Raw genomic sequence first — 72,089 nt, 5'->3', positions numbered from 1 at the left:
CTCGGTTTTCTAAAACTGAGAAGGCTGCTGAAGTTATGACGAAGTTAAATGAGCTATTCGGTAAGGCATCACTTCAGTCACGCTTTGACGCGACTAAGAAGTACATTAACGCACGGATGGAACCTCATCAAAACGTGCGTGATCATGTTCTCCTCATGTCCAGTTATTTCCAAGAAGCCCAGGATCATGGTGCTGAAATGGACAGTGCTACTCAAGTAAGTCTTATCTTGAATGTACCGACTCCAGCATTTCTACCATATACATCAAATTATGTCATGAATAAGAAGGAAATTGACTTTCATGAATTAGTCAATGACCTTCAAACTTATGAAAATTTGATTGGAGGACCCAAGAAGAAAGGGAGTAAACCTCATCCTGGTAATGGTAATGGGACGATAAAACCTGAAGCAAATGTTGCCTCTGCTTCAAAGCCCAAATCGAAGAAGAAGTGGAAGAACACCAAGAAGCGAGCAAAACCCATGAAAAAGGCTGCTCCTTCTGGTGATGCTACACTTAAAGGAAAGTGTTTCTACTGCAATGAGAAAGGTCATTGGAAACCCCAGTGTCCTAAACTTCTTGCAAAGAAACAAGGTATTTCCATTAATAAACTTTAAGAGTTTTAGTGAATTATTATCCAACTGGATTTATGATTCTGGACTAAACTTTGTTTATTTGTTTTCTTCTTCTTATATGCCCAGCTACTTGAACTCAATTGAGTTGGATCAGAAAGCTGGACCAAAGGGTGAAATCGTCCAGATGAAGATGAAGCTCTTCAATTTGAATTAATTGTTTTAGTTTAAGACAATTTGGATTTCAAATTTTAGTTAGGGATATTTATCCCTGTTTCTCTCATATTGTTGCAATATTTTTTTAATATTAATAAAGTTTTATTTTTCGAAATTCCATATTGCAATTTATGAGATTGAGCTTCATTTAATTTATCTTCATCAATTATTACCACATTATATTTGTATGTTTGTATGTGTAAGTGTTTTTATTATTGATGCAAATTCTATAATATTTACAACTCTTCATAGAGTTATATTATATAAACATTAGAAATTATTTCTATGTTTATCAATAATTGTTAATTCTCATACAATTATTGAGAATTTGTTTAATAAAAGGATCTTATGATCTGATAGGGGTGGAGAAAAGTTAAGAAAACTATGCAGTTCAACGATCTTTTATATCTAATGAACTCTGGATAGTATTCAACTCCACATAAACTCTATCACACTTAGAGAATCATGATCTTTACAACCTTTAGGGGTGGATCATAATCTCTATATACTTAGGGGTGGAGGTTATCCATAGTACCCTATATGTATATTCTTAGGGGTGGAGTCTATTCCACAATTCCCTATGAAACACATATCTTGTTTAAACATAGAAGTAATATAATGAGTCAGCTATTGTCAATATAAATTCTTGATCTTGATTGTATGTTCCATTTCGATTTTACTATTGTAAGTAAAAGTTTGATACCTTTGAAAGTTCTTTGTTAAAGTTTCACACTACCTTAATTGAGTGGGAGAATTTTAAAGTTCTAAACCCATCTTCATTAGGTTGATAATTGTGATAGGTACTTAAGAACACTACTGAAAAGCAAATCTATCCATTCACATGGATAGATATAGCTTATCAGAATTATGAGAATAAGATAAAGAACTCTAGTTCAGTCCATTCAAATGACTTGAACAATAGAATTCTTAATCCTCATAAAATTTGATGGTATCTTAATTTTGATTACTTTAATCTCTGGCTTGTATTTTTCACTTCAAATACTAGTTTGCTATGTTGATGACTTAGTCTTGACTTAAAGTTTCAGACTAACACAAAAGTCACAACTAGGTAACTCTCTAAACAATCAGAGGTTAAAAGTATTATTTAACCAGACATCTGCTATTGAGTGGGAGTTATCTGAGATGTAATCAAATAGGGAACATTAGAAGATATTCAAGAAGGATTTATGAAAGTGATCTATATGTTAGATATTAAGGAACTGTGTATCAGTTGTCTTTGTATCTCACCATCTAATTTCGAAATTATATAAGATGGTGCTTACTTTGGGGGTGGAGGAATTATTGTATAATAATTCAAGCTCTACCAGAGAAGAACTATAACTTGGTCTATTCGAAAATACCAGAAAGTTATATCACTGAAGAAAAGTCTACACTGTATTATCTCAATTACATATTTTAAAATATGAGAGATATGTCCTCTGTTAATTCAGATGTACTTTTAAAACAGTAAAGATTTCAGTATCCCTTGATGAGTAAAGCATATAGTAAAGGATGTTTCATAAGAGTATTTATGAACTAGTTTCCAGAAGTTTGGGTGGATTCAAATATACTACACTTGATCTGAAGATCAAGACATCAGATTGACCTATTTGCACAGTTTGTTTTATATTAGTGCAAGTGGGAGTTTGTTAGGTTTTATGCCCTAAATAAAACTCTTTACAATCTGACTAGTTATCAATATAAGAAATTTGAAGTGATTGATGTTTGCATGAATTTTACATGCTAATGGTTTAATATGTTTAATATGTTTATTACATTCATACACACAAAATCAGTTAAATCCAGATCATATGTTTATTCACAATTACAGTATCGTCAACACAGTGGAATGTGATTGTGATCATATGAATCAAAAGTTTTGGTCCCTGTTTCATCAGTGTTATTGGATTTACACTAATGTGATAATCAGCGATGATGTGTACTTACACTTGGAGTAAGTGTTATGTTCTTTCCAGGACATTAGTAAAGTATACTAGTTTCGAATGTATGGAGTATACATTGGACTGGACCGATATTGCAACTAAGTTAAGATATTACAAACTTACCGTTATACATATCTTTCCAAGTCAATATCAGTAGTTGATCTTAAGATTGAAAAGAATCTAAATCCTGATATGCTTGGGCTCAACTCAGGAGTGCTATTCATGTTCTTTGATTTATTAGTTAAGCCTACTTTTGGGTCAGGGTGATACGTATATTTTGGGAACATGATAGTATGATTGAGTGGGAGTGCTGAACATAAATATGGAATCTATAGCTTCTACTGGTGTATAGAAGTTAAGTGATGATTCCCTTCGAGCTTAGCAAATAGAAGTAAATGGATGAGCTCTTGTTTAACTGACTAATTATTAGATCACTAAACACCATTTACAGGTAGCTAAGTGTTTTAAGGGGCAAAATACATTGAGGGGTGAGAACGGTAAAGAAATCCCATCTCGATGTAAATCATCTATATAGAGGATCTTTAAATCACAATAAGATTATAACAATGGTTAAATGAGATAGTATATTGGTATCGTGAAACATACAATATGCTCTATATAAGTCTGAGAGTGCAATTCTAAGTTCTAAGAGTGGATTCAACGAAGAATTAATAAGTAGGAATTTACTTGGTAAATTTGGTTCACTTATTGGAAGCTCAGCATATAGATCCATGGTCCCCATTCTAGTTGAGAACATTCTGCTTGTAAGACTCATTAATTGATTCGTGATTGATCAATTATAATTCTAAAGTTAGACTATGTCTGATTTTATGAATTTTCACTAAGCAGGGGTGAAATTATAAGGAAAAGAGTTTTCTAGGTTTATTTATTTATTAATAGACTTTATATGTCTAATTAATAATTAAATTAAATGACAATATTATTTAATAATGTATTTTAATTATTAAATAATTAGTTTTGGCATTTAAAAGGTTAGAATTGGAAAATTGGCATTTTTGAGAAAATAGAGATAAAATTTGATAAAATTGCAAAATTAAGTGGGGCCCATTACAACACCTATGGCCGGCCACTTATAAGGCTTTTTCAAATTATTATTTTTATTATTTTAATGCCAAATAATTCTAAACTTAAACCTAGTAAGTTGCCTATAAATAGAAAGTGATGGCTCAGTCAAAACACAAGTTTTCAATAAGCCTTTCTGACAGAAATTTCTCTCTTCAGAAAACTGAGCCTTCCTCACTCTCTACCTTGGCCGAAACCTCTCTCCCTCTTTTCCTTCATCTTTTTCGTGACCCTAGTGAAAGAGTAAGTGCCCACACACAGCAAGCAGTAACTCAATCATAGATTGGAAGACTGTGAAGGATCAAAGCTTGAAGAAGAAGGAGATTCGGGCTCAGATCTTGATTATACTCTGCTACAGAAAGGAATCAAGGGTTAGAGATCTGAGTGGAAGGAGACATTTATTCCGCTGCATCAATGTAAGGTTTTCTTAACTTTATATGTGTTTATTTTATCGTTTTAGAAAGTTCATATTTAGGATGTTAATAAACATACTTGTGAGTAGATCTAAGATCCTGGTAAAATAATTCCCAACACTAGGAAGCTCCATTCAACCCGATCGTAGGCCTTTGACATGTCTAACTTCAAGGCCATTTTCCTTCCATTACCAAATCTTCTCATCTTCATACAATGTAGGCTTTCGATACCGATTATAGCATTGTCTTGAATTAACCTGCCTCCCACAAATGCACTTTGTTCTTGCGATATAGCTTGGTGAAGGCTATTTTTCATGCGACCTGCAAGACACTTGTCCACAATCTTGTAAATCACATTACATAAACTAATATGTCAAAATTCTGACATCTTGGTGGGCTTCTGAATCTTTGGAATAAGACAAATGAGAGTATCGTTAATGTAGTCTACCTTCTTCCCCTCATTAAGAATACCCAAAGAAACCTTGGAGACCTCATCACCTACTATCAGCCAGTAATTCCTATAGAATAGGCCCGACATGCCATCTTCCTTTGAGGGTGGATAGCTCGCATTGCTTGAAAGACATCTTCCTTTGTGAAAGGTTCTTTAAGATACTCATTAGTTTTGCGGGAGATCTTATTAGGAACAATGCTTTGGAACTCCTCCAATTCCGTCGGGGTAGCTGGATGAGCGGCAAACAAGCATTGGAAATACTCACAAGCCACTTGTCCCACCTTTCTATTCGCGAATACCCAATGCGCATTTCTGTCCAGCAGCCCCGTTATAGTGTTTTTCCTCTTCCTAGCATTAGCCTTCCGGTGAAAATTTTTTATATTTCGGTCCCCTCCTTCAACCATAAGGCACGACTTCGTTGCTTCCAAAATTTCTCTTCTTTATCCAATAGCACATTGTACTTTCGCTCTATTTCTTTCAAGTGATTCCAATCAATGGGATCTGTGTTCCTAGAAAGAGTAGCTATCTTGTCTTCAAATTCTTTTAGCTGCATATTCATCTCTTTCTTTTTAATCTTGTTCCATATTTGAAGGGCCTCCCCACACTTGACCGATTTCTGCTTCAGCTCATAAGCCGTGACACTTCTACCGCCCTCCCCCTAGGATTGTGTTACAATTTCCGAACATTTTTCTTCCCCAACCCAAGCACTTTCAAAATGGAACCGAGAGTGCCACTAAACCCCTGACTCACTTCCATGAATCCTTTTCGAACAGGGGAGGAGTAGAGGACAATGATCTGAATTTATACGCTCAAGATGGTTGACTTTAGCTTCAGGGAACGTTTCAAACCAATCTGAATTCCCGCAAACTCTATCCAATCTTTCTAAAATAAGATTGCTTTGTCTCCCATTGCACCAAGTATACTTGGTTCCTTCAAACTCCACCTCCCTGAGATGACACCCATCCAAAGCTCTTCTAAAGTTATTAATGAGATACCCCGGTTTCGGTTGACCACCCAACTTCTCCTTCTGCCTCAAAATCTCATTAAAGTCCCCCTATCAATGAAGGCCTCGAGTACATCCGCCCAACCCTAGTGGGGAGTTTCCAGGAATCGCATCTTCGGCTTGGATCGGGGTCCCCATAAAATCCCGTAAACCGCCACCACTAGCCCTCCTCTTTCCTAGTGAAAGTATCAATATGGAAAGGAGAAAAGGAAAGGGTATTACAGTTAACATCTGCAGACCACAACAATTTGAGACCACCACTCATACCCTTAGCTTCCACCACGAAACAGCCAACAAAACCCAAAGTAACTCGCAAAGCCTCAGCTCTCAACTTATTAAGCCTAGACTCCGAAATGAAAACCAGATCAGGACTCCAACGCACTACCAGGGACTTCAATGAACGGACCGTCCAAGGGTTCCCCATCCCTTGAACGTTCCAAAATTTATTCATGGCTGAAGGTGACCCTGACTCGCAGGGTACGCCTCTTCTTCATTCTGAGCAATTGTTGAATCCCCAATCTGAGAAACTCCAATTGGTATACCATCTATCCCGCCCTTCCTTTTCTTTGCATCCTTCTGCAAAGCAACCTTTCTCCTTTGTTCTTTTGGGATTGTCTTCTAACCCGAGCCAAAGACAAAAGATTGGCCTTCATTTATCCCGGGTATCTCCGTAGAATAGTTGACCAGAATCTAAAAAAGTTTCTGATTCTTAACAGTATTGTTTTGAGTATTGGCCGTCTTTTGGAGTTTGCCAAACCCCGTCTCTTCCCGATCATCAATCATTCTTCGTTTACCACGACCTCCATCATCTTGGATGCTTAATTTCTCCATAACCACTGTCTCAGCTAGCTTTTGTAACACTAAGTTAGTCCTGGGCAAAATTTTTGACTCCGTCATACTGCTAAGTTGGCCCCTTCCCCTTATTTCTTCACTCAACATTGTCTTTCCCTTATCCGCTTCTTCCATTAATGGTTCAAAAGAATTCAAAACCCGCAGGCCCTGCTTCGGACTACTCACACCAAGGTTTTCCTTTTCCTTCATCTCTATTTCTTTTCTAATACCCCTCCTTTCCCCATGAAATCCATCTCGTGCCCTATTATCAACTTTCAGCCATGGTCCATAGGCATTAGCTATCTCTCCTTTCGCCCCTTTAATTTTCTTGGTATCCAATGAGCAATCTTTTTGACTATGTCCGATCCATCCACATCAAAAACACATAAACGGCAGCTCTTCATACTTGAAGGCTACCCAAGTCTTGGATCCCCCACATGGTAATAGAAAGCCTGGGAAAATTTTTTTATTGATTGTCATTCAAATTTGAAATCGAAAGAACCCATCCGCCACCATTCTCGACACATTCGAATTGTGGATTGTAATTACCGTCCCTGCCATTAAAGCTAATCTTAATGTGTTCTTTTCAGTCAGATAGTCCACTGGCACTCCAAAAGCTCTGTCCCAAATTGGAAATACTGCAAGGTCATTCTTCCAAGATTCACTAGAGTTCCCCATCTTTTCCAAAATCAATAAACCATTTGTTAAATACCAAGACATTCTTGCTAAAATTCTTGACTAGGTTTGTTCAGAGCAAAAGAAAATGTGAGGAACATACCTGAATCGTACTTCTTCTGAATCTTGATGTTCCATTCCGCCTCCTTCAACCTCCAGATTCTTCCTAGTATGTTCTTTTGGAACCCCCTGCTATGGTCGACCTTAGTGCATAACCTTCCCCTGAGATTATATTTAGCAATCGTGGTTGATATACTATGGTCCACCTCCCATTCCTCTTCATCTGAGACATGAAGCTGATGGGTTTTTGAGAACAATTCCTCCATGGCAAGGGCGAGTACACACCAGTCCCGTACACCGAAATCCCTTCGTTGCCGAGGGAAAAGGAAAGAACAGCTCAGCCACGTGCCCTAATAGAGAACCAAGATCAGTCATACTTATTAAATATTATACTTATTATGATGAGTCATCATTATGAAATGCTACTTATTAAATGTTATTTGTGATATAAATTTGTGCAAACATATATCATGACGAGGTACTATTTTAGTTATTATACATATGTTTCTAAATTATAAATGTTTTTGTAACGTGTAGTTTTTTCAAAAGATTTTTAAGTTATTTTACATAAATTCTTAATAATTTGAATAATTAAGATAGTATGATATAAATATTTATATGTTATAAAATAATATAAAATAGAATAAATGAGAAGAAAGAAGAAGAAGATGAAGAGAGAAAGAGAAAGTGAGTGAGAATTTCAGTTGTTTATTCCAATGGTGTGAACCTCTATTTATACAAATACAAGAGTTAATAAGAAAAAAGAAAACTAAAAAAAAAAGAATGTTGATTACAATTAATGGTAATAAATAAAATATTGGACATCCACATAATTATTAATATTTATAACACTCCCCCTTGGATGTCCATAATAACTGTCTCATTAAAAATCTTGCTGAAAAACTTGATCAAAAGAAAAAGAGTATAGTGTAAACTAACTCCCCCTCATTTAGGCATTCGTGGAGATCTTCTAATCGACCAATTTAGATCTTCTCTGCCGTCTTCTCAAATATTGATGTTGGTAATAATTTTGTGAATAAGTTTGCAAGATTGACACTTGATTGAATTTGTTGAACACCAATATGTATTTTTTTTGAAACGTATAAAGAAGAATTTGGTGAAATGTGTTCTAACTCTATCTCCTTCAATGTACCCTCCTTTAAGTTGAGCGATGCAAGTAGTATTATCTTCATTGAGAACTGCTCGGGTTGATAGTTCTTTATTGAGTGCAATCCTTATGTTTCCTGAATATGCTATGTCAATGATCTCACTCCCATACATTCTCTACTTGCTTCATAAAATGCAAGTATGTTAATATGATTTAACCTTATCTCATTAAAAACCTTGTCCGGAAAACTCAGTGGGAAAAAACCTGAGCTAAAGAAAAAGAGTGCAATATATATTTCATATTCATAATTATTTACAAGTTGCCTCGTTAAAAACCTTGTCAGGAAAAACCAGTGGGACAAAACCTGAGCTAAGGGAAAAAGAGTGCAACATGAATATGTCTTCACCTCATGCACATATGATCTATAATTCTTTTGGTGATAATATATCTCATAAGATTATTGTTATCACTTTTAAAATATCACCATAAACTATCTATGATCATATATTTTCTACAACTCTTCAAGAGTATGTGTGGACTTCAAAATTATAGATGAGGGGTTCCTACAACATCAATATTTATTCAACTAATTGTATCATTCATGTGTTTATACAACTGTGTTCATACTAAAATTTAACATTTCAAGTAGATTTGAACATAAGACATTAATGATAATATAAATTTTCATTTGCGACAATGATGGTACTCCAAGACCATATATTTGTTCCATCTTGTTGTATGATCTTAATTTTCATATCAAATGATCATATATTTATAATTCTTGATGCATATGAAGTACTTCAGACTTCTCTACTAATGAACAAAATTTATACATTTAATATTTCTCGATATACAAAAGAAGTAAAAGTTTGTTCTTCAACTAATCAAAAACTCTTCAAGAGTCTATCACAACGTATAATTTACGAATTTATATTGCGTAGACAACCATACGTATTTTTAAAACAATAATTTACTTATATGTTTTTATTTCATACAATGATCTTTCTCATATAGTGCGAGCGACTTTGAATTTATATTACTTAAGACATGTATTAAATTTTTCTAGAATTTTTAGATAAGGCTTATTTCAAATTTTCACTATATTAGGAGCTCCAAACAAATAACCTTTTGTTGCAACATTTGTGTGGCGCTTATAAACTTTCATAAAATATATTCTAGGCTATAATCAAATTATGATTGTATTTTCTGAATGTTTAAGCTTTACTTTAATCAATCTCATGTCTATGCAAACTTTGTACAAGAATTCATTATATGCAAATTTCTCATTAAAAATATTTATTTGCACACCCTACAGGTCTTACTTCACTTTATGCGAGTAAACTTGCTTGGATTGTGTCATAATATTTTTGGCCAAAAACAAAATGTATGTCGATGATTCTCGACAAATCTAATACCATGATCCTTGCTATCTCATGTTAGTTTATTGCATATGCAAACATTCAACATCTATTATCGACAAAAATTTCAATATATGATAATTTCCTCCCATATTGACATAACTTATAGAGATCTCTTTAAATTACATATTTTTCAAATATGTTTATCATTTATAGGTACCTATATAGAACCACTTCAGGGATTCAATTTTAATCAAATGTGTTATGTCTAACTTATCTTGGGAGTCTCTTCTAGAGTACCGTTTCCATCACAGTTATCATTTTAAAATCTTCAATACTTTATAACATTAAGGTATCTCCACGAGTACCTCTAGATTTAGCAACTTCAGGACATATCAAATGAATATTTACTAATAATTTCTACACTGTTCATTTACGCTTCAGGCGTTTTCAACTCATTTTATCTCATCTTTGAATAATATTAATATGTATTTGGTATATATCATTTTGAACTATATCGTTCTTATATACTTTGTGTAAGGATCATTTTTCAAAAATTATCATCGATCCCAACTCTTCTCTCCCCTTGATCGAGAGATTTTTTAAAAATTGTGATATCTAATAATATTAATACACCTGTAGGGATTTCAATATATCACAATGATTCAATATTTATCTGAACCATATATACTATATGTGTAAAGACCGCTTAGTTTAATTTGGAAATTAGCAGTTAATCACGTTTAATTATGAAATTATTTATAGCTATTTAAATAATTATTTATACTGTTATTATTGAATTCAGAGATTTGCATTTTTATGTCATGTAGTAGTTTTCATAATTTTGCATTCCGGTGCCCGGTATTTTGGAACTCGGTGTTTGGCTCAGTAAAATCACAACTTAGTATGTTAGTAGTTTGGGACGGTTTATTAGACATTGGGAATGTCGGGAATGGCCGGGAATTTAGAATTTTCCAAAAATACCCCTTTAGTGTTATTTATGTGATTTTAGTGTGAAGGGGCAAAATGGTCATTTTGCCCCATTGTTAGTTTGTCTTTTGTGACTTAATCATTGAAAAATAAATGTTTATTTTATTATGTTTTGGCTGAAGTAAAATAGGAGTAAGTGGCATTTCATTTTTCATTTTCATTCCAAAAGTTTCAAAACTTAGAAAAATGGAAAAAAAAAAATTCAAAAAGGCTCTCTCTTTTCCTCTCTCTTTCTCTCGGCTGCATGGGGATTCTAGGGCTGAGTTTTCTTTGATTTTCAAGCTCTCTCTAGTCAATTTGTGAACTCTTGTTGTGGTATGTTCTCTCTAGCTTTCCTTCCTTTGTTTTCTTGAAAAAAATGATAAAAAATATGAGTTATGCATGGATTAATTGATGTTGTTGCTGCTGTAAATTATTGTTGTTGTTTCTATGTTGAAAATGTTGATTTAAGTGTGTTTAATTAGGTTGAATTACATGCTAGTGTTTCTTGCTCTAGTTGGATAGATTTCTTGTTGAAAAGCTTGAGTTTTCAAAGAAAATTTGAGGTTTTGGTGGCTGTAGTGTTTGCATGAGTTAGGTTTTAGTTTCTGTAGTTGTTATATGCTTGTTTATGAGTTTGAATCATGGATTGGATGCATGTAAGTTGTTTTTAACCAAGTTTGAGTTTGGAACTCAAAGCTTGGGCTTTAATGGTGATTTTCATCTCTGTACATTCTGGGTGGATTTGATGCTTTAGAAATGTTCTAGGGGTTATATAGAACAGGTCTGGAAGTTTTGGTTTGGTTTGGAGTTGATTTGAGCATTGTGTGAATTTTTGAAGTTCTGCCTGCGAGGAACCGGAATTCCGGTTGTGCATCCGGAATTCCGGATGGGGTTCTGAAATTTCCCAGAACCGGAATTCCGGTTGGGCAACCGGTCTACCGGTTGGGGAAAATTCAGGAACCCTAGTTTTCCTCGTTTTTATGTTATTTGGGGTATTGCCATGCTTTTTATCGATAGGGAAACTTTTAGTTCCTAGTCTAAGTCCCCGAGAAGTGATTTAGCGTATCACTTATAGTGTTGTGATTTTTATGGTTTAGGAGCCTGTAATCCGCCGCGCAGAGAGTTCCAGTCAGGTTGACCGGCACACCTGAATTAGGAATCCAGGTAAGATTAGTATAACAGTATGCATATGTAGATTACATGTTTAGCGTGCATGTAGGAAGCCTGTTAGATTACATTAGATATGTATGTTGGCTTCGAACCATCCAACTGTGTCACGTCGGTACAGGCTGGAGTATGACCAGCAGCCGGAGTATGACCGGTTCGACCGATCAGGCTGAAACTTAGGTTGGTGGTTCCGTACTATTTGACGTATGACGTCGGTACAGGCTAGAGTATGACCAGCAGCCAGAGTATGACCGGTTCGACCGATCAGGCTGATACTGTAACACGTCGGTACAGGCTGGAGTATGACCAGCAGCCGGAGTATGACCGGTTCGACCGATCAGGCTGTTACTTGTCAATAGTACCATCCCTATGAACGTTCAGAACTCAGTACCGTGTTGGACACGGCAGTTAGGGGGACTCAGTATCGTGTTGGACACGGCAATTAGGGTTATGATCAGGGGTATGGGCGTCTGATCATGACTGGGATTTATGTATGAGTATTATTATGCTTTTCTTACTGAGTCTGTCGACTCACAGTTCTATGTTTATGTGTAGGTAAAGGCAAGGCTAGAGCTGATGGATCGTGAACGAGCCTATGAAGATTGTACATGTCGGGGCGGTTAAGCCTGGAGCGTACGATCCTCGGGACAGCAAGGCTATTTTTGTAACGAGTCGCTAGGCGACAATTATTTTGTGTAAACAGTTAACTTTTGTAAATAATTTTGTAATCGGGATCCTGAGTCTTTTGTATAAATATTTTATAAGTTTAATTAAAAAGCAAAAATTTTAATTAATCACGTTTTCCATAAACCTCGTTGATTAGCAACGAGCTGCACAGCATGTTTAAAAATCACGTAATACGCCTATGCTAGTTAGGGTGTTACAATTTGGTATCAGAGCCGCCAGGTTGTCTTCTGAAGATCGTCACGACATGTACAATTATCATCAGCAGTTAGCTCGTTCTATGGTTCAGTAAGCCTTTATTGCTTTTGTAGTTTATTTATTTATTTTATGAATAAGAAAAGCCTGATAGGAAGCATGTTAGTAGCCTGATAGTAGAATAGATGCATGTTTCGTTTTTTAATTTCCAAATTAAGCGGCATTAGTAAGCGGCTTTAGAAATGTTCTACGGGTTATATAGAACAGGTCTGGAAGTTTTGGTTTGGTTTGGAGTTGATTTGAGCATTGTGTGAATTTTTGAAGTTCTGCCTGCGAGGAACGGAATTCCAGTTGTGCATCCAGAATTCCGGATGGGGTTCTGAAATTTCCCAGAACCGGAATTCCGGTTGGGCAACTGGTCTACCGGTTGGGGAAAATTCAGGAACCCTAGTTTTCCTCGTTTTTATGTTATTTGGGGTATTGCCATGCTTTTTATCTATAGGGAAACTTTTAGTTCCTAGTCTAAGTCCCTGGAAGTGATTTAGCGTATCACTTATAGTGTTGTGATTTTTATGGTTTAGGAGCCTGTAATCCGCCGCGCAGATAGTTCCAGTCAGGTTGACCGGCACACCTGAATTCGGAATCCAGGTAAGATTAGTATAACAGTATGCATATGTAGATTACATGTTTAGCGTGCATGTAGGAAGCCTGTTAGATTACATTAGATATGTATGTTGGCTTCGAACCATCCAACTGTGTCACGCTTGTGACATGTGCTGGAGTATGACCAGCAGCCGGAGTATGACCGGTTCGACCGATCAGGCTGACACTTAGGTTGGTGGTTTCGTACTATTTGACGTATCACGTCGGTACAGGCTGGAGTATGACCAGCAGCCGGAGTATGACCGGTTCGACCGATCAGCCGATATCAGAACACGCTCTGCATTGGGGCCGAGTATGACCAGCAGCCGGAGTATGACCGGTTCGACTGATCAGGCTGTTACTTGTCAATAGTACCGTCCCTATGAACGTTCAGAACTCAGTACCGTGTTGGACACAGCAGTTAGGGGGACTCAGTATCGTGTTGGACACGGCGGTTAGGGTTATGATCAGGGGTATGGGCGTCTGATCATGACCGGGATTTATGTATGAGTATTATTATGCTTTTCTTACTGAGTCTGTCGACTCACAGTGCTATGTTTATGTGTAGGTAAAGGCAAGGCTAGAGCTGATGGACCGTGAACGAGCCTATGAAGATTGTACATGTCGAGGCGGTTAGGCCTGGAGCGTACGATCCTCGGGACAGCAAGGCTATTTTTGTAACTAGTCGCTAGGCGACAATTATTTTGTGTAAACAGTTAACTTTTGTAAATAATTTTGTAATCGGGATCCCGAGTCTTTTGTATAAATATTTTATAAGTTTAATTAAAAAGCAAAAATTTTAATTAATCACGTTTTCCATAAACCTCGTTGATTAGCAACGAGGTGCACAGCATGTTTAAAAATCACGTAATACGCCTATGCTAGTTAGGGTGTTACAATATGACATTGAACTTTAGGTTCAATAAACTTCAGGTTCAAGTTCAATACTTATGAACTTAATTCATTTCTAAGAATGAGTCATACGTGTACAATTAGAAATACATAAATTTACAAATTTTATAAATGGATGATCATATAATCTTATCACATCGATAAGAAACTATGCAATAAAAATTTAACAATGACTCAAGATTGTTAAAGAAATATAATTTAAATATTTTCTATGTGCAAATATATGCACATTCTTCTTTTGAGCCTTATAAATTAACAATGAGAAGAATCTTCTGGTTCTTCAACAAAATTTAGTCAAATCCTTTGACAATTTATTGCATATGATTGATCATGTCAAAATAACTCAATTCATGAACTTCAGGTTCACTATAATTTATATTTCAATGAAACATTCATAGGTAATGTAATATCATTACAACAATTAAGTAATTATTACAAGTTTCATTTTTATATACACGAATAATATAATTATATTATTCTCCAAAACATATACACTTTTTAGGAATCACTATTATGTTTATCAAATTTTATATTTCTTCAGTAATCACTATTATCAATTCAATGATGTGCACAATTTAAAAGATACATGACAACTTTATCATGTTATTGCAATGGTCAAATAGATATAACCATAATATATCATTCATTTTTCCTGGTATCATTTGAACAAGGCGTCTAATTTAGTAACAGACTATTCATCAGTCTAATTATCATGACTTGATATATTATATATTTAAATGTACAACCAGTACATATAATAAGTTATTTCTTATCACTTTCATAACTAGATAAAAGTTATACATCTAGGTATATACAAAGATATTTTACTACTCTAAGTAGCAATTGTATGTAAGACTTCTTCAGGAAGCTTTTCAAATAATCATTTTGTGATTCTTTATCACTTTGATTATATTAGATCACTAACAAATATTAGTAAATTATATATTCACTTCTGAGAATATACAAACTGAATTAAATAGTAATCCTATATATATATCTTGTACCAACAATAGTTTGAAACTATTGATTTCAAGAAATAATAAAATATGTACATATTAATTTTCTTCTAGCATTACCAATATATGTGTAATCTATATTCTTTGAAACAGAATTTCATGTCTATTCATTCTCTTCAGGAAATGATATTTAAATATTCTAAAGGTACAATAAATTTGTACAATTCACATTTTATTTAATAAACAAATATACTTTTATCTTGATTATAAGTGTGTCCGAACTACAGTACGCGACTACTATTATTCAATTTCACACATGATATATAGATTTTATGCACTTTGATTGTGCGTGGTATCTCATCTTTTGGTTGTTTCCATTTTCTTTTGGAAATATTTGAGTAGTAAACACTATTCATTCACTTCAGGGAATGACGTTGAACAAGTAGAACATTATTATAAATTTCTTAAAAATTTATTAATTGTTCATCCATAAAAATATAAAAAATTATTCAGCAATTTCTTTTACGATATTTCAAAGAATATATGAATACAGTTTTTGCATAGTCTTCAAGATGTATGCAAAACTTGATCTTTAATATATATCACATGCAACAATTTCTAATATAAATATTGCAACTAATAACAATGTATAATAACATGACTAATACGAACAATCTTTAAAAGTAATTGACTTCAATTCATATCATTCTCTACAGGGAATGATGAACAATAAATACATGTCTCATGTGTTTAAATAACATTAGTCATGTTCATTGTTATTCTTATACTTTGATGTTTTAATGCAATTTTCTTAACATTCTTTTTCGGGCAATCAAAATTCACTATAAAATTGCATCAATAATTATCATTTTTAATAATTCTTTAGTTGTATTCACATATATACAAGCTTTTTTTTCGACAAATATAAAACATTTACTTCAGGAAATATTTGTCAAAATCTATATCGATTATAGATTACTTTTCATTGTCCTCAAAGAATACAAGAGCATATACATAAATATGTATTCATCTCTTTCATCATATATCCGTCAACTATATGATGAATATTACGTTTGCATAATCTTCAGGATATATGCAAGATTTTACTGAGGATGCATAATCTTCAGGATATATATAAGATTTTACTGAGGATGCATAATCTTCAGGATATATGCAATATTTTGTCGATGATACATAATTTTCAGGATATATGTATAATTTATATAGATTTTCTCTACTATATCATAGACACACATATATTGTAAATATTTTAAATGATAATAACATAATATATATATGAAATCGATAATATACATATAAAAATATATACATACATATATAAATATAGATATATACATAAAAAGAAAAAGGAAAACAAATGATTCTTGAAATTATTTCAGTCAAATGAGTATATATATCAATATATATTTAGCGTATAGTGACTTTGAAACAATTCAAGAACTTTAACAAAATACTTACATTGGGGCTTGGGCAGAGACTCATGCTTGAAGCTTGGGCATAGACTCGTGCTGATAACATGTTATAAAATACTATAAAACAATATAGAATAGATGAGAAGAAAGAAGAAGAAGATGAACTGAGAAATTCTCATTCACTTTCTCTTTCTCTCTTCATCTTCTTCTTCTTTCTTCTCATCTATTCTATATTATTTTATATTATTTTATAACATTGTATGTTAGGTTTTTTCTCTTAAATCCTTTAGCCAGAGTTGGCCCTCTTTGAGTTTAGGCGTTGCTTGGTCAGGGTTTATAGTTCTGCTTGCTAGCCATTAGTTTTGTCTTTAAAATATGAGTAATTTGCGGCATAAATACTTAAGTTTTAGGCCGAGTAGCAGATAAATACCTAAGTCGTATTTTTGGCGGTAAAAATACCCTCCGTCACTAGTGTGGAACTTTCGTAGGTACCTAGCCGTTATGTGCCAGGTTAGTGTCCACGTGTTATTCTTTGATTAGTCCACGTCATTTAATTTATATACTTTATTAAAAAAAATTAATTTAAAAATTAAAAAATAAAACAAAAATAATTTAAAATCAAAATAAAATAATCTATATTTAATATTCATATTTTAATTAAATTAAAATATAGTAAATTATTAATTAAAACCCAAAACCTAAAACTAACAAATAAACCCAACAGAAAATTGAAAGGTCATCCCTTCATCGTCCTCTTCTTCTTCCTGCCATTCTTCTTCTTCCTGCAATTCTTCTTCTTCCTGAAAACCAGGGTAATCTTGTCTACATCTCTATCCCATTTCTCTATCAAAAGCCCTAATTTATTTTCCCCATTTTGCATAGTTATAGTGTTATAGGAAGAAACATAGAGAGAAAAAGAAAGAGAAAGAGCTATGGCGAATTTGAAGACAATACTTGTTGTGCTTTCAGTAATGGCGACCTTGGCATGGATGCCCACTTTGTTGATTGGGCATGCTGCTAGTGAAATGGAGGCTAGTATTTGCCAGCGCTTGTTAAATTAAGAATTTGTGAGTTTCAATTGATTTGGGAATTTGGGGATAGGCGAAAACCCTTCTTTCATTTTGTTCAAACATGTTATCCTTCATTTTTTTCTGATTGTGATGCTCTTGCACCCATGACTGAACTTTTTTTCCAGTTCTTTCATCATTGTTAGGAGATTTATTGTTATGCAATAAGTTTGGGTGTTATAGCAGAAAGGAGAAATATATGGAGGTTATTTTGAGAGAAATTTGTCTTTCTGTTTTACTTCTGTTAATGCATTTAGGTATTTTATCAGGAAGCTGTGAAATCATGGGTGAGTTTAGTATCCAAATTAGCCGCAACCTGGTGAATAGCCTTGCTGGCAATGAAGAAGATAAATCGAAGAAGAAGAGTAAAAAAACTAGTATCCTTCTCCCTGTTTCTCTCTATGCGAAGAGGGAGATATGGGTGAGTTCGACAGAACACTTGGGCTTGGCGGAAATCTGGTCATTGACGGGACCATTATGGTTTGATTTTTTTACTGGATGTATTACAAGTTTCTTTGTTCATCGTTAAGGATTTTTTAGGAATGTTTGTATTATTTTTTCTGGGTTTTGTTTTTATTATTCAAGTTTTTCTAGGTTTTTTTGGTGGTCCGATTTGTGTTGTCAATTTGATTTTGCTAGATAGATGTTGGTGAGTGATGAGGTTTTCGATCGCATTGATGTTGCTACACGTTAAAGTGGGATCTGAGTAAAAAAAAAAATGGGAAAGAACAATGGATGAATTTGAATTGGGGTTAGAAATTTTCTGGGTTCGGGAGCAATGGATGAATTTAAATGAATATATTAAATGTATTTAATTTATTTGAAGTATGTCATTTAGTTTTTTAAATAAATTATGTTTAATTGTAATATAATTTTTATATTTTTTAATGATTGTTTTAATTTTAAAATACTTTTTAAATGTTTAAATTAATTTTTTAAATAAAATATATAAATTAAATGACATGGACTAATCAAAGAATGACACGTGGACACTAACCTGGCACATAACGGTCAGGTACGTACGGAAGTTCCACACTAATGACGGAAGGTATTTTTACAGCCAAAAATACGACTTAAATATTTATCTGCTACTCGGCATAAAACTTAGGTATTTATGCCGCAAATTACTCTTAAAATATTATTTTGTGAGTTGTTTAAATTATTGCGATTAATCTTATCTATGTGAATTTTTTTTTTATCTATGCAATAAGTTATTTGCGGCCGAAAGGGTTACTAGTAGTTCGGTTACGTACTTAGTACAATAATTGAATGCTCAAGCTAAGAAGTTTAATGAAATTTCTACAATAAATCTATTGTTGTGTTTTCTGAGCGGTAAAGTAAACTGAATATAGTTGTTCTTATAATAAGATTAACTATGATGTTGTAATTTTTTTATCTGACTTTATTTTTATTTTAATTTTTTGTTAAAAGATATAAGAATTACATATGGCTAATTAATTAGTTTACACTTTTTTTTTTATTCTAATCTTAATTGTATTTTCAACCAAGGAGATGTCTCAATTAGGTTGCAGATTACTATTAATAAAATTAGACAATTTCCTAAAAAAAAAAAAGATAGTTCATATTTTAAATTTATGTAATTTACTATTTTATTTATAATTCTTATTATTGTTAAATAAATAAGTTCTTTATGAAGATTCCACAAGTCCACCGTAGATGAGGGATATGAAGAGATAAGGTGGGAAGAAGGATTAAAATGGCTAATGGGAATATGAGGATGACGATGGAAATAAGTCCTTGCTCGTTCCTCCATTTCCATTCTTAATCATTACATTTCTTAACGGGTAATACCTATTAATGGGAACTAAAAAAAAATTAATAAGGTAATAATCTAATAACATTTTTATGGCAAGTTTCTAAAAATTATTTTTTTTAAAAAAAAATTATATTTATTTTTTATAAAATTAGAAATAATAATTACAACTAATAATTTGAAAAAAAATATATAAATTATTTTTAAAAATTAATTAAAATTACTATTTTATTATTTTATAAAATTATGAGTTTATTAATAATTTATTATTGTAAAACTAAAAATCATTTACATGTATATTAATGTGTTTTTTTTATTAGAAGAATAGGAGCTTGATTGTGGAATCTAATTGTCTTAATATTATTCATATTCTTAAAAATAAAACGCTACAATACTTCTTAGTTCTTACTTAGGCTATCATTGTTAGAAAAATATTATTACCATCCAATGATTTTTTTGATATTACCATGAATCATTCTCCTCGAATAACTAATGAGGTGTTGTTCATTATTTATATTTTTAGGATTGGAAGATGATAATCTTGTCTAGGGGTCAAATATAATTTTTTGTGCTGAAATTATTGTGTTGGCAATTGCCATTATTCAATAATGTTCATGACACTTTTTTCTTCCTTCATTTTTTTTTTTTTTGTTAAAATTTTCTTCATTGGTTTTGTTCTTATAGATTTGGTAAGCTCAAGTATTTTTTTAAAAAATAAAAACATATAAATAATTGTTAAATATTATAAAATTAAAGATTTTAGGTTTAAAAAAAAATCTTATACATTTTATGTGTATTACAGTTTAAAGCTTAAAATTATTATTTTTTTATTTTTAGTAATGCAATTTAGAATTCTAGTATGAAGAAATTTTATAAAAAGATAAATATACATTTTTTTCTTTTTAATCTTTAAAATGATTTTATTAAAAAAAATAGTTTGTTAATTTTTTTAGTGTGTTTTATTTTTTAAATAACAATTCCATTTATAAATTTTTTATTTCTATTAATAGTTTAATCTATTTTACGAATATAGACAATAACAAAATAGGAAATATTAATTTTTTAATATTTAATTAATGATTATAAATATCAACCATTAGATATTTGATCCAATGGTCAAGAATAAAATACCCATACATGGGTAATACCCATTAAGAGCATACCCATATATATATATAGTTTAGGGGTGTTTCCGGATTGATTTGGTTTGGATTTTTATATTTTTTGAACCAAACTAGTATAACGGTTTTTAAAGTATTATAAACCAAACCGACATCAAAACATATAAATAACAATTAATAAAATCATTCTCAAAAGTCAAATATCAAATAAAATTCAAAATTCATGCAATAAAAAATCCGACACACAAAAAAGTTTAAAATTATTTATACATTATACATATAGTCATATATAAAATATATATATATATAAATCAATTATTTATTATAAAGGTCCGGTCCGGTTTAACCGTTAATAATTTATACGAACTGCAACCGAACCATTACGCGGTAAACAGTCCGAATTAACTGGACCATCAAAAACGGTTTCCCCGATTACCCTCTACAGCGGTTCGAATTGTCGTGGTCCAGATTTAAACTACAGTTTTCCAATTTCGATGAACAACCCTAATATATATGATGCACTCTTAATCGGTATTACTTGTAAGTGGGTAATATTAGAAAATTTTAATATTTCATAATAGTATATTTTTGACATAGTGAAAAAAGTAGTTTTTGAGATAATTAAGTAGTAAAATTAAGTATAAAAATTCAAAATTTTCTTTTATTATTCGCTATCGGACCAAAATCTAATAATTTAATATTCTTAAAATTAATATTTATAGTTAAATTTGTTTAATATCCATCAATGAATAATACACATTAATAAGTGTTCCATATATATAAAGCATAACTATTTAACTAAAGACTAATTAGTAATTTTTCCTCCTGAACTTTGAGATGTAGTAAATCGTGCCCCCTGAAGTTTTTTGGCCATTAAAAATTCCCCCGAACTATTGAGATTGTTAAATTTAAGGACTTTTGTCTAATTTCTTTCAATTTTACTGTTTCAGTGATTGTTTATGTACTAAACCATGCTCCCCAGACTTTAATATCTACCAAATCATGCTCCTCAAACTTTGATATGTACTAAATCATGCTCCTTGAACTTTCATCCATATTAGAATTTTTTATTAAAATTAGACAAAAGTCTTTAAATTTAACAATCGCAATAGTTTGGGGGGAATTTTTAACGACCAAAAAAGTTTAAGGGATACGATTTAGTATATGTCCAAATTCAAGGGGAAAAATTACTAATTAATCTTAATTAAAATTATTGCTTTAATGTTTTTTTTTAACTTTTTTCCCATTAGAATTAACATCGGTAAACTAACTTATTAATTATTTATTTTTAATAATTTATTAATTAAAATTTAATTTAATTATTATTTAAAATACTAATAAATTAGGTAGATAATTTATATAATTTGAATTTAAATTTAAAATAAATTAAAATATATTCAATTAATATTTTTTTATCATTATTTGAATTAATAATTAAGTAAATGTATCAAGTTCAAGCAAACGAGATGATGATGCTATTACTTCTTATTTTCAAGTGTATAAATTGGTGTCCATATCAATAGCAAGAAGAACACTTTATTGAAGAATGATATAAAAAGTATATATACATACATGCACACATATATATATATGATCATTTTAATTTGACCCCTATATAGGTAGCTACGCTCCTACTTAGTAGATAGCTCATCATGATGATCATATTGATTCATATATATCCAAACAAACAAGCAATGCCTATGTAGTTGGATTCCAAAAAGGCTTAATGGTGTCACTCATATGAACCATATTGATGGAATTTTTATGTCATTGTGTCACATTGGGATATCACATCCCCCAACTTTGGTTTCTATTTTTTTAGACAGCATGTGCATAATGTGTGTTGTACACACTTTTCATTTTTTACTTTCTTTGTTCAATTATTCAATTTATAAGTGCTGTTCATTCCAATAAAAGAAATTGTGTTCTTTAGTTATATTTGTTTAGCCCATGTTCAATGGAATTCTAAAATATTTAATTTATGAAGATTTAATACTATTCTACTCCAACTCTAAAACCTATCTTATATATAATATTGTCTATAGTACTTGGGCCATCATAAATGTCACTAAAACTTATTTTTTATTTATTAATTGCTTTTTTCTTTCTATATAATATTATAGCTTTCAAATATATATATATTGCCATTTTTAATAATCTAATAATACAAAAATATTATATTTAATTAAAAAATTATTTTTATGTAACTTTTAATATTGATGGTTAGAGTAAAAAAAAATAATATAATGCTACATCATTTTATGTTAAATTAACACAATTATAATGTTTATGGTCGAGGTTGCTTTTAAAGCACTCCAATCGACCTAAAAACTTATATTAGCCCTTCAATTAAGTACTTTATAACTTAGGTGACGTTTGGTTGGAGGTAATGAAATAGAATGGAAAAGAAAGGAAACAATTTTCATTTCATTCTTTTATTTGGTTACATATTAAAGTGTTGGAATGTCATTCCAATAGAATGGCATTTCCACCATTTTGGTGGAAAGATAATTCCATTTTGAAATGGAAGGAAAGACCATTCCAATGCTTGATGAGAAAAAATTTAATAATTTTTTTTATATATTTTAAATTTTATTCCATTTCATTCATATTCCTATCCTCATTCCTATATTTTTATTAATTCCAACCAAACGCCACTTAAGTTATTTTACATTTGCACAAAGTCCAATAAAATACATCTTTACATGTTATTATGGAGAGAGCTAAATTTTTTTATTAGTTTCATTACTACTTTATTTGATTTTACTCACTTTTTATAATTATATTTAAGAAATTTTTACACTCAAAATCTAAAATGATAAATTTATTACATTAATACCTATACACGGCTAAACCAACTTTTTTACACATCTTTTATATTTTATTACTATTTTACCACATGCACACACAATTCAACCTTTTTTGACACGTGATTGATTGATTGATGCATTACATCAATCACTCTATACATCATTTCTCTCTTTTTTCTCTTCTTTTTCCTTTTATTTTCTATTTCTTTTTCAGTTTTTTTTTTTTTAAAAAAAATAATAACCTTCATAGCTAACACTTCCCTCTTCACAATCACAACTCCATTTTCACTCTTCTTTTTGTTCTTCAAATTTTTTTTCAACTCCCATCAACCGTTTTCTCTCTTTTTATTTTTCTCTTAATATATAAATATGGTTGTAACTTATTCTTCATCAACTCCTTCCCTTGTTCAAAAAAAAATTTCTAAAATGGAGTTGAAATCTTTAGCTAATAGAAACAAGGGTAAACGACATGTTGTTGAGGATGATGACTCTAATTTTGCTCCATTGTCGAAACGTGGGCGAGCTCTTCCAAAGAAGAAATCAAAGGTGGCAGCCCATGAAAAAATTCCTCAAGATGATGCTAAAAAAAATGATCAAGATGGAGTTGGTCTTCAGTATAAGGTTTGATTTTAGTTTCTTTTTGGTTTCGCCCCTATTTAAAATTTGTTTGTATTTGCCATTTGTGTGTCTTGTGTTTTTCGATTTTACTATTCTAGGTTTTTTATTTTAGCATTTCGTTTGGTTTTTTAGGGCTACTATTTTTTTAGTTTAATTTATTTGTTCTTTTTATGGGTTTTTCATTTTCGTTTGTTTAGTCTTAAAAACTGTTTCATTTTGTTGTCTTTTTTTTTTTTTCTGTTTTATGTTTTATGTTTTTCCAGATGTTTTATTCTTTTTCATTTCAGTTTTTTCATTTGATCTATTCTAAGTTTGTATTAGTTTTTTCACAGTTTTTTAATAGTGTAAACACGTTCTGTATCTATTTTTTTGGAAATATGTTTTTGTCTAGTTGTTTCCTATCCATTTGTATATCATCAATGGGTAACAATTTAATTTATCATGGATGTTGATGTTCAAAGAGTTTTTTCTGTATTTTAGTTTGTTTACAGTTATTTTGTAGTTTTATTATAGTTTTGCTACTTGCATATTATATAAACTATCTTAAAACGATAATGCAACTATAATGCAACCAAAACAAAAAATAAACAGACTTATACGTAACGTGTTGTCCCTTAATTCAAATTTGCTCTTCTTATTCTGTTTTTTTTAAAATATATTCCACATTGGAAACCAATAATCAACCAAAATGCAACTATATATAACGTAGATCTATTATTCATGAGATTTTTTTAAAAAAAAATTTCACATCATACCTTGTTTTGGATTCGGGGGGAGCTCTAGATCTATTTGTTACAGATCTACATTTCATGAATCCGGATTTCGATATTAGGGGGAGTTGTTTTGATCGAATAAAACCGAAAATAATTGTGTAATTTTAGTTTCTTCCCAGTTTTTCTGGTTTTTTTTCGTAAATTTCTATTTAGATCATTGCAGGTCTTCTTTTCCAGTTGATTTCGCCGGAATTAATGGTTGTATTTTCTTCGTTTTGGTTTCATTTTAGTTGTTTTGCGGTTTTGAAACGATCAAGGTATGTCAGCTTCAATGTTCGCTCCGTGCAGCTAAAGGTTTAGTGCATGTGGTATTTTTGTAAATATTTGTATGTGGACTGTATAAATGTTTAATGGGCCGGCCCATAGTATTTTTGTAATTTTTTTTCCTTTTTTGTATTTTTCTGTTTTTTTCCCTATATTTAATGCATAATATAATATTTTATTAAATTATATATTATTAATATATTAAAAATATATTATTTTTATGATGTAGATAAAAATATAAAAAAAAATAGTGTAAAAGTATGAGTTAAAATGAAAAAAAAAATGAAGTATTTTAAAAAGATTATAGGGATTACAAATAAAGTCCATATCGGTTAGAAATAAGAAGAATAATAGGTATATAAGGATGAACATATCTCCATTGGTATAAGACTTTTTAGAAAGGTACCCAATAATAAAATTGTGAGGGTTTAGGCCTAAAACGGACAATATCATACCTGAGTAGAGATGGTTGGGATCCGATAATTTTTGACAATTAAGTATCAGAGTCAGATCCCAACATTAGCTATGCGAATGAATTCTCTGAATCATCTTAAGGTGATGTGCCTTGGTGTACTCTCATGATGTCTGTGGATGTGCTCAGTTAGGCGGTGTACTCTGATTCGGCAGAGTTGGCCTAGTAATGAGCAAGAATCTCTTGAGATAGTGGTGGGGCTCCATATAGGCGTGCTCTCCAACGTATTGAAGGAAAGTACACTAGTTGGTAGAGAGTGCACGGATTGGAGGTCTCATTTGGTGCCTGGTACATGTCGAAAGTTTTCTTGACAATAAAGGTCAGGCAGCGTGTTTGTTTGTGATAACAGTGGTGCAAGATGGAAGATCGTTTGAGGGGAGACTGTGTAGTGTTGTGTTTAAGGGGAGGATTGTTGAAAATACAACTAATAAAGTCCCATATTGGCTAGAAATAAAAAGGAACATGGGTATAAAAGGATAGACATATCTCTATTAATATGAGGTCTTTTAAGAAAGTGCTCAAGAATAAAATTGTAAGGGCCTAGACTCAAAATAGACAATATCATACTTAGAGTGTGGATGGTTGGTGTCCAATGATCCATGATAGAATTGTATGGAGAAATTGATGTAAGTACTCTTATCTAGTTACACAAACTTTTGTTGTTCTTTCTTTCATTCTCTCTCTCACTTGATTTATCTAAATTTATACTTACTTCCATATATAAACAATAAATTATTATATTTTAGTAATAAGACAAGAATAATTTGGAGACTAAATTGTATTATTATTATTTTTACAAATATTTTATTATTATTTGATTTTTAGTAAATCTTTTATTTTATTTGGTTGCATATATTTTATTTTATTATTTTCACTAAATTTATTAAGTTTTGCTAAACAAACTAAAAGTTCACCAAATAATAGAAAATAAACTTAAAAAAAATGGCAAAAATTTAGAAAGTTATTTCTCAACTCAATATTTTCTCTTTCTTCCTTTATCTCAAAATAATAATCTCCATCCAGTTATAATCTAGGCTAATACTACAAATATATATTCACCATGTAAGGAAGTTTCTTAAATTCATACGAGCTTTTATTTGTTTATTCATTTAATTATTACTAGTTTTTTTAAACCAACTCATAGAAGCTTTGTGTCTTTTACATATAAATTCACGCTTATCGTATATGACATTTCAATATTATATATTATGAATCTCTAACATTTTATGTGTCAAATCTAAGTTAATTTTGTTAATGTTTCAATTTCGGAATTTTTACACAAAATGACTATTTTGATCAATTTTTAACATTTATATTATCTTTTCTAATTTTTAACATTTTTACTTTTTAAAATTTTCTTTAATACTTTTTTAAAGTTTTATAATTACATATTTACCTTTTGTTCTTCTTCCTCATATCTAATCTCATTCAGATATGGGTTCAACAAGTCATCTCTTACTCTCTCATTAAGCTTATCGAGCTTTCACACTCGTCTTCGCACAATCAATCACCATATGTAGCTTCTCGTCATTAGCTTCTTCTCAAGCCACCATTGTCGTCCAATCAATGTTTGTAAGGTCTTCTTCTTCTTCTTATTCTTCTTCTTCTTCTTCTTCTTCTTCTCATTTTGCTAAAATTACAAAAATAAAAGTTTAGATTTGATAGTTTTTATAAGAGTTTGTTGTTTATTTGCTTATTTATTATTATTTTTCTAATTTTCATACAGATTTTAGGAATTGTGTTGTTATTATGTTAGTTGAGTTCTTATATATATACATATAAAAGTACACTTGCTAGGTGTTTGATGAAATGTCCAAGAGAATTCTTTACTAGCTTAAAGGAATAAGGCACATTCAAATGTAATTTTATTTCAACTTTAAGTTAGCATTTTCGTGGTATTGTTTAGATATTATTTTTGTTGATCTATATTTTATCTTTTTTATGAATAAATTTTTTTATCTAAATATTTTAATGGTTACGTTGATTTAACGTTGTTTATAAGTTGTTTTATAGTTGTTTCATCTTTTAATTTTTTTATTGTTGCTGTTTTACCAAGTCATCCATTGAAGAGGCTTTTCAGGGAAAAATGTGAGGTAATGATGATGAGGTTGCAACTTTAAAGATTAATGTATTAATTTTTGTTGTCTTTATCTAGTTTCAAAGACTTGTTTTGTTATGTTTATATTTTTTTTTTTCTGATGTATTTAGTTAGAAGAATTGTTCAACCTTAAATGGTTTATGTCTCTCATTTTAAATCTGTTTCTAATTAGTTATTTTTTAGTTATTATGCGATTCTTATTCTAAGGTTCTTAAGTTTTTTTAAAAAACTAGATCATTAGGCTACGTCTTACATTTATCAATTGTATTTGAATTTGAATTGGAATTGTTTTAGTTGCATGTTTATTAAATTTTATAAATTACATTATTTTTTAGTTGTTATATTGTTGTTTTAATGTTGTTCGGTACATGATATATTGTAGTATTATATAGCTATTAATCGTATTTTTATTGGTTCATTGTTTTATTAATTTTGTCATCCTAATATTTTTAGGTGCATGATAAGACCTCTGACGTTGTTGACAAGTTGAAGTTTTCAAAGAAAAATATTGTCAAGGTTTATAATTTGCTTTTTTAATTTGTCTTGTTTAAAATGTTCTCTGATTGTTGTTCATTCATTTGAAAAAAAAATCATAGCAGAAAGTTGTTTTATAGTTTGTTTAATGTTGTTTTGATGTTGTTTTAACTGCTGCAGGACTTGATTTCTCGTGATGATGAACTTCAAAGTTGTTCAGAATAGACTTGTTGTTCATTTCTATTCATTTGGTAGAATGAAGTGAGTTGCAAACATTGAAAGTGTACAAGAAAATGTTTCAAAGTCTTTTAAGAAAGTTGAAGCCACTATACATGAATTAATGATTGAGCAGTGTATTTGGAGTTATTTTATGATGCTATTTAAATATTCTGTTATAGTGGAGTTATTATATATTTATTTATTTATTGTTATTTAGTTGTTCAATTAAGAAAAACTAAATATATATATGTTTAATTTTACATGGAAACATATATAAAGATTGTTGTTGTGTTATTTTTGTAAGATTATTTGTGTTTTTCAAGTTAACACCACATGTTGATGTCTAATAACTTTTCATATTAGAATAGGGTTGTTATCTAATTATCTGCTCGTTGTTATTTAGTTGTTTAACTACGTAAAAAAATTAAATGAATATATGTTTACTTTTTTATGGGTATATAATTTTTTTAAGTTGATGCACTAGTATCTTGTAGTTTCTTTTACTTTTTTCTTAAAGATTATTTATCAGAAATTTTTGAATTTCTTTTGAGATAATGCAATGCGTTGTTAATTAATTAATTTACGTATTAATATGAAGTTGTTATCTAGTTATTTTATTTTTTCATATATAATTGTTCAATCAAGAGGAAAATAGTTTATGTTTTAGTTTTTCATGGTTCATACTTTTTGTTGTTTGTTGGTTTCTTTCATATTTTATACACTATTAGTTGATGTACAATTGATTTTTATGTCAAAATAGAATTGTTACTGTGTTGTTTATTCGTTGCTATTAGGTTGTTTAACAAAAAGAAAAATGAGTATATATTTATTTTTTAATGTGTAGATATATTTTTAAGTTGGTGTACAAGTGTTATGTAGTTGTTTTTAAATTTATTTTATAGATTATTTGTGTATTTTTTTCTTAGATCTTATGTAATTTATGAAGTTGTTTTCATGCCTATTTAACTTGCATATTATAGTAAGTTGTTATGCAGTTATTTATTTGTTGTTATTTAGTTATTCAACCAAATAAAAATGAATATATACACATGTTTATTTTATTTTATACATTAGTGATGTTTTTTACTTTTTTAGAGTTATTTTTATGCCTATGTAATTTGCATATTGTAGTGGAGTTTATGCAGTTGTTTTTTTGTTGTTATTTAGTTGTTTAACTAAGAGAAATAAATGTATATATATATTTTTTATTTGTGTGTTGTTTTTATTTTATTTTTTAAGTTGGCGTAAGTGTTGATGCTCAATTAATTTTTATATTAAAATAAAATTGTTATCGTGTTGTTTATTCGTTACTATTAAGTTATTTCAGTATTGTATTTTTGAAGTTTTTGTCTTATAAATTTATTTTTGTTTGCATAATATGATAAACTTTAATTGATTTATATGCTATGGTTAAGTTGTTTTCTAGTTGTTTTTGTGTTGTTGTTTAGTTGTTTTGCACTGAGAAAAGAAGCCTTATACATTAAAATTCATTTTGTCCGAATTCGCCACATGGCAACCACTGCTGCGTTCTGACGCTACAGTTTGTGAGCGTCAGGGAAGTCTGAATGCTTTGTCCCTCACTCGCGTGTGAGTCTCACTCGCCCACATAGCCACATGTGTGCCACACATCTCCTTGCGCATCTGGGGGAGTTTTCAAGTGTATTTTTGTAAATAAGAAACTTTGAAAATAGTATATTTGAATTAATAAACAATATAAATGTTTATTTTTACTTATGGTAGTATAAATATATATTTAAGGTAATTTTAACCCAAAATAGAAAAAACCCCGTATTAAGAAAATTTAAAATTTTATACTTAATTTTTCTATTTAATTGGAGAAATTTTTATTTTTATATTATATGGATTGTAGTAGTTCTACCAACTAAAAAAAAATTAAGAATAAAATTTTTTTGGTCAAAGAAAATGATAAAAAAAAAGGTTGAATTTAATTTTAATATTTTGTATATTGATATATTGTAAAAAAGATATATTTTGATTTTTTTTTTAATTAAGTAGCTAAATTAAGTATATAAATTTAAATTTCTCTTTTCTTATTGGTCATTGGATTAAAATCTAACAGTTTAATATTTTTAAAATTAATATTTACAGCTAAATTTATTTAGCAACCATAAATAGATAATACAAATATATTGAGAGAAGTATTCTATATATATTTATATGTTACTATATAATAAGAAGGCATATCCACAAGTCATTGTTGGCTTTTATGTTTTTTTTAGAGATTTTTTCTATTATAAACTTAAAATGTAATAAATTTACATTTATGACCCTAAAAAAGGAAATAAACAAAAATAGAAACTATAAAGTTGTTAATTACAAAAATGTCGGCCAAGCAAAACGGAACACCATCTTCTTCGTGACCCAGCCGCACCCTTCTTCGTGACCCAGCGATCCAACCCCAACAACCCAATCTCAACAATCTTTCTTCCAAAACCAGCAAAATCAAAATCTAAAAAAATGTAGAACTCCTAGGAAACAAGCTGAATCCCGAAAATCCAAAATCAAAAACGAAAAGGAAAAAAAAAAACCAGGAAACCTCCATTGATGTACAAAAAAACTCAAAAACAACAATCATTGAACAAAGAAATCGCGATCAGAGGAGAAGAACCGAGTAGAAGGGGAGCTGGAAATCAAAGAAACTCACCCATGATTGAATCAGAAGGAGAATTGAAGGTAAACAAATTTTTTCAGGAACGTGAAAACATCTTTTAGTGTAGATGAATAGTAATTTGATATTAATTGATGAAAACCGGATTAAATTGAAATAATAATGAAATATTGATGAAGCTGAGAAAAAAACAACAACGGTTTGCATGAAAATAAACATTAACGCATATAAATAATTGCTACAGTGTTTTGTTCTGAAAACTGTTGTTTACAAGTTGTTTTACAGTGGAATAATAGTTGTTTGGGATCTACAAACTAGAAAATATGAATCTATTGTTATTAATTACTGATTGCTTTTAAAATAGTTGTTTGATAGTTGATTTAAGCTATATAAATAGTCAAATTCGAAAGTGTTAGATGCATAAGTTATTGCTGGAAAGAGTTGTTTATTGGTTGTTTTGACAGATTAAAATAGTTGTTTGCAACTACAAAACTGAACCAAGTAAATAATTTACATTATTTCGTGGAAACAGAACCATTACAAATATTGGTGCAGAAGCAATGGGCATTGGGATGACAACAAAAACTATGTTGATTATGAATCAAGTTGTAAAGCCCGCTTAGTTAATTTGGAAATTAGCAGTTATTTATGTTAATCAGGAAATTATTTATAGCTATTTAAATAATTTATCATTGTTATTTATGGAATTCAGATATGCATAATTATGTCATCGGCGGTTTTATATTTCGTATTTCGGTGTCCGGTATTTTGGAACGCGGCGTTTGGCTCGGTAGAAATCACAACTTAGTATGTTAGTATTTTGGGGACGGGTTTTAGACATTGGGAATGCTCGGGAATGGCGGGAATTTAGAATGTCCCAAAAATACCCCTTTAGTATGATTTTAGTGATTTTATGGTGGAGGGGCAAAATGGTCTTTTTGCCCCATTAGTGTTTTGTCTTGTATGATTTATTAAATGGAAAATAAATAATTATTTATGTGATTATTTGGCTGAAATAAAATGTGTTATATTCCTTTTTTTCCAAAATTCCAACACTTTTTGAAAGAAAATTCCAAAAACTCACACACACAAACACTCTCTCTTTCGGCCAAGCTTTGAGCAACGGAGGGGGCTTTTCTCATTTGATTTTGGCTGGTTATTCATCATCTCTTAAGGTTCTTTGCAAGCTAGGTTGGTTCTTGTCTTCCTCTCTTTAAATTCTTGAGAAAAATGTGAAAAAAATGAGATGCATGCATGATTTTTTAGTTGGTTTTGCTGCTGTGTTTTTGTGGTTAAATTGTGTGATTCAAAGTATGTTTAGGTGATGTTAATTGAGTTATTTGAAGCATGCTAGATAGGGTGTTCAAAGCTTTGTTGTTTTTATGTAAAATATGTGATTTTTGGATGAAATGCTATGATATGTTTACGTGTGTGATTCGGATGTTTCGTTAGTTTGCAGAGGTATTTTTATGCTTAGTTTAGTAGAATTAAGCTTGTGGATTGCTTGTTTATGTGGTTTTGCTCAAGCTTGAGTTTGGAACTCAAAGCTTGAGCTCCAATGGCAAAATTTGTGTATGTGGTTTCTGGGTAGGTTTGATGCCTTGGAAATGTTTATTAGGGTCTATTTAGCAGGTCTGGAAAGTTTGGGACCATTTGGGTTTGAATTGGTCAAGTTAGGAGATTTTTAGTTGGCTGCACTGCGAGGAACCGGAATCGGTTGAGCATCCGGAGTCGGATGGGGTCCTGAATTTTCCCAGAACCGGAATTCCGGTTGGGCAACCGGTCTGCCGGTTGGGGATTTTTCAGAACCCTAGTTTTCCTCGTTTTTGGGTTTTTAGGGGTATTGCCATGCTTTTTATCGATAGGGAAACTTTTAGTTTCAAGTTTTAGTCCCCGGGAAGTGATTTAGCGTGTCACTTATAGCGTTGTGATTTTTATGGTTTAGGAGCCAGTAATCCGCCGTTCGGCTTCGATTCCGGTCGGGTTGACGGCACACCCGAAATCGGAATCCAGGTAAGATTAGTATAACAGTATGCATATGTAGATTACATGTTTAGCGTGCATGTAGGAAGCCTGTTAGATTACATTAGATATGTATTTAGGCTTCGAACCATCCAACCCTGTCACGTCGGTACAGGCTGGAGTATGACCGACGGCGGAGTATGACCGGTTCGACCGATCGAGTGACACTTGGTTGGTGGTTCGGTGCTATTGACCTTATCCCGTCGGTACAGAGCTGGAGTATGACCGCAGCGGAGTATGACCGGTTCGGCCGATCGGGTGAGGATACTTGTCAATAGTACCGTCCCGAACGTTCAAAACTCGCACCATGTTGGACATGGCAAGAAGTGCTCGGTACCATGTTGGACATGGCGATGGCGGGACTCAGTATCGTGTTGGACACGGCAGTCAGTTTTATGTATGATATTATTATGCTTTTCTTACTGAGTCTGTCGACTCACAGTTTATGTTCATGTGTAGGTAAAGGCAAGGCAGTTGCTGATGGACCGTGAGCGAGCTTATGAGATTGTACATGTCGGGGCGGTTAGGCCTGGAGCGTACGATCCTCGGGACAGCACGGCTGAGATTTTGTAACTGTCGTTAGACGACTTTTATTTTGATGTAATAGTTAAACAGTAAAAACGTTTGTAAATGATTTTATAAATCGGGATCCCGAGACTTTTGTAAAATGGTTTATAAGTTTAATGAAAAAGCAAAATTTTAATTAATCACGTTTTTCCATAAACCTCGTTGACTAGCAACGAGCTGCACAGTACGTTTAAAAATCACGTAATACGCCTAAGATAGTTAGGGTGTTACAATTTGGTATCAGAGCCGCCAGGTTGTCTTCCGAAGATCGTCACGACATGTACAATCATCATCAGCAGTTAGCTCGGTTCACGGTTCAGTAAGCCTTTATTGCTTTAGTAGTTTATTTTATTCAGTTATGAAAAAGAAAAGCCTGTTAGGAAGCATGTTAGTAGCCTGATAGTAGAATAGGCGCATGTTTCATTTCTAATTTCCAAATTAAGCGGCATTAGTAAGCTCGCCTTGAATACGACCTGATATGCCAACTCTTGGTTTCGCAGGCGGTTCTAACTAGATGGACGCCAGGCGGACTACCAGGAGTCAGGGCAACTCCGTGGGGTCGAATCAGGGACAGGGAGCTCAGTTTCCCCCACCTGCTAGGGGCCGAGGTAGAGGTCCCCGAGGCAGGGCTCGTGGCCGGGGTGATGAGAACCCGCCAAAAGGCTGCCCAGGCTCCCCCAGCCCGATCGGGGTGGAGCCCCGACCTGGGAGTTACGGTTTGCGGAGATGCAAGCCCGGATCGAAGAACAAGACCTCGAGATTCAGAGGTTGAGACAGCAGGGTGCTCCTGCAGTTCCAGTGCCTATAGTTCCAGTGGCACCTGCCCCTGCTGCCCAGGCCGAGATAGTGGTGGCGGCCCATAGATTGGAACCTTTGTATGAGCGGTTCCGGAAGCAAGCACCTCCGGTATTCCTGGGAGGTCCAGATGTGTCGAAAGCCGAGCAGTGGCTTACGGTGATCACCAGAATTCTGAACTTTATGGGTGTCACCGGTAACGACAGAGTGGTGTGCGCCACATTCCAGTTCCAGGAGGATGCCCTGGTATGGTGGGACATGGTGTCTCAGATTCACGATGTCACCACCATGACCTGGGAAAGGTTCCAGGAACTCTTCAACGCGAAATACTACAATGAGGCGGTTAGAAGCGCCAAGAGGAAAGAGTTCGTTCACCTGACCCAGCGGGAGAACATGAGTGTCACTGAGTATACTACTCAGTTTGACCGGTTGGCGAGGTTAGCCTCGGGAATTGTGCCGACCGACTTCAGCAGGAAGGAGAAGTATCTGGACGGGTTGAACCCCAAGATCAGGCATGACCTGATGATTACCACTGACGACAGCACCACCTATGCTCAGATGGTGGAGAAGGCAACGCTGCGGGCGGGGGCGCGGTGGGGTGCATGTCGAATCGGCCGGATACTCCGGTTAGTGGCGGAGCTCCTACCCCTCCTGCATCAGGCTTCAGCAGGGGGAGTAGTGGTTCGGCCATTGATCAGAGGAAGAGGGCACCCACTGCTTCCGGCGGCTCGAGCCAGAACAAGAGGTTCCGGGGGAACCAGAACAGAGGGAGTCGTCCTGGTGGTAATGAGACCCGATTCTCCTACCCCGAGTGCCCTAGCTGCAAGAGGCATCATCGGGGAGAGTGCAAGGGGCAGGGATGCTTTCATTGTGGCATGCCCGGGCACTTCACAAGGGAATGTCCCCAGCTCCGGCCAGAGGCACCGAGAGCTCCAGCGATACCCACTCCAGCCAGGGTGTTCGCTATCACGCAGGCTGATGCAGATGCCAGCCCATCAGTTCACTACAAGAAAACTCTTTTTCAATGACTAAATTTTTAGTCATTAAAACTCATTAATTAGTCACCCAAAATTTTTTACGACTAATTATTTTTAGTCGCCATTTAGTCACTGAAAGTCGGTCGTAGAAAACATTTGGTGACTAAAATATTTTGTCACAAATAGTGTTATTTTTTATGACCAAAATTTAATCACAAAATATATTAAATTTAGTCACAATAAATTTGATATATTGGTCATTTCAATTTCATTGTACACTTTTAACACCCAAAAAACTATGCTTCAGTAACTAAAATTTAGTCATGAAAGAATAAATATTTGATAAATAAATAATTATATAAATTAATTATTTAATGACAAATATTTAATTTTAAAAACTAATTTATAAAATTTATTTTAATTTTTAATTTGGAGTTTACATTCATTTAAATTATAAACAAAAACAAATAATTAAATATATATTTAAATAATATTAAAGGCATTTATTCATTACATAAAAGTTACAATTACAATGTAATTCTTGCCTATCTTGAAATATACAAAATCTAAACCAGAAACTACAAAAGCAAACTCCATGAATCAAAGTTGTAAACCAAACTACACAAAAAATAAAAAACAAAGAAAACTAGCAACTAAAAAAAAAAATGAGAAGCCCCTAATCTAGCTCCAACTCGGAAGTTGGAAGCACACACCCCTCAAACTCTTCGAAGATTATCTAAAAGGCATGATCTCAGTTGTGTGATGCTAGTAGAGCTTGAACTGTCCTTTGGGAACCAGATTGAAAGATGATCTCTAAGCACATCAACCATACTATATCTCTATTGTCAAAGTCTCTGAAGTTTAAAAAGATATATATCTCTATCAATAAATGTTTACAAAGTATAATGTCTCTCACTTGTGCTAAGAAAATCAAACATTTTATGATATAATATGCCCGAAAAAATTGAAGCAGAAATACAATATGCCCCAAAAAAATTTCAAGTTTCTGACATAATCATTAAAGCACTCATATAATAAAGGTTCAATGAAACAATACTACCACAACTGATCACCTCGAGGGAAGGTGTTGAAGAGCCCTTCCACCAAGAACATATCATAATTTTCAATTGTCACTACAAATAAAAACAAGTAATAATTGTATGGCTATTAATGAGCAAAATCAAAATATATCTACTAATTCTTTCGAAATTCAAAACTACGTCTAAGAACATGTCACAATAAAATAAAGAAAAAATAAATACTTACCTAATGGGGATAACATGCTCAAGACAAAAGGACTATCCAAAAGACAAAACACTAGACAACAACTAGACCAAATATAAGAATCAGCAGCAAAACATAAAATGTCACTATAATTTATTTATCGAAATTCCACTCTGCATTGTCTTGCAGCAGAAAGGGATCCACAACAGCAAGAGGAATTAAACATAAATTACACAACATATATACTATAACATAATCTCACCTGAAAGAAAAATGATATGTTGCCTATCTCCTTGTGTATATACTAGTTAATTTGTTCCACATGAAATCCTTGACATAAAATTGAAAGCCAAATCATATGCTACTTTGTAATATTGGCAGAACACCAGTTTAATTTTTCTTCTGTAGTGATATAATAAGTTAGTTTTCAAATCCATAACAACTACAATAAAGGGTCAATAAACAAATAAATAAATAAATACAACAATGATTATTATGGATCTCTGAAAAATATTCTTGAAATGTTGATCCATATAATGCTGTTAAATTCACAACATTATAATTCTTTTGCTACTAAAAGAGTGCCTGTTTAGAAAGTGAAAACATTTTTAATAAAAAAAATTACATCTCTCAAACAAGCAATGCAGTTAATAACATAATCTATAAAATTATTAATCTTGACATTATATCTTCTTCAGAGAATTATATATACATCTTTCGACATGGAAGGGAATAGCAAACACCAGTACTGTCAATCTATTTACGATTTAACAGCCAAATATATGGCTTTATTTCTATATATTATGGATAAACTATTGTTCCCCTAAAGTCTTTGCAAAAGTAACTATCTAGCACAAATTATCCTATTAATGTAAGATTATAGCTTCGAATTTGTAGAGAAAAGCTACAAAACACATATTTAACAAACTAAATCACATATCAGATAAGAAGATATATATATATAAATAACGCATAAATATATACTCTTCTGTGTATGGATATGTCTTCTACAGTCATGACTTTCATATTTAATATTAGTAACAAATAATTATTATATATATATTAATAGAAAAGAAGAACAAGTGTACTATACTGATTGAAGTATATGCTCTAATAAGTACTGAATCATCAATCTGTAAAAGTAGATAATAAAATGACATAAGGATATATATTATACATATAGCAAATTAAGATTGGAAATAATTTCGTCATTAAATATAAAAAACTAAATAAATTATATTTTTTTCAGACAAACAGAGGTCTCCCACAACACTTTTCAGGTAAAATTAAAAATTTCCTAGATATATCTATTTCAAAACAAAACTGGTCATCATGAGATTTTTATCCATAAATAAATCCCTTTTCGTATGCCCCCAAGTCCCATTAAAAAAGTAAAAGAAGAAAAGAGAAAAGAAAACTAGAGTGGAGCATAGGAATTGCCTGAAATTTACATCTGAGGCACAAGAGTGAGCAAAAAAGGAAGGACAAGAAAAAACTATTAATGGAAACAAAATCCAATTATTCATGTCAATTTCTTGCTTTAAATTAAAGAAAACAACCCAAAATCTAAAATAGAGCATTATGTAAATTAGGTTCTCAAGGGTCTCACTTTCCACCCAAGGTTGTGAAGTGCCCAGGATCTTCAATGGATGGAGCAGACACATAGCTGCTCTGGTAGTTTCCAGCGGACCCTCCTCCTCTTGAACCACCACGGCCCCTGCCTCGGCCTCGACCACCTGGAGTGAAGTACCTTTTACAGGTGAGAAATGTAAAAGGAAAAAGAAACTGGAAATATAGAGGGAATAAGGGTTTGAGAGAGTGCTAAAGTAAATAGGGGGAAACTGAAAATATAGAGGGAAAAATTTTGGAATTTGCCGGGAAGAATAAAAATTTTAACAATCCTGTTTGCTTTTGGTAATGACTAATTAATGATCCTATGCCATTATTTATTTAATTATTTTTTTCATAAATATAATTAAATAAGCTATCATATATAACATTTAAAATTTTATTATAAATATTTAAAATAAATATAGTTTTATGAAATTTTTAAAAATAATTATAAATTAAAAAGGTAACTATTTATATATATATAGTAACACTTATAAAATGCCACTAAATTTAATATTTTGTATCATTTTTACAAATGTCATTATTGATATATTCTAGTAACATTTTTAAAATAATACTACTAAAACTAAATATATATATATACAAATTAGTGACATTTTTGATCAAATCTAAATATACTTTTAGTCATATTTTTTTAAAAAAATGCCACCAATTAAAATGTTATCTATTCTCACTAAAGTGATATTTTTGAGCAAATGTCATTAAATTACTATTATTGTAACATTTTTAAAATGTCACTATATCTAGTTATAGTAACATTTTTTTAAGTGTTACTAAAATCTATTTTTGGTGCATTTAATTAATGTTATTAAATTCTTAGTTTAGATATTGTAGTATATTTTTAAATGTCATTAAATTATTATTTTTGTAATATTTTTTGGCAAATGTCACCTATTTGTAATTTTGGTAGTGAAACCACACCAACACAGTTTGAATATATATTAATTCATTATATTATATTAAATTTAAATTGATTTTTACTAAAAAAAAATCTCATCTTTTCGGTAAAAAAACAATTAATGAACATATATATATATACGTTTGTTAATTAGCTTATATATTATTTGCTCTTTTATAGCTCATTAGCATTGTATTTTTTAGCAGTTAAAATATTTGTAGTGACATAATATACATTAAACATATTAATTTAGTTTTATATTTTATCGTGACTAAATAATTAGTTGGTATATATAAATCATTAATAATAAATGTAAGTATAAATTTTTTAGGACTAATATTTAGTCATTGAAACTCTTTAACATTTACCGACCAAATATTTTGTCACAAATTGAGGATTTTTAGTGACTAAATAATTTTAGTCACCAAAATTTAGTGCTCCCGCCACAACTATTAATTTGGCACCAAAGTATCAGTGACTAAGTACAAATTTAGTCACTAAAAATAGCAAACAGTGACTAAAAATTAGTCGTTGATTCTTTTGGTTCAATTTAAATATTATTTTATGACTAAATATGTCTGCGACTAAATATTAGTCGTAAAAGCTAACTATTAGTGACTAAGTTTATCTAGTCACAAAAATTTAGTCGCTGAAAACCCATTTTCTTGTAGTGGTTGTTACAGGTCAGATTTTTATTAACGACTCGCTTTATTCAGTGCTGTTTGATTCTGGGGCTACACGTTCTTATGTGGCGGCCAGAGTCTTTAGTAAGTTGGGTAGACCCTTTGTTAGATGTGAATCAGGGTTTGGAACCCTGTTACCTGGCGGAGAATTGGTTATCTCCAATAGGTGGATTAGGTCTATGCCGATCAGGATAGATGGTAGAGAGTTAAGCGCTGATCTGATAGAGATGAGCTTAGTCGAATTTGATATTATTTTAGGAATGGATTTCCTATCTAAATATTCGGCGAGCATTGACTGTAAGAGGAAGATGGTGGTCTTCCAACCGGAAAGTGAAGAACCGTTCGTATTTGTGGGTTCGGTTCAGGGATCTCGGATCCCGGTGATCTCGGCTATGTCAGCGAGAGAACTATTGCACGGTGGGTGCTTAGGGTTTCTGGCCGTGGTGGTGGACACCACTCGGCCAGAGGATATCAGTGTGGTTCGGGAATTTTTGGACGTTTTTCCCGAAGAACTTCCAGGGTTACCACCTCAGAGGGAGATTGACTTCGTGATTGACTTGGCACCAGGGGTGGATCCGGTTTCCAAAGCCCCGTATAGGATGGCTCCAGCTGAACTTAAGGAATTAAAGATTCAGCTCCAGGGGTTGCTTGACATAGGGTTCATTCGGCCCAGTGTGTCACCTTGGGGAGCCCCGGTTTTGTTCGTGAAGAAGAAGGATGGATCTATGAGGATGTGCATCGACTACAGAGAGTTGAACAAGCTGACGGTGAAGAATAAATATCCATTACCTAGGATCGATGATTTGTTCGATCAGCTTCAGGGGAAGACGGTCTTTTCTAAGATTGACCTCCGTTCGGGTTATCATCAGTTGAGGATCCGAGAGGAGGACATTCCAAAGACGGCTTTCCGCACTAGGTATGGACACTACGAGTTCCTGGTTATGTCATTCGGACTAACCAATGCTCCTGCAGCATTCATGGACCTGATGAATAGAGTATTCAAGGATTTCCTCGATATCTGTGTGATTGTGTTTATCGACGACATCCTCGTGTACTCTCAGTCAGAAGAGGAGCATGAGTTACATCTTCAAATGGTACTGCAACGACTTCGAGAACATAAGCTCTACGCCAAGTTCAAGAAATGTGAGTTCTGGTTGTCTCAGGTGTCCTTCCTAGGGCACATTGTGGGTGAAGACGGGATCAAGGTGGATCCCGGGAAGATCGAATCCGTCAGGGATTGGCCGAGACCGAAGACAGTGACAGAGATCAGAAGCTTCTTGGGATTAGCTGGGTACTACCGTAGGTTCGTGGAGGGGTTCTCCAAAATTTCAATGCCCCTAACCGAGCTTATAAAGAAGAATCAGCGATTTATCTGGTCAGATAAATGCGAAGCTAGTTTTCAGGAGCTGAAACAGAGGTTGATTACTGCTCCGGTACTAGCTTTGCCTTCGGACGAGGAGAAGTTCGTGGTCTATTGTGACGCATCCAAACAGGGTTTGGGGTGCGTATTGATGCAAGCCGATCGGGTTATCGCTTACGCCTCCCGTCAGTTAAAGGACTATGAACAGCGATACCCGACTCATGATTTAGAATTGGCCGCAGTGGTTTTTGCACTGAATATTTGGCGGCATTACTTGTATGGTGAGAAGTGTGAGATCTATACCGACCATAAAAGTCTCAAGTATTTCTTTACTCAGAAAGATTTGAACATGAGACAAAGGCGTTGGTTGGAATTAGTGAAGGATTATGATTGCGAGATCCTCTATCACCCCGGAAAAGCCAATGTAGTGGCCGACGCCACGAGCGAGAAGGGTTCGGGCGGTAGCTAGCATGGTTCGTATCTCACCTCAGCTAGCAGAGGATATGGTTAGATCCAGCATTGAGTTTGTGGTAGGTCAGCTTCACAACTTAACGCTGCAATCTGATCTGTTAGAAAGAATAAAGGTTGCTCAGACGACAGATCCGGAGTTAGTGAAGATCCGAGATGAGGTATTGGCTGGTCAAGCCAAAGACTTTTCAGTGTCAGCTAGTGGGGTGCTTTTGTATAAAGCCAGGGTTTGTGTCCCGAACAGTGTGGACTTGAGGAACGAGATCTTTGAGGAGGCTCATTCTACTCCATATTCTCTACATCCCGGCACCACCAAGATGTACCAAGATTTGAAACCGTACTTCTGGTGGAGCGGTATGAAGAAGAATTTGGTAGAATTCGTTTCGAGATGCCTCACGTGTCAGCAGATCAAGGCTGAACATCAGAGACCAGCAGGGTTGTTGCAGCCTCTAACCCTACCAGAATGGAAATGGGAGGATATTACGATGGATTTTGTGGTCGGGTTACCTAGGACCACGGGTATGTATGACTCCATCTGGGTAGTGGTGGATCGATTTACGAAATCTGCTCATTTTCTGCCGGTTAGAACAACGTTTACAGTGGATCAGTTGGCAGAGTTATATGTCAGGGAGATAGTGAGACTTCACGGGGTACCGAAGTCTATAGTTTCGGACAGGGATCCGAAATTCACCTCCAAATTTTGGCAAAGTTTGCAACGGGCAATGGGTACGAAGCTAAAATTCAGTACAGCATTCCATCCTCAGACAGATGGTCAGTCCGAAAGGACAATTCAGATATTGGAGGATATGCTGAGAGCCTGTGTTATGGACTTTGAGGGTTCATGGAGTAAATACCTACCGTTAGTAGAGTTTTCTTACAACAACAGCTATCAGAGTACGATAGGGATGGCACCCTATGAACTGTTGTACGGTAGGAAATGTAGATCCCCTATCCACTGGGACGAGACAGGGGAGAGGAAATACCTAGGTCCAGAGTCAGTTCAGCGGACCAATGAGGCAATAGAGAAGATTAAAGCTAGAATGCTTGCCTCCCAGAGCAGACAGAAGAGTTACGCAGATCCGAAACGTAGGGATGTTGAGTTCCGAGTAGGGGACCAGGTGTTTTTGCGAGTATCTCCGATGAAGGGGATTAAACGTTTCGGGAAAAGAGGCAAGTGGCATATCGGTTAGCATTGCCTCCAGCTTTATCAGCAGTGCACAACGTATTTCATGTCTCAATGTTGAGAAAATACGTTTCAGACCCCTCTCATATACTCAGTTATGAGAGCCTTCAGCTTCAGTCAAATATGTCTTATGAGGAACAGCCAGTGCAGATCCTGGATAGAAAGGATAAAGTCCTTCGGAATAAGACCATAGCGTTGGTCAAGGTTCTCTGGAGAAACAGTAAGGTGGAAGAAGCCACCTGGGAGCTAGAATCAGATATGCGAGCTCAATTTCCAGAGTTATTCGTGGTTAGATTTCGGGGACGAAATCCTTTTAAGGGGGGGATAGTTGTAAAGCCCGCTTAGTTAATTTGGAAATTAGCAGTTATTTATGTTAATCAGGAAATTATTTATAGCTATTTAAATAATTTATCATTGTTATTTATGGAATTCAGATATGCATAATTATGTCATCAGTAGTTTTTATATTTCGTATTTCCGGTGTCCGGTATTTTGGAACGCGGCGTTTGGCTCAGTAGAAATCACAACTTAGTATGTTAGTATTTTGGGGACGGGTTTTAGACATTGGGAATGTCGGGAATGGCCGGGAATTTAGAATGTCCCAAAAATACCCCTTTAGTATGATTTTAGTGATTTTATGGTGGAGGGGCAAAATGATCTTTTTGCCCCATTAGTGTTTTGTCTTGTATGATTTTTTAAATGGAAAATAAATAATTATTTATGTGATTATTTGGCTGAAATAAAATGTGTTATATTCCTTTTTTTCCAAAATTCCAACACTTAGTCATTTTTGAAAGAAAATTCCAAAAACTCACACACACAAACACTCTCTCTTTCGGCCAAGCTTTGAGCAGCAAGGAGGGGGCTTTATATTGAGAGAAGTATTCTATATATATTTATATGTTACTATATAATAAGAAGGCATATCCACAAGTCATTGTTGGCTTTTATGTTTTTTTTAGAGATTTTTTCTATTATAAACTTAAAATGTAATAAATTTACATTTATGACCCTAAAAAAGGAAATAAACAAAAATAGAAACTATAAAGTTGTTAATTACAAAAATGCCGGCCAAGCAAAACGGAACACCATCTTCTTCGTGACCCAGCCGCACCCTTCTTCGTGACCCAGCGATCCAACCCCAACAACCCAATCTCAACAATCTTTCTTCCAAAACCAGCAAAATCAAAATCTAAAAAAATGTAGAACTCCTAGGAAACAAGCTGAATCCCGAAAATCCAAAATCAAAAACGAAAAGGAAAAAAAAAACCAGGAAACCTCCATTGATGTACAAAAAAACTCAAAAACAACAATCATTGAACAAAGAAATCGCGATCAGAGGAGAAGAACCGAGTAGAAGGGGAGCTGGAAATCAAAGAAACTCACCCATGATTGAATCAGAAGGAGAATTGAAGGTAAACAAATTTTTTCAGGAACGTGAAAACATCTTTTAGTGTAGATGAATAGTAATTTGATATTAATTGATGAAAACCGGATTAAATTGAAATAATAATGAAATATTGATGAAGCTGAGAAAAAAACAACAACGGTTTGCATGAAAATAAACATTAACGCATATAAATAATTGCTACAGTGTTTTGTTCTGAAAACTGTTGTTTACAAGTTGTTTTACAGTGGAATAATAGTTGTTTGGGATCTACAAACTAGAAAATATGAATCTATTGTTATTAATTACTGATTGCTTTTAAAATAGTTGTTTGATAGTTGATTTAAGCTATATAAATAGTCGGCCAGCTGAAAGTGTTAGATGCATAAGTTATTGCTGGAAAGAGTTGTTTATTGGTTGTTTTGACAGATTAAAATAGTTGTTTGCAACTACAAAAACTGAACCAAGTAAATAATTTACATTATTTCAGGAAACAGAACCATTACAAATATTGGTGCAGAGCAATGGGCATTGGGATGACAACAAAAACTATGTTGATTATGAATCAAGTTGTAAAGCCCGCTTAGTTAATTTGGAAATTAGCAGTTATTTATGTTAATCAGGAAATTATTTATAGCTATTTAAATAATTTATCATTGTTATTTATGGAATTCAGATATGCATAATTATGTCATCAGCAGTTTTTATATTTCGTATTTCCGGTGTCCGGTATTTTGGAACGCGGCGTTTGGCTCAGTAGAAATCACAACTTAGTATGTTAGTATTTTGGGGACGGGTTTTAGACATTGGGAATGTCGGGAATGGCCGGGAATTTAGAATGTCCCAAAAATACCCCTTTAGTATGATTTTAGTGATTTTATGGTGGAGGGGCAAAATGGTCTTTTTGCCCCATTAGTGTTTTGTCTTGTATGATTTATTAAATGGAAAATAAATAATTATTTATGTGATTATTTGGCTGAAATAAAATGTGTTATATTCCTTTTTTTCCAAAATTCCAACACTTTTTGAAAGAAAATTCCAAAAACTCACACACACAAACACTCTCTCTTTCGGCCAAGCTTTGAGCAGCAAGGAGGGGGCTTTTCTCATTTGATTTTGGCTGGTTATTCTTCATCTCTTAAGGTTCTTTGCAAGCTAGGTTGGTTCTTGTCTTCCTCTCTTTAAATTCTTGAGAAAAATGTGGAAAAAATGAGATGCATGCATGATTTTTTAGTTGGTTTTGCTGCTGTGTTTTTGTGGTTAAATTGTGTGATTCAAAGTATGTTTAGGTGATGTTAATTGAGTTATTTGAAGCATGCTAGATAGGGTGTTCAAAGCTTTGTTGTTTTTATGTAAAATATGTGATTTTTGGATGAAATGCTATGATATGTTTCTGTGTGATTACTGGATGTTTCTGTTAGTTTGCAGAGGTATTTTTATGCTTAGTTTAGTAGAATTAAGCTTGTGGATTGCTTGTTTATGTGGTTTTGCTCAAGCTTGAGTTTGGAACTCAAAGCTTGAGCTCCAATGGCAAAATTTGTGTATGTGGTTTCTGGGTAGGTTTGATGCCTTGGAAATGTTTATTAGGGTCTATTTAGCAGGTCTGGAAAGTTTGGGACCATTTGGGTTTGAATTGGTCAAGTTAGGAGATTTTTAGTTGGCTGCCTGCGAGGAACCGGAATTCCGGTTGAGCATCCGGAATTCCGGATGGGGTCCTGAATTTTCCCAGAACCGGAATTCCGGTTGGGCAACCGGTCTGCCGGTTGGGGATTTTTCAGAACCCTAGTTTTCCTCGTTTTTGGATTTTTAGGGGTATTGCCATGCTTTTTATCGATAGGGAAACTTTTAGTTTCAAGTTTTAGTCCCCGGGAAGTGATTTAGCGTGTCACTTATAGCGTTGTGATTTTTATGGTTTAGGAGCCAGTAATCCGCCGTTCAGCTTCAGTTCCAGTCAGGTTGACCGGCACACCTGAAATCGGAATCCAGGTAAGATTAGTATAACAGTATGCATATGTAGATTACATGTTTAGCGTGCATGTAGGAAGCCTGTTAGATTACATTAGATATGTATTTAGGCTTCGAACCATCCAACCCTGTCACGTCGGTACAGGCTGGAGTATGACCAGCAGCCGGAGTATGACCGGTTCGACCGATCAGGCTGACACTTGGTTGGTGGTTCAGTGCTATTGACCTATCCCGTCGGTACAGGCTGGAGTATGACCGCAATGAGTATGACCGGTTCGACCGATCAGGAGGATACTTGTCAATAGTACCGTCCCCTGAAGGTTCAAAACTCAGTACCATGTTGGACATGGCAGTAGTGCTCAGTACCATGTTGGACATGGCAGTAGCGGGACTCAGTATCGTGTTGGACACGGCAGTCAGTTTTATGTATGATATTATTATGCTTTTCTTACTGAGTCTGTCGACTCACAGTTTATGTTCATGTGTAGGTAAAGGCAAGGCAGTTGCTGAAGGACCGTGAGCGAGCTTATGAGATTGTACATGTCGGGGCGGTTAGGCCTGGAGCGTACGATCCTCGGGACAGCACGGCTGAGATTTTGTAACTGTCGTTAGACGACTTTTATTTTGATGTAATAGTTAAACAGTAAAAACGTTTGTAAATGATTTTATAAATCGGGATCCCGAGACTTTTGTAAAATGGTTTATAAGTTTAATGAAAAAGCAAAATTTTAATTAATCACGTTTTTCCATAAACCTCGTTGACTAGCAACGAGCTGCACAGTACGTTTAAAAATCACGTAATACGCCTAAGATAGTTAGGGTGTTACACAAGTGGACAATTAATTTCGACCAAGTGCACTTTTGAGGAACTAATGAGAATAATGATGGAAGAACTCCAATGCAACCATGAATCAACACAACTACAACTGAAATATCAACTGAAGGAAGGAGGCCAACCACTACAAATCAAGGATGACAAAAGTCTGTTGTTCTACATAAAGCTATTAACGAAGGAGGTTGATTTCACAAGGTACCCATTGTGTGTGAACAAAACCAGTAACACGGCACCACCTAACCAAACAATGGTGTGGAACAATATGATCATGGAATCGTATGAGAACAACGCAAAGACAGAAGACTTGCAAGCAACTGGAAACAACACGGCAACAACTTCCAAGCAACAACTATACGCGCAGACGATGGGATCCGGTGAAGTTGATGCATTTTTCCTAGAAACAAGAATGTGTCATCAGAATCAACCATACAACAACCAGAAAACAACAGCGAAAAAACTACAGCAGTAGATGAAGATTTCGACTTCACCGACTATGCAAAGCTTGTGGCTGCAGAAATGGTACAGCAACTAGAAAACAACCAGGAAGAAGAAGAGGAAGTGGACAACACAGAAATGATGATCATCAATGACAAACGACATGAAACAATAGAGAAGGGGCAAATTTACAAGGACAAAGAAACATTGATAAGTACACTATGCTACTTTGCAATCAAGAAGACATTTCAATACAAAGTAGTGAAATCTTGCACAAAAGAATACAACATAGTGTGTTTGGACACAAACTGCAAATGGAGTTTAAAGGCTACAAAAAATGGAAACACAGAAACATTCATAATAAGGAGCTACGAAGAAGAACACACATGTGCAGTTACAATAAGATTTGGAGATCAACGACAAGCTACATCAAAGTTGATAGCAGATTTTGTAAAACCAAAATTCTTGAACCTGAAAACAAAGTGCAGCCCTGCAGACATAAAGACAGAAATGAAAGACAAATACGGAATAAAGATGAATTACATGAAAGCATGGCGTAGTAAAGAGCGAGCACAAACCCAGCTACATGGAAATGCTAAAGAGTCATACAATCTCTTGCCAAGATACCTGTACATGCTACAGAAAACAAATCCAGGTAAAAAAAAATTTAAAAATTTTACTTTGAAAATATTTGTGAAAAAACAGTTGTTTTTGAGTTATTATTTCGTTGAGTAAATGTTGTTTGACAAAATCCTGTTTGATTAAAATTCAGGAACATTAATAGACATAGAGAAAGATGATGATGACAGTTTCAAATATGCATTTGTTGCATTGAATGCTGCTATAAAAGGTTGGCCAAACTGCAAACCAATCATCGTGGTAGACGGTACATTCCTAAAGGCCGCGTATGGAGGCACGTTGCTCACTGCCAACACACAAGATGCAGAATCGAAAATTTTTCCACTAGCATACTGCATAGTTGATTCTGAGAACGATAAATCGTGGGAGTGGTTCTTAAAAAAAATAAAAGAAGCATTCGGGGTTCGAGAATGTCAATGCCTAATATCAGACAGACATGAAAGCATCATCAAAGCAACTAGGAAAGTGTTCCCTGAAATAACACATGGCTACTGCATCTTCCACCTCTTGTCGAACCTCAAAACAAAATTCAAGAAAAATGCAAAGCATTTCAGAGTGCCATTCTTTGCAGCTGCAAAAGCTTACACAGAAATGGAGTTTGAATTCCATATGAGGGAGCTAGACAACTTGGATAAGCGCATAAGACCGTACCTGGAGAAAATTGGCCATGAAAAATGGTCAAGGTATCATTCAGAAAACAACAGGTGAAAACTAATAAGAAGGATAAAATTAATGATATGTTCACCTATTTAGAGCGTTGTATTTGTGTTGTTTTTGCGTTGCGTTTGAGTTTTTTTTCAAAAGTAGAACTATGACAGAAACTGTCCAAATTATAGGTACTCTACCATGACATCAAACATAGCTGAGGCACTGAACTCAGCAAATTTAGCAGCAAGGGAAACACCAGTGACAACATTAATGGAGTGCTTGAGGGCACAAATGCAAGAGTGGACATACAATAATAGAAAGGAGGCACAAAAATGCACAACAAGGCTGACACCATCATCTGAGAAAAAACTCATAGGGAACTATGTACAGTCATTGCGACTAACAGTAAGTTCAGATTATCGTTCGCATAAAGTAAAATAAAAACAGTTGTTTTTGCATAGTTTTTTGGTTGTTTTAAAGTTGGTTTAAAACATGCAGGTGAAACCAGCAAACCAGAACCTGTTTGAGGTGATAGATGAAGACAGAACAAGAATAGTAAACTTGAAGGAGAAGACGTGCACATGCAATAGATTTCAAAAAGATGAAATGCCATGTAACCATGCAGTCACCGTCATGAAGGACTTGAACATAAACACATACAACTACTGTGCACAATACTACACATCAAAAGCATGGCTGCAAACATATGAAGAAACAGTATACCCAGTTGGAAACGTAAGAGAATGGTAACTTCCAGATTTTTTTTGAAGAAATCATAGTGTTGCCTCCAAAGGAGAGAATTAAGTACGGAAGGCCGAGGAAAAGAAGAATGGCAAGACTTGGGAAACAAAGAAACAAAACAAGTGTGGCAAGTGTGGACAAAAGGGACATAACAAAAAGACCTGCAGAAGAATTACACAAGATAGAAGTGGAAACAACTACACATCAACCAAAAAACAACTATATTAAAACATTTAGAAAACACATACTGGATATTACGATTGGTTGTTACATACATTTTTTTATTGTGATTTTTTATGTGGAGAGATATTGATAATAGGGAATTGGTATTATTATCATTAATATACAAAAGAACATCAAATATTATAGTTAAATAATTAAATGAGTGGAAGAAGGTTGAAATTAATAAGAAGGAAAAATAAACTACATAAAGTGATTACAAATGCAATTTAGTTGTTTGTCAGATGGTTGTAATAAGGTTGTTAATAGTATGCTGTCATGACTAAGAGTAAATATAAAGATTAAAAATCCAAAAATATGAACAAATTAAAAACCAATTCCAATTAAGAAAAAAACATGATAGAAACAACAACTTGTCTATGATTATGAACATAACTGGTAATAGAAAAAACAAAAGCTACATAAAAAAGTAGAATTTCCAACAACAACAAATAGATAACTAAGACAAATTCTTCTTTGGACCCTTTGGAGGAGCCTCATCTTCACTATCAATAAATTCCACTTCTTTCATGTGAGCATACTTATAGAACAACACGACAAGCCTATCACGGTGTTTCTCAACATCAAATATGGGAGGAATCGGTTTCATATCAATAAAGTATTCGGCGAACGATGCAACGAAACAACCACAAATACCGCAAAACAACCAAAAAACAACAACGAGAAAAACTTAAAAAAGGAAAATAACATTACAAATTTTAAAAACATTTGAAAATAAAAAATAAAAACAACTTACTTTGAGGTTTGTTGAGGCAAACCATCAACCTTAACAACTTCGAAAGGGTCTAAACAAACCGGTTTGTTTTCCTTTTTGAACTCATCAAACAAAGCAAAAAAGTGGGGCAACAACACCGCAAATGGCTGACAAGCTTTGATAGCAGCACTATCTTTCATAGCAGTCGACAAGGAGTTGTACATGTACATACGCCTTTCCTCAATATTCAATCGACCAAGAATCCAATGTGATTCAGTCTCCATATGGATGATAAAGAAAACATGATCGCACAAATGCCAAGGGGAACCACATAACATTTTTCTACCTCTTATATAATCAGCAATGGCATGTCAAGTGCTTATCAAAGAAAGATTTTTTTTCTGTGCAATAAATTTTTCATACAAAGCATGAATGGTTTTGAAGAATAAGCAATCGGTGGTTGTGAACTTAACCTTTGGCTCCTTTGCATACTTACCTTTTTTACGTAGATAGTAAAAAATGATGTCCAGATGCTAAACAATAAAAAATGAGAAATGTTCGAAAATCAGAAAATGAATTATATTTCAACAACTAAAAAACAACCAACAAACAACCTGAATAAAACTATAGACTGAAATTTTTGAAAAAAATCAAAAGAAAAAATAATTTAACTTACAGAATTAGTCAAACATTGGCCAGGATATGCAAGCTTGTGGAACCACATCTTGGTTGCAACATCTTCCACGCCAAAACGAAAAGGGGGAACAATCTTATCCTTACCCTTCAAGTAAACCTTCTCCTTATCATGCCTAACATTTTAAAAAAAAAAATGAAACATAAATAGTAAAGTAAAAAACAAAAAATACAAAAACACAACAAAAATGCTGAAAATAAACACTTACGGATCTTTCTTCGATCGACGTCCTTCACCAAGCCACAAGTCAAAATCAATCTCGTCTTTATGTTCTACATCTTCACCAATCTTATCATCGAGAGGACACAACCCAGCCACATACTTAACAACTCCATAACCAGAACCATCTTTAGAACTAGAAATGGAAGAGTCATACTCCATAAACGGAGACGTCAGCGCTATGGGTTTCTTAGATTTCCTCTTGTCAACAAGAGGAGTTTCTTCAACGGGAATTGGGTCATCTTCAAGTTCAATGTTAGAATCAACATTGAGACCTGTTGCACCCATCTAATATATTTTTTCCACAAAAATGAAAGAAAATAGACAGTGTTAAACACAAAAAGTATGAAGAAACTAAAAAACAACCAAAAAAAAAAAATATACCTCAAAACAAACAAGACGACGATCCGTAACCTCAACATTTTCAGAAACTGAAATCTGTTTACAAGGATCACCACCAATTCCATCTGAAGACATCTGTTTATATATGGTATTAAAAAGGAATTAGAGCATGGTTAAAAAATAACAACCTTTACACAACCAAAAAACAACACAAAAGCAAAATTACCATAATCTCAACTGCTTTTACAGGACCGAACAAAAGTAGCCTCAACATCTATTTGAGTAGGGCCGTCATTGAAATCAACGAAATTCTTGATACAGAAAATAAAGGAAAAAGAAAATGGAAAAAAAGTGAAGTTATTTTTTGTGAAAGACTTCAACAACTAAAAAAAAACTACATAACAACTTAAAAACAAAATAAAAACAACAAGTAAAATAAGAAGACCAACAATAAATTGCGAACAACATAATCTACAAACACAGCCATATAAATAACATAATAAATACAAATAAATAGTCTGAAAATAGTTGCAAATTTCTGAAAAATAAAACATAACAAGAGACATAACAATAACATAGAATTACAAGAGCACTACCTAAAACGGACTTACAACAAAATAAACCACACAAAGTAACTAAAACCTAGTTACATTGTCTACTTATCTACCTTCTCCTCACTATCAGTGGATTCATCATCACTGCCATTATCATTTTTTTCTTTTGAGTCAGAATCTTCATCGGCTTGACCATCCTTCTCTTCACCTTCACTACCCTCCCCTTCCTCATCACCCATAACATTCTCTTCTTCATTTTCATCAATTTCTTCAGATTCATTTAAATCAAAATCTGCTTCATCACCACCTCCATCATCATCATTGGAAGAGTCACTGCCTTTTTCCTATATTGAAATTACAAATTAAATTAGTATAAAACAACTTAAAAAAACCGAAAAACAACTATTGAAAAACTAAAATACCTTGGCATAGGAATCGGCAAAAACAGAGAAATACGTATCCGCATTGAAGCCATCCGAGCACCAAAAGAAACAAACTCGTGCGTACACAAACTCTTTCAACTCAACCAAATCGGATGAAATCTTCGTTGAGAAGTATGCAACGAATCGATCTTGACCTCCAACCCATGAAATTTCTCGAAAAGGCATCAAGCTTGACGAAATGTCACTCGAGCAACAGCTTGGCTCTTCGGGAAGAGGAAGACTCTTGTAAGAGTTGTAGCTCGGTGTCGAACTTGAAGCTGCTCGGTTTCAAAGCTTTGAACTCACCGGTAGTGGGCCTCATATTTGAAAGTTGCGGTCGATCAAAAAACACCAAAATTAAAATTTCAATTATGAAGATTAATAATAATGAAAAACAACACAAAAACAACTACTGAAAAACCAAATTACAACAAACAGATATACCTTATCTTTGGAAACATCAAAGATAGTAGTCTTCAAAACTTTGAAAGTAGGTTGACTATTGCATGTCCACTGAGTGATCCTTGGAATACGAGAGCTTTCCTTTTGGCAGTACTTACCTTTCATGTACTTACAACACTCGTAGAACAAAACTTGAAGAACATGAGGACAACCAATCAAAGTGTAAAAAACACTCGGCCTCTTTCCCGAACTCCTTGCCTTCCTAACCCCCTCAACCCAACTATCAAGCTTACCCTTCAATGAGGAAATAGTCAATTCAAAAGAACTCCGGCCCCAAGCAAATTCATTGTACCTCCCACTATCTACAACATCTAAAATAGACTTGGGTACATTTTTATGCTTAGTGCCACTAAGCAAGAACCACTCCACGAAATACAAAACTGCCAACTTCTCAGCATCCTCATCAGAATCACCCCACCTCTTGGTGGTAAAACATTCCCTAACAGATTCCTTAGTGATAGAGGACGAAGTTGGCCAATATCTTTCACAAAGACTATTAACCTCTTGCTTAAAATCTAAGACACTACAGTCACCTTCACAGTCTAACCCAGTAATCAATGCAAATTCCTCAATGCTAAACCTAGGCCTAACACCGCGTATCATTACCCACAACTCAGCATCATTAGGTTGCTGAACCTCCCGGAGCAACAACCCATGAAACACTTGGGGTTGAACTTTAAAATCGGGAAGGTTAAGGAAATGACCAAAACAGGTTTTTGAAAACATTTCAAGCTGTACATCTGAAAGACAAGACTTAATGTTCTCTATCACCTGGAAAGTAGCAGTGGAAAAGGCTTTCGCAATGAATAGATTCTTCTGGTCATAAATATAATCCCATTCCTGTATCAATATAAACAAAATAAATCAGGACAAAAACAAAAAAAACTAAAAAAAAAACAGAAAACAAATAATAAAAATAATATTTGTTTTTTAAAAAAAGGACACCTTAGGGGGATTTTTCTTTGGTAGGTCAAATCCTTCAACCTTCACTGAGGTCCTAGCATGGACCTGCAAAAAAAAAAGAAATACAAAAGCAACAAATCTTAGATACAATAACAATGAATATATAAAAATGTAGTAGCCAAATTACAGCCAATAAAAAACCTAAAAACAACGTTTATGAAACCCTTACAGTATGATAAATGTAAGAGACAAACAACTTTCAAAAAAATACAGTAACAACACTGTCACAACTTAAAAAAAAACAACTAAAATATTAACAACACTGTACAAGCTCGTTGTTATGAAATTTCGAAAATGGTAGTCGATAATAGTAGTGTGACAAACAACCGAGAAAAAACTGACAATAAACATATACAAAACTAAAGAATAAACAACACTGAAAGATCTTGTTGCAATTGAAATTAGTAAAATGCTTCTCAATACCAATAGTGTGTAAAACAACCGAAAACAAATTCACAATAAACATATAACCAACCAATGGGGAAAAGCAATTCAAAACTGTAACAAAATACGAATTGAACTGGGCAATTTTTCAACAACCAAACAACAACTGAATAAAAACAACAAAACAACATCAACCACAATACATGACAGAAATACATAAAGAACACCAAAAAAACATAAAAACATCCTAATAAACACCTAAACCAGTGACCTAAAAAGCTCATGTAAAAATTAACACAATAAAATGAAACCAAGCAAATTTAAATTACCTTTGATTCAACTTTGGGCTTTTGGTCCTCACCATGCACTTCATCCTCAAAATCAGAATCTGAGGAAACCTAGAACAAAAAATGGGGAAAACTTTAAATCATCAAATGTAACACCAGAAATAAAACAACCAGAAAAAAACTAAAGAAAAATTTAAAAACAACAAAGAGAAACTTACATCGCGTGCAGACTTGGAAATTTTTGCTCTCTTAGTCTTAGGAGCATCGACTTTAACAGGAGGGGCTCTTTTCTTAGTGCCTGATGTCTCTGGAACATCAGCCACTAAATTTTTAGCAATTTTTTTTAACCCCATCTTAGGTTCGACTTTGGAAGTAACAGTTGGAGCCTTCTTCGATTTTTTAGAAACTTTCTTCGCCGGAGATGGTGATTTCGAACCACTTCTAGTGGTTGCCATTTATATAGAGAAAATATAGTGGAGGATGACAATGTAGGTTGAGGAAAACGTGGGTGAGGGCTTGGAGAAGGTGATCGTGGGAAGAAGAAATTGGTTAGGGCTTGATAATGGCGATCGTGGGAAGCTCGGTTTGAAGAGTGGAAGAATCAGGTAAATGAAAAATTCAAAAAAAAAAAAGAAAAAGAAAGGATTTATGAGGTGGCGTGCGTGTACGTGTGTAAGGAAGAAGGGAAAAGGTAAAATTGTAATTATTAAACTTTTTGAAAAGTAAAATTGAAAAATGTAAAAGTTAAAAAAGTTTAAAAAACCGTGTATGGATAAAAATGTAAAAAAGGTGTCAATTTTGACATGAGGTGTAAAAATCTCTTTTTTTTATGATGTTTGTATTATTATTGCTATGTGACACCTTAAAGTATTCAATACGATATTGATGTGGTACTTAATAATTTGTTAGTTGTTTTTGAAATCTATTAAATTAAAGTTTGTGGGAGTTAATATTGAAATGCACAATAACAGTATGTTACTTCTTGTAGTGCGTGATTTCTAAATGTGCCCCTTAATATTTTCGTTATTAATATGTATATATCTTTATTATCTTCGATTATATTGTTTGTGATTTTAAATTTTTTTTTTATTAATCTCAGTATATATTTTTTTAAAATCTTAAATTGTTTTCCTTTTTTTTTAAAAAAATTTTTTAATCTCAATTGTTGTATTTTTTTTTTAAAATCTTAATTATTTCCTTTTTTTAATCTCATTTTATTTTTATATATCTCAAATTTTTTAATCTCAATTATATACATATATTATCTCAATATATATGTATATAAATATATTTGAAAAAAAAAATCACCATATTTTTTACTCATTTTTTTTTAAAAAAAAGAAACATCAATTTGTTTTTTTTTACCTATCTTCCTTCTGTCTTTTCTTTTTAAATTTTGTTTTACCTTTATTTTTAGTTTTTTTCTTTAAAAGAAACATCTCTCGCTCTATGTACTCTATTTTTAAATATATCATGTAACGCCCTAATGCTAAGGCACGCTACAGTGCTTTTTCAATAATTGTGCAATCTTTGCTAATCAAAGAAATTTCTCGAAAAACGTGTCAAATTAAAACTTTTGCATTAAATACTAAACTTTGTAATTTAGTAAAATATTTACAAGTGCCGGGATCCCGATTTTTAAAACTTTACAAACTTTACTTTTCAAGCATATATTCCAAAATATACAAATTTACAGGTCGCACAGCGACTTTCAAAATACAACTCCCAGATGTCCCGAGACCGAACACTCCAGGTCGCGCCGCTTGACATGTACAATCTCACACGAGCTCAGGTTCACTCCTGTTCAGCCTTCACCTTTCCTTTACCTACACATGGAAGCAGAAACTGTGAGTCAACAGACTCAGTAAGAAATGCATATAACATATCATATAATTTCCGACCTGTAAATAGGCGCCCATACACCTATTTACAGAGCTTAACAAATGAGTATGAACGTTCTAACTAGGACACGACCATGTACCATGTACCACATACACTCATAATACCTTCGTATTAGTGTAGGTAAGGTATGACCGCACCTTGAGTACTATCTAGTGTTGTACCACAAACACCTTGTACCTTCCCGTACAAGTGCTGGTAACACTATGATGTACTTCCAAACATCATACACCTTACCAATGCACTCCGTACCACAACCGTACAAGTGTTGGTCGTGTATGAATCACAACAAATAAGCATGTATACATATCAACACATACATACATTCAGATAATCACATCATACATTATACACAGTTCTTACCTGTTTTCCGAATTCAAGTGTGTTGGCCGACCTGAACGGAATTCTCGTGCTAGATGGATGCCCTAATCACATATTGAAACCGGGTAAGCCACATGATTAAAACTCTAATCCCGGAATCCAAAATCAAAACCCTAGATTCTGCCATACTCTAAAGGGGTTATTCTAACTCTCGAAATGGGGAAACACCCAACCGAGGCACTGAAATGGACAAAAATTGAGAAAACGAAGTGTTCGGGATTCCTGCCAGAACCGGCTAGCCGGTTTTTGTGGCAGTGCAAACCGGCTAGCCGGTTTGCACCAGTAATCCCAAAACACCTCCTCCATTGCTCAATTTTCCACCAAATGTTACCAAACTTTCCAGAGTACCTATTCAATGCATAAACAATAAAACCCAGCCAGTATTTCACAGAAAAACAAACCAAATCAATTTATGCCATTAAAGCTCAAAGCTTTGAACTTTAAACCTAAAATTGCATAAAACCAACAACACCTACTAAAACCAGCAGCTAGGACTTAGAATCAACTCAACTAAACCCTAAAATTCGAATTCTAAATATAAGAAAACCTAACAGCCACTAAACCTAGAAATTTCACATTCAACCATCCATAAAATTCAAGAACTAGAGAGGAATAAGACTAGGGCTTACCTTAGCTTCAATACCCTTGAATCTCTACTGAATTCCCAGCAAAAGAAGCAAAGAACTCCCCTGATTCTCCTTGGTTTGGTGCAACTCGAAGGGAAAGAGAGAAAGAGAAGGAATTCTCAAATTTTGGTTTTTCTTTCTTTTCTTTTTTTTTTTAATTAAGTAAATGGTTCACTTAACTCACTTGGCTGAAAAAAGAATGCTAGGTGTCAACTAAAGGGACAGCCACCTATTCCCCTTAATAGCAAAAGACTAAAATGCCCTTTAAACTTAAAACTAGGGTATTTTTGAAACTAGGGGTAAAATGGTCAAATTCCATAACCCCGCTCCATCCCGATAATTTATTTTCTCTAAATTATTTCCCACTATGAAATAGGGTTCTAAACTCACCCATGTGATCAATCTAGCCATCCATCGCATTTTCCGTTGTCGCCGAGCAAAAATTACAAAATTAACATATTTCACATATAAGCTAAATAATACCCCTAGAGTTTAATAAAATCTCCGGAATTGAGAAATTATAACTCTAATATTTATTTCTAAATATTGGGGTCCACAAATAAATTAATTCACAAATAATAATAAAATAATAAAAATTAGTGCTAATTGCCTTTACTAATCCATATACTAGAGTGGTCATTACAATTATCCCCCCGTTAATAGGATTTCGTCCCCGAAATCTAACCTGAATAGCTCTGGATGCTGAGTCCTCATATCCGACTCCAATTCCCAGGTGGCTTCTTCCACCTTACTGTTCCTCCAGAGCACCTTAACCAGTGCAATAGTTTTGTTCCGAAGAACTTTTTCTTTTCTATCCAAAATCTGAACAGGTTGCTCTTCATAGGATAAGTCTGGTTGAAGTTCAAGGGCTTCATAACTCAAGACATGAGTCGGGTCTGATACGTATTTCCTTAACATAGAAATGTGAAATACGTCATGAACGACTGATAGTCTTTGGTGGTAAGGCTAGCCGATACGCTACCTGCCCGACCTTCTCAAGTATCTGAAATGGCCCAATGAACCTAGGGCTTAATTTACCCTTCTTCCCGAAGCGTCTAATACCCTTCATTGGCGAAACCCGCAGGAAAACATGTTCTCCTGCCTGAAATGTAACATCTCTACGCTTCGGATCAGCATAACTTTTCTGCCTGCTTTGAGAAGCAAGCATTCGCGCCTTGATCTTATCAATAGCTTCATTGGTTCTCTGTACTAACTCTGGACCCAGGTACTTCCTTTCTCCTGTCTCGTCCCAACGAATAGGAGAACGGCATTTTCTACCATATAACATCTCATAGGGAGCCATCCCTATTGTACTTTGGTAGCTGTTGTTGTAGGAGAATTCAATTAAAGGCAAGTACTTACTCCATGAACCCTCAAAGTCCATGACACAGGCTCGCAATAGGTCTTCTAAATCCTGGATAGTTCTTTCTGACTGACCATCGGTCTGAGGGTGAAAGGCTGTACTAAACTTTAACTTGGTACCCATAGCCTTCTGAAGACTCACCCAAAACTTCGATATGAATTTTGGATCCCTGTCTGATACAATAGATTTAGGGGCTCCATGGAGACGAACTATCTCCTTCACATACAATTCAGCATACTGATCCACTGAATAGGTAACTTTCACTGGTAGAAAGTGAGCCGACTTTGTAAATCTGTCCACGATAACCCAAACAGAATCATACATTCCCGTAGTTCTAGGCAAACCAGTTACAAAGTCCATAGCGATGTCCTCCCACTTCCATTCTGGAAGGACTAAAGGTTGCAATAACCCTGCCGGCCTCTGATGTTCAGCCTTAATCTGCTGGCAGGTTAAACACTTGGACACGTAGTCCACCACATCTCTTTTCATGCCATACCACCAGAAGTAGGGTTTTAAATCCTGATACATCTTGGTGGTTCCCGGATGCAATGAATAAGGTGTGGTGTGAGCTTCATCAAGTATCTCTTTCTTAAGCTCATCCACACTAGGAACACAAACTCGAGCTTTATATAGCAACATTCCACTGCTCGAGACTGAAAAGCCTCTAGGCCGACCAGCCACTACTTCATCTCGAACTTTAACTAGCTCGGGATCTTCCAGTTGTGCCTTTCTGATTCTCTCCAACAGATCAGATTGAAGTGTTAAATTATGTAATTTTCCGACCACAAACTCAATCTCTGCACTGACCATTTCCCAGGCTAGTTGAGGGGCTATCATAATCGTAGTACACACTTGACCGGGACCTTTTCTGCTCAGAGCATCGGCCACAACATTGGCCTTCCCGGGGTGATACAGTATTTCACAATCATAATCTTTAACTAACTCCAACCACCTTCTCTGCCTCATATTTAAATCTTTCTGGGTGAAAAAGTATTTAAGACTTTTATGATCAGTATAAATTTCACACCTTTCACCGTAAAGATAATGTCGCCATATCTTTAAAGCAAAAACCACAGCAGCGAGCTCTAAATCATGAGTTGGGTAACGCTGCTCATAATCCTTCAGTTGACGAGAGGCATAGGCTATGACTCTGTCAGCTTGCATCAGAACACATCCCAGACCCTGTCTGGATGCATCACAATACACAACAAATTTCTCTTGGTCTGATGGCAAAGCTAACACCGGAGCTGTTATCAAACGCTGCTTCAACTCCTGAAAGCTTGTTTCACACTTATCTGACCACACAAATCTATGATTTTTCTTGGTCAATTCGGTTAGGGGCATAGAAAGTTTAGAAAATCCTTCGACGAAATGTCGATAATACCCTGCTAACCCGAGAAAACTTCGAACTTCCGTCACAGATTTGGGCCTCGGCCAATTCTTCACTGATTCTACCTTGTTTGGATCGACCATAATTCCATTTTTCCCAACAATATCACCCAGAAAGGACACCTCGGACAACCAGAATTCGCACTTTTTGAACTTGGCATACAGCTTGTGATCTCTAAGTCGCTGTAATACCATTCGAAGATGATGCTCGTGTTCCTCTTCTTACTGAGAGTATACAAGAATGTCATCGATATACACTATAACGCAGTTATCGAGGAAATCCTTGAATACTCTATTCATAAGATCCATAAAGGCCGCAGGAGCATTAGTCAATCCGAATGACATTACCAGAAACTCATAGTGCCCATATCTGGTTCTAAAAGCAGTCTTCGGTATGTCCTCCTCCCGAATTCTGAGTTGGTGATAACCCGACCGTAAATCAATCTTTGAAAACACAGTCTTTCCCTGAAGCTGATCGAACAAATCGTCGATTCTGGGCAACGGGTACTTATTCTTAATCGTCAGCTTGTTAAGTTCCCGATAATCAATACACATTCTGAGGGAACCATCTTTCTTTTTCACAAAGAGAACCGGAGCTCCCCAGGGCGATACACTGGGTCGAATAAACCCAATGTCCAGCATCCCCTGAAGTTGCAATTTAAGCTCCTTGAGTTCTGCTGGAGCCATCCTATATGGAGCTTTAGAAACAGGTTCGACTCCAGGTGCCAAATCAATAACAAAATCAATCTCTCGCTGTGGCGGCAATCCCGGCAACTCCTCGGGAAACACATCAAGAAAATCTTTCACTACCCGGACTACCTCAGGCCCAAATGTTTCAGGTCTGCTGGAGTCAAATACCACCGCTAGAAATCCTACACAACCATTGCATAGTAAATCCCTAGCTCTCAGCACAGAAATAACCGGGATCCGAGACCCCTGAACCGATCCAACATAAACAAATGGATCTTCACCTTAAATTTGAAAAGTCACCATTTTACGCCTACAATCTATACTGGCCGAATAATTGGATAAGAAATCCATTCCCAGTATAATATCAAACTCAGTTAGTTTCAATTCTATGAGATCAGTACTCAACTCCCTATCTTCGATCCTAATCGGCATAGACCTAATGTGCCTATTAGAGATAACCAATTCCCCGCTAGGCATTAGGGTTCCAAACCCTCTTTCTAAAATATCACAAGGCCTATCCAAAAGATCAATCACTCTTGTAGCCACATATGAACGTGTAGCTCCCGAGTCGAATAATACTGTAAATAATAAGTTGTTGACGGGAAGCTGACCTGTCACAACAGAAGGACTGGCTGCAGCATCAGCTTGGGTAATGGCAAACACACGAGCAGGAACCGGTTTCACCTCAGCTTTCGGCTCCTCTTTCTTTGCCTGGGGGCAATCTTTCTTGAAATGCCCCACCATGCCACACAAGAAGCATGTCTTCCGGTTACATTCTCCCAGATGATGTTTCTTACACCGTGGACACTCAGGATAAGAGTAACCCTGGCGTCCTCCTCTACCTTGGTTCCCACGGAACCGCTTGCTTTGCCCCGAGCCACCAGAAGCTGGAACAACTTTTCTTTTCTGCTCAGTGGTGGAGTCACCACCATCCCTACCATAAACAGGAGTAGGAATAGTGGGGGTTCCACCACCACTCGGAGTCACCCGGGGCTCTTGAAGGAATTTCACCGCACCCTCGGCTCTCAAAGCCTTTTCAACCATCTCCGCATAAGTGGTTGCCTCAGTAGTAGTAATAACCAAATCATGTCTAATTTTTGCATTCAAACCCGCCAAGTATTTTTCCTTCTTACTGAAGTCAGTTGGCACAATTCCCGCTGCCAACTTGGCCAACCGGTCAAACTTTGTCGTATATTCAGTAACCGACATTCCCTCAGTTTGAACCAACTCGGTGAACTCTTTCCGCTTTGCACTGCGGACTGCTTCATTGTAATACTTGGAGTTAAACAACTCCTTGAATTCTTCCCAGGTCATCAGTGTGACGTCTCGAGTGAGGGTTATTAACTCCCACCACACGAGAGCGTCTTCCTGAAAATGGAAAGTGGCACAGGTTACCCGGTCATTTCCAACCACTCCCATAAAATTGAGGATGCGTTCTATTACCGAAAGCCACTGCTCGGCCTTCATCACATCAGGGCCTCCCAGAAACACTGGAGGTGCCTGCTTTCGAAATCTTTCGTACAACGGTTCCATACGGTTGCCAACAGCAGGTTGTTCTGCTGGCACCGCGGGAACTGCAACAGCCTGAACCACTTGAGGAGGCACGACAGGAGGACCCTGCTGCCTCAACCTTTGGATCTCTTCATCTTGCTGGCGGATTCTATCTTGCATCTCCGCAAATCTTTGCTCCCAATCAGGAGGAGCTTGAGGTGGATTTACAGGGCGACCACCCTGAGCTCTGCCACGGCCACGGCCGCGACCGCGAGGATTTTGAGGATTCCTCTGACCGCCTCCGGTCTCAACCATGCCACCCTGACTTCTTATATTTCGCGGGGCATCCATTTAATAGGACTTAGCCTGCGAATCCATAAGCCAGGCAGGTTAGACAGCGATCAAAATTAACACCGCTCTTAATAACTTAAAGGCAACACACTTTCTTTTCTTTTTAAGAAAATATATTTAATTTAAATCTAATATGCTTCCTAACATGCTTTCACATTCACATTTATTTAAGGTACTAAACAAGTACAGGCTTACTGAACCGTGAACCGAGCTTTCTCTAATGAAGATTGTACATGTCATAGCAAGCTTCGGTAGACAAACCTGGCGGCTCTGATACAAAAATTGTAACGCCCTAATGCTAAGGCACGCTACAGTGCTTTTTCAATAATTGTGCAATCTTTGCTAATCAAAGAAATTTCTCGAAAAACGTGTTAAATTAAAACTTTTGCATTAAATACTAAACTTTGTAATTTAGTAAAATATTTACAAGTGCCGGGATCCCGATTTTTAAAACTTTACAAACTTTACTTTTCAAGCATATATTCCAAAATATACAAATTCCCAGATGTCCCGAGACCGAACACTCCAGGTCGCGCCGCTTGACATGTACAATCTCACCCGAGCTCAGGTTCACTCCTGTTCAGCCTTCGCCTTTCCTTTACCTACACATGGAAGTAGACACTGTGAGTCAACAGACTCAGTAAGAAATGCATATAACATATCATATAATTTCTGACCTGTAAATAGGCGCCCATACACCTATTTACAGCGCTTAACAAATGAGTATGAACGTTCTAACTAGGACACGACCATGTACCATGTACCACATACACTCATAATACCTTCGTATTAGTGTAGGTAAGGTATGACCGCACCTTGAGTACTATCTAGTGTTGTACCACAAACACCTTGTACCTTCCCGTACAAGTGCTGGTAACACTATGATGTACTTCCAAACATCATACACCTTACCAATGCACTCCGTACCACAACCGTACAAGTGTTGGTCGTCTATGAATCACAACAAATAAGCATGTATACATATCAACACATACATACATTCAGATAATCACATCATACATTATACACAGTTCTTACCTGTTTCCCGAATTCAAGTGTGTTGGCCGACCTGAACGGAATTCTCGTGCTAGATGGATGCCCTAATCACATATTGAAACCGGGTAAGCCACATGATTAAAACTCTAATCCCGGGAATCCAAAATCAAAACCCTAGATTCTGCCATACTCTAAAGGGGTTATTCTAACTCTCGAAATGGGGAAACACCCAACTGAGGCACTGAAATGGACAAAAATTGAGAAAACGAAGTGTTCGGGATTCCTGCCAGAACCGGCTAGCCGGTTTTTGTGGCAGTGCAAACCGGCTAGCCGGTTTGCACCAGTAATCCCGAAACACCTCCTCCATTGCTCAATTTTCCACCAAATGTTACCAAACTTTCCAGAGTACCTATTCAATGCATAAACAATAAAACCCAGCCAGTATTTCACAGAAAAACAAACCAAATCAATTTATGCCATTAAAGCTCAAAGCTTTGAACTTTAAACCTAAAATTGCATAAAACCAACAACACCTACTAAAACCAGCAGCTAGGACTTAGAATCAACTCAACTAAACCCTAAAATTCGAATTCTAAATATAAGAAAACCTAACAGCCACTAAACCTAGAAATTTCACATTCAACCATCCATAAAATTCAAGAACTAGAGAGGAATAAGACTAGGGCTTACCTTAGCTTCAATACCCTTGAATCTCTACTGAATTCCCAGCAAAAGAAGCAAAGAACTCCCCTGATTCTCCTTGGTTTGGTGCAGCTCGAAGGGAAAGAGAGAAAGAGAAGGAATTCTCAAATTTTGGTTTTTCTTTCTTTTCTTTTTTTTTTTAATTAAGTAAATGGTTCACTTAACTCACTTGGCTGAAAAAAGAATGCTAGGTGTCAACTAAAGGGACAGCCACCTATTCCCCTTAATAGCAAAAGACTAAAATGCCCTTTAAACTTAAAACTAGGGTATTTTTGAAACTAGGGGTAAAATGGTCAAATTCCATAACCCCGCTCCATCCCGATAATTTATTTTCTCTAAATTATTTCCCACTATGAAATAGGGTTCTAAACTCACCCATGTGATCAATCTAGCCATCCATCGCATTTTCCGTTGTCGCCGAGCAAAAATTACAAAATTAACATATTTCACATATAAGCTAAATAATACCCCTAGAGTTTAATAAAATCTCCGGAATTGAGAAATTATAACTCTAATATTTATTTCTAAATATTGGGGTCCACAAATAAATTAATTCACAAATAATAATAAAATAATAAAAATTAGTGCTAATTGCCTTTACTAATCCATATACTAGAGCTGTCATTACATATCACTTATATATAAATGTAGTTATGTAGCAGAATTGTTGGTTTAATGGTATTTTAGTTTTCTCTATTAAATTTAATAGAATATACAGTTACTTACATACTCTTTATTAATTTTATAATATTATATATAGTTATTCAAAAATAAAAAATTATGTAGATATTTTATGTAAAAAATTTTTAATCTAAATTTAAAATACTTAAAATATTGTAGATATTATAATCGTATCTTTAATATTGTTGGTTTAACTTTGATTCAAATAAGAGAAAATTCTGCTCAATCGGACACACAACAATTTACCATGATATTCCACTTACATTTTATTGTACATATAAAATACCCTAAAAAAATCCTTAAAGATAAAAATCTCAAATCATATTTTGAAAAAAATAAAAATACATTACCTAATAAAAAAAATTAAACATACATGTTGTACACTTAAACATCACCAATTAAATTTAATTAAAATGAAAACTAATTATACGTGCATTGCATGTAACATCAACCTTATATATATACATATAGGAATTTTCTACTATAGGACCTTCTAAAAAGAACCCATAGGTGGGGGTATTCTACAACATATAAATAAGTGACACCTGGCAGAATTTATATGTTTGAGAAGTAGGTGATAATTACTTAATCTTAAAAAACTTTCTCTGTCTCCCACTTCACTAGACGACTGGGACAAAGCCTAGATGCCCACATCCTTGCCATTGTGCCTCATCTCCATGACTGTATATGTATTTTTCCACATTCTATTATATTTTATTTTAATCTCTTAATCTCAAAGGGCCAGTTTGGTTGGAGGTAATGGGCCAGAATATAATGGAATGGAATACTAATGGGCCTGATTATTTTGTTTGGTTGAAAAATAACAATTTTGGAGTAGAATTCCATAGTAATGTTATTCCCCCAAACTAATGGAATTGCTATTCCATTTTTTATTTGGTGGAATTATAATTCCATTCCAGCAGATATCTCTCCTCTACTCTAGCCATGGCCCAAGCCCAACAAACCCTAACCCTAGAAAACTGAAGATTAACCATTGTGACCGTCTTCTTCGTCTTCTTCGATTGATCGAACTCTGCAAGTGCCGGGGTAGCGTTGCCAGAGATAATTCTCTCTCTCTCTCTCTCTCTCTCTCTCTCTCTCTCTCTCTCTCTCTCTCTCTCTCTAGTTTGGTGGTACCGCCATTGTTTATGGTTTTTTGGTTAGTAAGCTTTGCCATAGAAACTTATGACACAGGTTCCTCTAGTTTTCTTCCTTCTTGCGCACAAATCTATATTTGAGTTTCCTCAATCTATATTTGAGTTTTGTTTCTACGCTTTCAATACTTTCTGTTTTGGCTCAGAATGATCGATGTTCTTTTATTTGTTCCTTTTCAATTGTGAATCAATTTGTTTGAATTTGTAGATGTTAGGTTACATATGCTTTAGTTTTAATCTCATCATGGGTTATTCAGAATTATAACTTTGGGGTTATCTATCGACAAAACAAAAGCTCTTCCATACTTGTTGATGAGGAGAGTTAAGAGAAACTATAAACAACCATATGTGCATTGGCAACTTTGTCGAATTTTCCCTTTTGTCTCCTAAGTGTGCACAATCGAAGTTTTCTTCATTGTTCACTTTGAGTTTCAGTATTAATTTTGGAGTACTGCTAAATCATAGATTGGTGATCATGGTAGTTGTTAAAAAGGCATGGCTAAGGGTGAAAATTTAGCCCCAACAGGTGCTAGTAAGAGGAGGGGTAGAACAGGAGTGCTCTTCCTATTATTATTTCACAAATTTTTAGCTGCCAAATATAATTGTCGAAAGTTTCATTTTGGAATCGATAATGTTTTGATTAATGGCAAAAAAAAAAATAGAGAGAAGAATAATAGGTGAGTTCAAAGAGGATTTGATTTATTAGTCACTTATTTAGGGGTGGTTGCTGTACAAAACTTCATATTTGCAATTCATATATATAAGATTTATATCCCATTTACACACATGTAAGCTGGTAAGCATCTGATGAGAGGTGGAAATGGTTCAAGGTATAATATATATTTCTTGAATTTCTTGAATTAAAATGGTTTAGGTAGAAATTGTTTGTTTATTTGAAATACTAATAAAAAAAACTTTATTTTTGATATGGTAGAATTGCTTAAGAGCACTAGATGGAACTCATATTAGAGTGAGAGTACCTATGAATGATAAACCAAAATATCGTACTCGAAAAGGTGAAATAGCTACAAATGTCTTAGGTGTATGCTCCCAAGACTTGCAATTCATATATGTGTTACCTGGTTGGGAAGGCTCTGCAGCAGATGGTAGAGTTTAACGTGATGCCATACGTAGAACAAATAGTTTGTGTGTTCCAAATGGTAAGCTTGGTGTTTTAGATTGTACATTTTTTATTTTTGATTAGTAGCTCATGTAGGAGGCAACTTAATCCCCATCTTTATTTTATTTTAGGTTATTATTACCTTGTAGATGCTGGATATACTAATTGTAAGGGATTTCTTGCTCCATATCGTGGCCAACGTTATCACCTCAACCAATGGGAAGATGGGAATCCTCCTAAAAATCCACAAGAATTTTTTAATATGAAGCATTCATCTGCTAGGAATGTCATTGAGAGATGTTTTGGCGCAATTAAGAGTCAATGGGCAATTCTTAGGAGTCTGTCATTCTATCCAATAAAGACTCAAAATCGAATCATTTTGGCATGTTGTTTGCTTCACAATTTTATTAGAAGAGAAATTCCTACTGATAATACTTATATGCATTGAAAGAATGAGATTAACAGTGGAGACGAAGAAGATGTTGATGGATCCATAAGAAGTATTGAAGCTTCTGAAGAGTGGACAACATTTAGAAACAATTTAGCACATGAGATGTATAGTGAATGGAGGGAACGTAGGAGAGCAAGCTAGTTTTTTTTTTCTTAGATTAAATGCACAATGATTATCTAGGTTTTTATATTTGTTTTCACTTGGCTATGCCAAGTTATTTGACTGGTTGTGTAATTGACAACATTGAAATTGATCTTTGAATTTATGTTTTGTTATTGGTGTGTATATCAATTCAGTTTTGTTTCTTTACTGTTGAATGTCTTTATTTTTCACAGTTCAACATTTCAATTCTAGTTTTTAGTTTTAGATTATTTTGATTTCTTATTTCAGCATGGAGACTTCAAAAGAAAGAGGTCCAGGACAAAATAAAAGATTCTGGAGTGAAGATAAAGACAAACACTTGATTGAATCACTTATGGAGCTAAATAATGAAGGGAAGTTTAAAGCTGAAGGAAACTTGAAGCCAGGTCATCTTAGAGCTATTGAGATGAAACTAAAAGAGCGAATGCCTGAATGTGACATACAAGCTAAGCCACACATTGAGTCTAGAATGAAAACTTTGAAGACTCATTTTCAAATAGTACATGAAATGTTGACTGGACGTTTTTGTAGCGGGTTTGGATGGGACAGTAATAGAAAAACTGTAACTGCGGAAAAACCAGTGTGGGAAGCATATTTGCAGGTACTTATGTTTATATATGCTATATTATAATATAACTAGTGCTTCAAAAATGTGAAACTTTTTGACTTGGCATAATGTTTGGAACTTCTTATAGAATACTTTGGTATATATACTTTAGAGATATGTGAAGTAAAAGATAGGTTATGCAGTGTGACTTATTGGTTTTTATATTGTATACATGCAGAGTCATAAGGAAGCAGCCCCATTCAAAATCAAGTCATTCCCTTGGTATGACGACTTGTGTGCAGTTTTTGGCAAAGATCGTGCAACTGGAAAATATACAGAGACTGTAACAGATGTTGTTGAAGAACTTGAAGCTGAAAAGGAAAACACTACACTTGGAGAAGATGATTTTAGCAATGCTAATAATGTGGATGAAGTGGAATCTATGTCTGTTTCAGATGCAACAAGAGGAGCTCAATCTTACACTCAATCAGATGGGTCTTCGAAGAAGAAAAGGAAAGCTGCAAATCATGAAGAACTTTCAAATGCACTTACACAATCAGCTTGTATTCTCGCAGAGGTAATTGAAAAAGCTTCAATTCGTTTGAGTAAAGCTATTGGTGAAGGCTTGAATGAAAAGCATATGCAGCTCGGGAAAGAGTTGGAAAGGACCACTATACTTACTACAGCACAACGTCATAAGGTAGCTCGCATGATTATGTAAGATAATGCTCTGGTTTCTTACTTTTTCAGTATCCCAGATGATGAGAAGGATGAATGGGCGAGACTTCTGATTGATGGCTCTCTTTAGTACACAGTTCGGGAAAGAGTTAGAAAGATCATGTTTATTCACTTTGATCTAAAATAATTTGCAGGACAATATATATTGCCTTTGACATTCAGTAGTATACAAATTATAATCTTTTGGATCTGGTCTAATGTATATGGGTATTGGACATGAATACTTATACTTTTTGTAGTGATATTTTATGTATGGATAATGTTTGATCTCATGTTTTTTTTTAAAAAAAAATTATGATTATATAGTTTTTTTTTTTAAAAAAATTAAAATTTTCATGTGATTATATAGGTTTTTTTTAAGAAAATATATGTCAGGTTTTTTTTAAGAAGTAATATTTTATAGTAAATTCAATAAATATAAATTTATATATATCAAATTTTTTAAATAAATATTAATTTTTTTAATACATATCAATTTTTTTTTTAAATATGTATCAATTTTTTCTAACAATATATAAGTTGAATATATTTAATCTAATTTCTTAATCATGTTTTAAAAATAATGGTATTTTTGTTTAAAATTAATTTATTCCATTCCATTGCATTATATAGTCAACCAAACATAAGAATATGTATTCAATTATTGATTCCATAAATCTAACCAAACAACCTAATCTTATTCCTATTCTTATTCCATTCATTACCATTCCTATTCTTATTCCTATTCCTATTTCATTGTTTTAATTACCTCCAACCAAACGGGTCCTTAGTGCTACACATGATGATTACGTTTGTTTACTTATTTTTGATGGGATTTAATATTAGATTGGTGTCCATATTATTACATAGGATTTGAAAATAGGGCTCGACTTGCTCATTGGCTAAAAATGTTGTTGGGCATGTTTATATCTCTAATCTTCTTCTTTTATTTCTTTTTTATTTTTATTGCAAATTTATAATAGCAAGCCTCTTTCTCTACTCTCTCTTCTAATTTTTGTCAGATTTGAGATGCAAGAATCATCTAGATATGGAAATCTTGGTATCGGCTTGATGGCAACGACATCGCAATAGATGAGGGGGAGATTTGGGTGAGTTGATGGCGACGACTTGCTAACAAATCTGGGAAGCAACAACGTTGTGAGAGAATCTGGGCGATGACGACTAAAATTTGGACAGTGGCGATAAAGTATCAATCCTAGTTATGCTATCGATTTTTCAAAGATTACTTGCTTTTTTTCCTGTAAAAAGATTAGTTATTTTTAGGAAAGATTTTATTGTAGTTATAGCTGGAAGAGTAAATATTTATATTATCTCATCTAATTTTATAATAATTATTATTATTTGTGTGATTTTAAAATTTGGGATGTTAAAATTATAAAAAGCACAGTTGCTGGAGATTTTTTTTATAGATTAGAATATGATTGAGAATTTTCGATCTTGTTTTATTTTTAAACATATTGAGTGGTTTTGATTTTATGATTTTTCATAGACTACTAGGAAAACCTCCTTTTAAGTCCATCAATATTGGACTAGATAAATTTTTCGAGTCCCTTTTGTGTTGGACATAATAGCCTGGGACATAAAATGGGTGTTTCTCTAGACAAACATTATTGGACTAGAAAAACATTTCTAGACCAACAATTTTCGACTAGAAAAATATTTCTAGTCCAACCTTTGTTTCTTAAAGTTTTTTTTTTTTTATCATTTACCCCATAATGTATCTCACACAAGCAAAACAAAATTTCATTAAATGACGTGTCAATGTCGTATTGGGTCTGACACACTCCTATTCATGGGGTATTTTTCCAAGCCCCTATAGAAGAATTGTCCTATACATATATATTGTTAATCTTTGGGAAATTTGCCAATTCATGCTTAAAAATTGTCCATGGTCTTTTAGTATGCCACATTAAAATCTATAAGAATTTAATGCTCTAAAATTAATTAAATTGCAAAATACCCTCCTCATACCTTCCATCTTTCTCTTAGCCTTCTCTCCCTCTCTCTCTAACTCTCACCAAACCCAACCGATACCCACGAACACAAAACCAGACCGAACCAGACCCAGACCAAACCCACGACCACCGCACCACCTCTGGCAAAACCCACTCCGAAGATGAAACGTAGGACAAAACCGAGGAGGATATCGCGAAACTACAAAGAGAAATTGTGAAACCCAAAGCCCCAAAATCTATTAGTTCTCAACTCGCTTGTTTGCTGCATTTTTTTTCTGGTTTTTGATGATGTCGTGAAATATCGATAAATGTTGCGAACCATCATGAAATCATGAAACATCGCTAAATGTCTCCAATTCACAACATTGCAAAATACATCGTTAATATCATCGATAAATATTGCTAAATATCACAAATCATCGCTAAATTTCATCCCTAACCTCAAATTTGTTCTATCATTACAAATATATCGATAAACATTGTAAAATATCGTAAAAAAATTGGTAAACCAAAAGAAAGAAATACAAAAAATGAGAGAGGCTATGAGAGAAGATGTTGGCGAGGCCTTGCGACCAGGGTTCTAGATCTGTGTTAGACGGTAAGGGTTCTGGGTCGGGGTTAACGCGTGAGAGTAAGAGAAAGAAGTTTTTTTTAAAATGTAAGGGTATTTTTGAGAGGAAAAAAATATTAAAAGCATATATATA

General features: G+C 34.1%; 5 protein-coding genes and 1 long non-coding RNA gene across 8 annotated transcripts; 2 read left to right on the top strand and 4 right to left on the bottom strand.

Annotated features, from left to right (window-relative positions):
* Window positions 1–35,829: 35,829 nt before the first annotated feature.
* Window positions 35,830–37,624, bottom strand: LOC133037928 (uncharacterized). Of its 2 annotated transcripts, none has more exons than XR_009687908.1 (2): window positions 36,425–37,624; window positions 35,830–36,205 (listed from the first exon to the last, which is right to left on the bottom strand). It is a non-coding gene; the product is annotated as an uncharacterized LOC133037928 (long non-coding RNA). The 2 variants fall into 2 exon arrangements; XR_009687909.1 differs by having other exon boundaries at window positions 35,830–36,164.
* Window positions 37,625–47,035: 9,411 nt separating this feature from the next.
* Window positions 47,036–49,458, top strand: LOC133038371 (uncharacterized). The gene is made up of 5 exons (XM_061116496.1): window positions 47,036–47,360; window positions 47,405–48,076; window positions 48,194–48,764; window positions 48,897–49,113; window positions 49,207–49,458. Exons 1-5 carry the CDS (start codon window positions 47,036–47,038, stop codon window positions 49,456–49,458), a joined length of 2,037 nt encoding a protein of 678 aa, XP_060972479.1.
* A 1,310-nt stretch (window positions 49,459–50,768) lies between these two features.
* Window positions 50,769–51,880, bottom strand: LOC133037927 (uncharacterized). The gene is made up of 2 exons (XM_061115709.1): window positions 51,681–51,880; window positions 50,769–51,584 (listed from the first exon to the last, which is right to left on the bottom strand). The coding sequence occupies exons 1-2, from the start codon at window positions 51,771–51,773 to the stop codon at window positions 51,282–51,284; spliced, it is 396 nt and encodes a 131-aa protein (XP_060971692.1). The 5' UTR covers window positions 51,774–51,880; the 3' UTR covers window positions 50,769–51,281.
* LOC133038370 (uncharacterized) lies at window positions 51,872–52,800 on the bottom strand. Its single transcript, XM_061116495.1, has 3 exons — window positions 52,615–52,800; window positions 52,306–52,536; window positions 51,872–51,949 (listed from the first exon to the last, which is right to left on the bottom strand). The coding sequence occupies exons 1-3, from the start codon at window positions 52,798–52,800 to the stop codon at window positions 51,872–51,874; spliced, it is 495 nt and encodes a 164-aa protein (XP_060972478.1).
* Window positions 52,801–52,961: 161 nt separating this feature from the next.
* LOC115710968 (uncharacterized) lies at window positions 52,962–55,346 on the bottom strand. Of its 2 annotated transcripts, none has more exons than XM_061115708.1 (3): window positions 54,929–55,346; window positions 54,753–54,821; window positions 52,962–54,084 (listed from the first exon to the last, which is right to left on the bottom strand). In XM_061115708.1, the coding sequence occupies exons 1-3, from the start codon at window positions 55,163–55,165 to the stop codon at window positions 54,007–54,009; spliced, it is 384 nt and encodes a 127-aa protein (XP_060971691.1). In that variant the 5' UTR covers window positions 55,166–55,346; the 3' UTR covers window positions 52,962–54,006. The 2 variants fall into 2 exon arrangements, with proteins under 2 accessions (XP_060971691.1, XP_060971690.1); XM_061115707.1 differs by having other exon boundaries at window positions 54,929–55,345.
* A 10,439-nt stretch (window positions 55,347–65,785) lies between these two features.
* Window positions 65,786–70,139, top strand: LOC133037926 (uncharacterized protein At2g29880-like). The gene is made up of 2 exons (XM_061115706.1): window positions 65,786–68,746; window positions 68,931–70,139. The coding sequence occupies exons 1-2, from the start codon at window positions 68,396–68,398 to the stop codon at window positions 69,411–69,413; spliced, it is 834 nt and encodes a 277-aa protein (XP_060971689.1). The 5' UTR covers window positions 65,786–68,395; the 3' UTR covers window positions 69,414–70,139.
* Window positions 70,140–72,089: the final 1,950 nt, after the last annotated feature.

The sequence above is a fragment of the Cannabis sativa genome, chromosome 5 (genome assembly GCF_029168945.1).
Source record: "Cannabis sativa cultivar Pink pepper isolate KNU-18-1 chromosome 5, ASM2916894v1, whole genome shotgun sequence".
Classification (NCBI taxonomy): Eukaryota; Viridiplantae; Streptophyta; class Magnoliopsida; order Rosales; family Cannabaceae; genus Cannabis; species Cannabis sativa.
This window is presented reverse-complemented; position numbering and strand designations above follow the sequence as displayed.

Coding starts and splice junctions, on each gene's coding strand:
- LOC133038371 (XM_061116496.1), top strand. CDS start 47,036: ATGGAAGAACTCCAATGCAACCATGAATCAACACAACTACAACTGAAA. Junction 47,361..47,404: donor CGCGCAGACGATGGGATCCG/GTGAAGTTGATG, acceptor ATGTGTCATCAG/AATCAACCATACAACAACCA. Junction 48,765..48,896: donor TATCATTCAGAAAACAACAG/GTGAAAACTAAT, acceptor TCCAAATTATAG/GTACTCTACCATGACATCAA.
- LOC133037927 (XM_061115709.1), bottom strand. CDS start 51,773: ATGTCTTCAGATGGAATTGGTGGTGATCCTTGTAAACAGATTTCAGTT. Junction 51,585..51,680: donor GTCGTCTTGTTTGTTTTGAG/GTATATTTTTTT, acceptor AAAATATATTAG/ATGGGTGCAACAGGTCTCAA.
- LOC133038370 (XM_061116495.1), bottom strand. CDS start 52,800: ATGCCTTTTCGAGAAATTTCATGGGTTGGAGGTCAAGATCGATTCGTT. Junction 52,537..52,614: donor TTGCCGATTCCTATGCCAAG/GTATTTTAGTTT, acceptor ATTTCAATATAG/GAAAAAGGCAGTGACTCTTC. Junction 51,950..52,305: donor CCACTGATAGTGAGGAGAAG/GTAGATAAGTAG, acceptor TTCTGTATCAAG/AATTTCGTTGATTTCAATGA.
- LOC115710968 (XM_061115707.1), bottom strand. CDS start 53,802: ATGTTTTCAAAAACCTGTTTTGGTCATTTCCTTAACCTTCCCGATTTT.
- LOC133037926 (XM_061115706.1), top strand. CDS start 68,396: ATGGAGACTTCAAAAGAAAGAGGTCCAGGACAAAATAAAAGATTCTGG. Junction 68,747..68,930: donor TGTGGGAAGCATATTTGCAG/GTACTTATGTTT, acceptor GTATACATGCAG/AGTCATAAGGAAGCAGCCCC.